The 71,546-nt window shown below is 56.9% G+C and overlaps 1 protein-coding gene across 1 annotated transcript; it reads right to left on the bottom strand.

Moving 5' to 3' along the window:
• Positions 1-3,499: 3,499 nt before the first annotated feature.
• Positions 3,500-24,162, bottom strand: LOC140390500 (zinc-binding protein A33-like). Its single transcript, XM_072475670.1, has 6 exons — positions 23,602-24,162; positions 23,416-23,511; positions 23,089-23,322; positions 20,448-20,470; positions 20,235-20,350; positions 3,500-4,251 (listed from the first exon to the last, which is right to left on the bottom strand). Exons 1-6 carry the CDS (start codon positions 24,007-24,009, stop codon positions 3,695-3,697), a joined length of 1,434 nt encoding a protein of 477 aa, XP_072331771.1. The 5' UTR covers positions 24,010-24,162; the 3' UTR covers positions 3,500-3,694.
• Between the last annotated feature and the right edge of the window lie 47,384 nt (positions 24,163-71,546).

The raw sequence follows: 71,546 nt of genomic DNA on the forward strand, positions 1-71,546 counted from the left end.
CTTTCCCGGATCATAGTGGGTTAGTAACCCAGATGACGACAATTGTTGCTTTACCCGCCGGAAAGCGGTTTCTTGCGGCTGACCCCAAACCCAGGTGTGATTTTTCTTTAGCAGCAGGTGCAAAGGGGCCAGCGTAGTTGCCAGATTGGGGAGGAACTTCCCGTAATAGTTTACGAGACCGAGAACAGAATGAAGATGCAAAGTGTCAGTCGGGGTGGGGGCATGTTGAATTGCACGCACCTTCTCTGCGACGGGGTGCAGACCCTCGCGGTCGACCCAATAACCTAGGTAGACTACTTCTTTTGCCTGAAATACGCGCTTTGTGCGACGTAAACGGACTCCAGCCTCCGAAAGACGTCTAAGGACAGCCTCCAGATTTTCCAAATGCTCTTGCTCCGACGTCCCTGTAATCAACAAGTCATCTGGGTAGACAGCCACACGTGGTAAGCCTCTCAAAATGCCCTCCATAACACGTTGAAAAATTGCGCAGGCAGAGGATACGCCAAAGGGCAACCGGGTATATTCATACAGGCCCCGGTGTGTATTAATCATTACATATGGTCGGGAGGCAGGGTCCAGCTCCAACTGCAGGTAGGCGTGACTCATATCTAATTTTGTGAATGAGAGTCCACCTGCAAGTTTCGCGTAGAGATCCTCTATGCGAGGCATTGGATATCGGTCGAGTCGGGAAACTGTATTCTCTGTAAGTTTATAGTCGCCACACAAGCAAACTGTGGCATCTGGCTTCATTACTGGTACAATTGGTGCTGCCCAGTCAGCAAAATGGACGGGCCTGATAATACCCAAACTCTCCAAACGAGTGAGCTCCCCTTCTACCTTCTCGAGCAAGGCGTAAGGCACTGGGCGCGCCCGGAAATAGCGCGGCGTGGCTCCTGGTTCAACTTGGATACGGGCTACGGCCCCATTTATTTTCCCCAAACCAGGCTGGAATACCTCTGGGTATCGTCCTAGCACCTCAGTCAACCCTCCAGAAACTGTTTGGAGGATGTGCTGCCATTGCAACCGCAAATGGCGCAACCAGTCTCGACCCAACAGGCTGGGCCCATGGCCATGCACTACGATAAGTGGGAAACGCACCTCCTGGCGTCCATAGACAACAGGGGTCATTTTAGTTCCTGCAATGTCCAGTGGTTCCCCGTGTAGGTGGCCAACCTGGCCTGTGAGTCAGTTAATGTAAGGGTCTGTATACCCTGCTTGATGCGGTCGAATGTCCTCTGGGCGATCACGGAGACCACTGCGCCAGTATCCAACTCCATCTCCAGCGGGTGGCCATTGACCCGTACTGTCACCTTAATGGGGGCCACACGGGGAGCTGCCACACAATGCAGCTGCAGACAGTCGTCCTCCGTCTCCACGTCCTCAGGAGTGGTCGCCGCAGGTTCATCCACATGGAAGGTACGGCCTCTGGGCTGGTCCCAGTTACGGCCCCTGGGCTGGTCCCAGTTTCGGTCGGAACGACGGCGCCTCTGGCGTCCCCAGGACCGCCGTCCGCGACGGGGTCGGCGCCTACAAGTCTGACACAGACATGGCTCCTCATCCATTGGCTCTGGAGAAGGCTCCCTTCGGGGAGGAATGTCCAATGGCCACTGGCATCGGTCCGGACGTTGCCTCGCCCAAGGTACCGCAGGAGTGCGGGGGGACGTTTTTGGGCGGAAAGGGTTGCGCCCCAAGGCATGCACTTCCATTCCCTGTAGCTCCTGTACTCCTCGCTCTGCGCTCTCTCGGGACAAGACTATTTGTATTGCCTGTTAAAAAGTCAATGTTGGCTCCGCTAACAACTTTCTCTGGGTTGCTGCATTGTTAATACCGCAAACCAAACGGTCGCGTAACATTTCTGACAAGGTCTCACCATAGTCACAGTATTCCGCAATCCCACGTAGCCTGGATAGAAAATCGGCAAGGGATTCTCCAGGGGTCCTCTCAGCGGTATTAAACCGGTAACGCTGGACTATCGTGGATGGGGTTGGGTTAAAGTGTTGCCCCACTATATTCACAAGTTAGTCAAACGTTTTGGTGTCCGGCGCAGCTGGGTAAGTAAGGCTCCTAATCACCCCAAACGTATGCGGGCCGCAGGCGGTGAGCAATATGACCACCTGGCGCTCGTTTTCAGTGATATTGTTTGCCCGGAAATAGTAACGCTCCCGTTGTGTGTACTGGCTCCAGCTTTCCAGCGCAGCATCAAAAACATCCAAACGTCCGTACAGAGGCATGGTATAATAGAAAACAACTTCCAACCTGTATCCAACAAAAATCCAGGGAGGTGGCTTCAGCAGTGTAGACAGCTATTCACTTTTACCTTCGTCGCCAGTTTTGTAAGGGCCCCGAAGAATCCAGCACAAGTTTTAAGGATACAAAGTAATAACATTTATTTACAATAACAATATATTCATAACAGAAGCAGTAACTTCCCTTGCTACCTTCTCCTTCCTGCTGGTTCCTGAACTGGCCAGCTTATTTATACTAGGAGTTTCTCCGCCCCCCTCATTGGGGAAGCTCATACTCCCACAGGATTGTGGGATAGTCATGAGTCCCCAGCCAATCGTCAGTAGGCAGGTTATAACAGACATCAGCAGATATTAGTGACTGAAGTGAAGGTGTGTGAACTAATTGAACATTGAAATATATTTGAGGGTCTGAATAACATAAAGATTCTGAGAAATTGCTGGGTTAAAAATAAATCCATAAACAGTTTGTGGTTTTAGGTTTACTGTTTTGCTGACAAGTAATGTTGTTGTATCAAGTAAACTATATTTATACAATCTAACAATTCGATCTGTTGTAATAGAAACAAAATACTGAGACTGCTGGAAATCATCTGAAAAAGATTCATATTCCACTCGAGACGTCAAGTCTGTTTCCCTCTCCACAGACTGGACCTAAAACATAGAACATACAGTGCAGAAGGAGGCCATTCGGCCCATCGAGTGTGCACCGACCCACTTCAGCCCTCACTTCCACCCTATTCCCGTAACCCAATAACCCCTCCTCACCTTTTTGGTCATTCGAACTATCCACCAATGTCCCAGTTATTAAACCAGGAGGACATTCTTATCCTCTCTGTCCTCGGAATACACGCTCAGATTTGTGAATTCAGCTCCTGACACACAGCAAGTTCCCAAACTGGGAAATCTCACTCTCCCAACCAGGGATTTCCTGAACATTGTCCAGACTGGCTGTGTGGAATTTCCCGATAGGGACTCGGTGTGTGACAGGAACATGGAAGTGGGAAGTCCAGGCTCATGTTTATTTTCCCTCCTTTGTTTCTGATTCAATTCTCTTTCAGTTGTGAAGAAAGGTCCTGCCTGAATTGTCTGATCAGCGATTAAGCATTTTGAGTTGTTGGTATTCCTGCCAGTACCAGGTATCCAGCAGCAGGTGGCGATATTGCGCTGTAAAACTTTACTGATCTTTGTACAGCTCGACATCACCATCGTGTGGCCGAAATCGGCACTACAATGAACTACAAGGGAAAGTTCAAGATATTTAATTTCCTTTTTATTTTAATCCTCTGACGTTTTTATTTGTGTTGTTTTTATTTACAGTCTGATTGGGATTTTACAATTTGCAAATTAACCAACACATTTAGTGACAAACTGTTGTCGACGGCAGTTTCTGACCCCAACCCCTGACCTCTGCCCCTGACCCTCAAGTCATTGTGATGTCAGGGATGATGTCACCACCCCGAGGCCCCGCCCCTTTCCCGATCCGGATCAGAACCGGAGCAGATTCTCAGAAACTGGTTTACATCCCAAGTCCCGAAGAAAGGATAAAGTTTCTCAGTGAATTTATTCCCGGTGAAGGTGTGGAGATGGGACTTGGTGTCCACGTTGTAAAATGAAACTGTCCCAGACTCATAACTGAGATAAACTCCCACCTTCCCGGGGATCTGACCGACAGGGAGACGGGATCCAGGAGAGGAATTTATATCAAACTGATCAACATCCCACCCAATGGTCCAGAATCCAGTCTCTGGGCTCAGACTGACCGGGTCCTTCCTCTCCACAGACTCTGCGGCTACTCCCAGTCTCCAGCCCCGATTCCCCGTCACCTCCACCTCCCAGTAATGTCTCCCCGATGTGAATCCCTCTGATCCCAGCACACAGGGCCTGTGTGTAAACCTCTTCCTGGTGTCAGGGAGACTCCTCTGGGTCCGGGTCAGTCTCAAACTCTTCAGATCCTCAGACATCTCGAGCCGGGGATTCGCTGTTTCCACATCCAGGGTCACAGAGACTGGGAGAAAAAACAGAAAATTAGAGACTCACTGGGGATCGGGGAGAGACTCACTGGGGATTGGGGAGAGACTCACTGGGGATCGGAGGAGACTCACTGGGGATTGGGGAGAGACTCACTGGGGATCGGGGGGAGACTCACTGGGGATCGGGGGAGAGACTCGCTGGGGATCGGGGGAGACTCACTGGGGATTGGGGAGAGACTCACTGGGGATCGGGGGGAGACTCACTGGGGATCGGGGGAGACTCACTGGGGATCGGGGGGGAGACTCACTGGGGATCGGGGAGAGACTTACTGGGGATCGGGGGAGAGACTCACTGGGGATCGGGGAGAGACTCACTGGGGATCGGGGAGAGACTCACTGGGGATCGGGGGAGAGACTCACTGGGGATCGGGGGGAGACTCACTGGGGATCGGGGAGAGACTCACTGGGGATCGGGGAGAGACTCACTGGGGATCGGGGGAGACTCACTGGGGATCGGGGGGGAGACTCACTGGGGATCGGGGAGAGACTTACTGGGGATCGGGGGAGAGACTCACTGGGGATCGGGGAGAGACTCACTGGGGATCGGGGGAGAGACTCACTGGGGATCGGGGAGAGACTCACTGGGGATCGGGAAGAGACTCACTGGGGATCGGGGAGAGACTCACTGGGGATCGGGGGAGACTCACTGGGGATCGGGGGGGAGACTCACTGGGGATCGGGGAGAGACTCACTGGGGATCAGGGGGGAGACTCACTGGGGATCGGGGGGGAGACTCACTGGGACCCGGGGAGAGACTCACTGGGGATCAGGGGGGAGACTCACTGGGGATCGGGGAGAGACTCACTGGGGATCGGGGAGAGACTCACTGGGGATCGGGGGAGAGACTCACTGGGGATCGGGGAGACACTCAATGGGGATCGGGGGAGACTCACTGGGGATCGGGGGAGAGACTCACTGGGGATCGGGGAGAGACTCACTGGGGATCGGGGGAGAGACTCACTGGGGATCGGGGAGAGACTCACTGGGGATCGGGGAGAGACTCACTGGGGATCGGGGGAGACTCACTGGGGATCGGGGGGGAGACTCACTGGGGATCGGGGAGAGACTCACTGGGGATCGGGGGAGACTCACTGGGGATCGGGGAGAGACTCACTGGGGATCAGGGGGAGACTCACTGGGGATCGGGGGGAGACTCACTGGGGACCGGGGAGAGACTCACTGGGGATCAGGGGGGAGACTCACTGGGGATCGGGGAGAGACTCACTGGGGATCGGGGGAGAGACTCACTGGGGATCGGGGAGAGACTCAGTGGGGATCGGGGGAGACTCACTGGGGATCGGGGGAGAGACTCACTGGGGATCGGGGAGAGACTCACTGGGGATCGGGGGAGAGACTCACTGGGGATCGGGGAGAGACTCACTGGGGATCGGGGAGAGACTCACTGGGGATCGGGGGAGACTCACTGGGACCCGGGGAGAGACTCACTGGGGATCAGGGGGGAGACTCACTGGGGATCGGGGAGAGACTCACTGGGGATCGGGGAGAGACTCACTGGGGATCGGGGGAGAGACTCACTGGGGATCGGGGAGACACTCAGTGGGGATCGGGGGAGACTCACTGGGGATCGGGGGAGAGACTCACTGGGGATCGGGGAGAGACTCACTGGGGATCGGGGGAGAGACTCACTGGGGATCGGGGAGAGACTCACTGGGGATCGGGGAGAGACTCACTGGGGATCGGGGGAGACTCACTGGGGATCGGGGGGGAGACTCACTGGGGATCGGGGAGAGACTCACTGGGGATCGGGGGAGACTCACTGGGGATCGGGGGGGAGACTCACTGGGACCCGGGGAGAGACTCACTGGGGATCAGGGGGGAGACTCACTGGGGATCGGGGAGAGACTCACTGGGGATCGGGGAGAGACTCACTGGGGATCGGGGGAGAGACTCACTGGGGATCGGGGAGACACTCAGTGGGGATCGGGGGAGACTCACTGGGGATCGGGGGAGAGACTCACTGGGGATCGGGGAGAGACTCACTGGGGATCGGGGGAGAGACTCACTGGGGATCGGGGAGAGACTCACTGGGGATCGGGGAGAGACTCACTGGGGATCGGGGGAGACTCACTGGGGATCGGGGGGGAGACTCACTGGGGATCGGGGAGAGACTCACTGGGGATCGGGGGAGACTCACTGGGGATCGGGGAGAGACTCACTGGGGATCAGGGGGAGACTCACTGGGGATCGGGGGGAGACTCACTGGGGACCGGGGAGAGACTCACTGGGGATCAGGGGGGAGACTCACTGGGGATCGGGGAGAGACTCACTGGGGATCGGGGGAGAGACTCACTGGGGATCGGGGAGAGACTCAGTGGGGATCGGGGGAGACTCACTGGGGATCGGGGGAGAGACTCACTGGGGATCGGGGAGAGACTCACTGGGGATCGGGGGAGAGACTCACTGGGGATCGGGGAGAGACTCACTGGGGATCGGGGAGAGACTCACTGGGGATCGGGGAGAGACTCACTGGGGATCGGGAAGAGACTCACTGGGGATCGGGGAGAGACTCACTGGGGATCGGGGGAGACTCACTGGGGATCGGGGGGGAGACTCACTGGGGATCGGGGAGAGACTCACTGGGGATCGGGGGAGACTCACTGGGGATCGGGGGGGAGACTCACTGGGACCCGGGGAGAGACTCACTGGGGATCAGGGGGGAGACTCACTGGGGATCGGGGAGAGACTCACTGGGGATCGGGGAGAGACTCACTGGGGATCGGGGGAGAGACTCACTGGGGATCGGGGAGACACTCAGTGGGGATCGGGGGAGACTCACTGGGGATCGGGGGAGAGACTCACTGGGGATCGGGGAGAGACTCACTGGGGATCGGGGGAGAGACTCACTGGGGATCGGGGAGAGACTCACTGGGGATCGGGGAGAGACTCACTGGGGATCGGGGGAGACTCACTGGGGATCGGGGGGGAGACTCACTGGGGATCGGGGAGAGACTCACTGGGGATCGGGGGAGACTCACTGGGGATCGGGGAGAGACTCACTGGGGATCAGGGGGAGACTCACTGGGGATTGGGGGGAGACTCACTGGGGACCGGGGAGAGACTCACTGGGGATCAGGGGGGAGACTCACTGGGGATCGGGGAGAGACTCACTGGGGATCGGGGGAGAGACTCACTGGGGATCGGGGAGAGACTCAGTGGGGATCGGGGGAGACTCACTGGGGATCGGGGGAGAGACTCACTGGGGATCGGGGGAGACTCACTGGGGATTGGGGAGAGACTCACTGGGGATCGGGGGGAGACTCACTGGGGATCGGGGGAGACTCACTGGGGATCGGGGGGGAGACTCACTGGGGATCGGGGAGAGACTTACTGGGGATCGGGGGAGAGACTCACTGGGGATCGGGGAGAGACTCACTGGGGATCGGGGAGAGACTCACTGGGGATCGGGGGAGAGACTCACTGGGGATCGGGGGGAGACTCACTGGGGATCGGGGAGAGACTCACTGGGGATCGGGGAGAGACTCACTGGGGATCGGGGGAGACTCACTGGGGATCGGGGGGGAGACTCACTGGGGATCGGGGAGAGACTTACTGGGGATCGGGGGAGAGACTCACTGGGGATCGGGGAGAGACTCACTGGGGATCGGGGGAGAGACTCACTGGGGATCGGGGAGAGACTCACTGGGGATCGGGAAGAGACTCACTGGGGATCGGGGAGAGACTCACTGGGGATCGGGGGAGACTCACTGGGGATCGGGGGGGAGACTCACTGGGGATCGGGGAGAGACTCACTGGGGATCAGGGGGGAGACTCACTGGGGATCGGGGGGGAGACTCACTGGGACCCGGGGAGAGACTCACTGGGGATCAGGGGGGAGACTCACTGGGGATCGGGGAGAGACTCACTGGGGATCGGGGAGAGACTCACTGGGGATCGGGGGAGAGACTCACTGGGGATCGGGGAGACACTCAATGGGGATCGGGGGAGACTCACTGGGGATCGGGGGAGAGACTCACTGGGGATCGGGGAGAGACTCACTGGGGATCGGGGGAGAGACTCACTGGGGATCGGGGAGAGACTCACTGGGGATCGGGGAGAGACTCACTGGGGATCGGGGGAGACTCACTGGGGATCGGGGGGGAGACTCACTGGGGATCGGGGAGAGACTCACTGGGGATCGGGGGAGACTCACTGGGGATCGGGGAGAGACTCACTGGGGATCAGGGGGAGACTCACTGGGGATCGGGGGGAGACTCACTGGGGACCGGGGAGAGACTCACTGGGGATCAGGGGGGAGACTCACTGGGGATCGGGGAGAGACTCACTGGGGATCGGGGGAGAGACTCACTGGGGATCGGGGAGAGACTCAGTGGGGATCGGGGGAGACTCACTGGGGATCGGGGGAGAGACTCACTGGGGATCGGGGAGAGACTCACTGGGGATCGGGGGAGAGACTCACTGGGGATCGGGGAGAGACTCACTGGGGATCGGGGAGAGACTCACTGGGGATCGGGGGAGACTCACTGGGACCCGGGGAGAGACTCACTGGGGATCAGGGGGGAGACTCACTGGGGATCGGGGAGAGACTCACTGGGGATCGGGGAGAGACTCACTGGGGATCGGGGGAGAGACTCACTGGGGATCGGGGAGACACTCAGTGGGGATCGGGGGAGACTCACTGGGGATCGGGGGAGAGACTCACTGGGGATCGGGGAGAGACTCACTGGGGATCGGGGGAGAGACTCACTGGGGATCGGGGAGAGACTCACTGGGGATCGGGGAGAGACTCACTGGGGATCGGGGGAGACTCACTGGGGATCGGGGGGGAGACTCACTGGGGATCGGGGAGAGACTCACTGGGGATCGGGGGAGACTCACTGGGGATCGGGGGGGAGACTCACTGGGACCCGGGGAGAGACTCACTGGGGATCAGGGGGGAGACTCACTGGGGATCGGGGAGAGACTCACTGGGGATCGGGGAGAGACTCACTGGGGATCGGGGGAGAGACTCACTGGGGATCGGGGAGACACTCAGTGGGGATCGGGGGAGACTCACTGGGGATCGGGGGAGAGACTCACTGGGGATCGGGGAGAGACTCACTGGGGATCGGGGGAGAGACTCACTGGGGATCGGGGAGAGACTCACTGGGGATCGGGGAGAGACTCACTGGGGATCGGGGGAGACTCACTGGGGATCGGGGGGGAGACTCACTGGGGATCGGGGAGAGACTCACTGGGGATCGGGGGAGACTCACTGGGGATCGGGGAGAGACTCACTGGGGATCAGGGGGAGACTCACTGGGGATCGGGGGGAGACTCACTGGGGACCGGGGAGAGACTCACTGGGGATCAGGGGGGAGACTCACTGGGGATCGGGGAGAGACTCACTGGGGATCGGGGGAGAGACTCACTGGGGATCGGGGAGAGACTCAGTGGGGATCGGGGGAGACTCACTGGGGATCGGGGGAGAGACTCACTGGGGATCGGGGAGAGACTCACTGGGGATCGGGGGAGAGACTCACTGGGGATCGGGGAGAGACTCACTGGGGATCGGGGAGAGACTCACTGGGGATCGGGGAGAGACTCACTGGGGATCGGGAAGAGACTCACTGGGGATCGGAGAGAGACTCACTGGGGATCGGGGGAGACTCACTGGGGATCGGGGGGGAGACTCACTGGGGATCGGGGAGAGACTCACTGGGGATCGGGGGAGACTCACTGGGGATCGGGGGGGAGACTCACTGGGACCCGGGGAGAGACTCACTGGGGATCAGGGGGGAGACTCACTGGGGATCGGGGAGAGACTCACTGGGGATCGGGGAGAGACTCACTGGGGATCGGGGGAGAGACTCACTGGGGATCGGGGAGACACTCAGTGGGGATCGGGGGAGACTCACTGGGGATCGGGGGAGAGACTCACTGGGGATCGGGGAGAGACTCACTGGGGATCGGGGGAGAGACTCACTGGGGATCGGGGAGAGACTCACTGGGGATCGGGGAGAGACTCACTGGGGATCGGGGGAGACTCACTGGGGATCGGGGGGGAGACTCACTGGGGATCGGGGAGAGACTCACTGGGGATCGGGGGAGACTCACTGGGGATCGGGGAGAGACTCACTGGGGATCAGGGGGAGACTCACTGGGGATTGGGGGGAGACTCACTGGGGACCGGGGAGAGACTCACTGGGGATCAGGGGGGAGACTCACTGGGGATCGGGGAGAGACTCACTGGGGATCGGGGGAGAGACTCACTGGGGATCGGGGAGAGACTCAGTGGGGATCGGGGGAGACTCACTGGGGATCGGGGGAGAGACTCACTGGGGATCGGGGAGAGACTCACTGGGGATCGGGGGAGAGACTCACTGGGGATCGGGGAGAGACTCACTGGGGATCGGGGAGAGACTCACTGGGGTTCGGGGGAGACTCACTGGGGATCGGGGGGGAGACTCACTGGGGATCGGGGGAGAGACTCACTGGGGATCGGGGAGAGACTCACTGGGGATCGGGGGAGACTCACTGGGGATCGGGGGAGACTCACTGGGGATCGGGGGAGAGACTCACTGGGGATCAGGGGGAGACTCACGAGGGATCGGGGAGACTCACTGGGTATCGGGGGAGATTCCCTGGGGATCGGGGGGAGACTCACTGGGGATCGGGGGGAGACTCACTGGGGATCAGGGAGGACTCACTGGGGATCGGGGAGAGTCACTGGGGATCGGGGGAGACTCACTGGGGATCAGGGGGAGACTCACTGGGGATCGGGGAGTGACTCACTGGGGATCGTGGGGAGAGACTCACTGGGGATCAGGGGAGAGACTCACTGAGGATCGGGGAGAGACTCACTGGGGATCGGGGAGAGACTCACTGGGGATCGGGGAGAGACTCACTGGGGATTGAGGAGAGACTCACTGGGGATCGGGGGGGAGACTCACTGGGGATCGGGGAGCGACTCACTGGGGATCGTGGGAGACTCACTGGGGATCGGGGGAGAGACTCACTGGGGATCAGGGGGAGACTCACGGGGGATCGGGGGAGACTCACTGGTGATCGGGGAGAGACTCACTGGGGATCGGGGGAGAGACTCACTGGGGATCGGGAAGAGACTCACTGGGGATCGGGGGAGAGACTCACTGGGGATCGGGGGAGACTCACTGGGGATCGGGGGAGAGACTCACTGGGGATCGGGGAGAGACTCACTGGGGATCGGGGGAGACTCACTGGTGATCGGGGAGAGACTCACTGGGGATCGGGGGAGAAACTCACTGGGGATCGGGGAGAGACTCACTGGGGATCGGGGGAGAGACTCACTGGGGATCGGGGAGGACTCACTGGGGATCGGGGAGAGTCACTGGGGATCGGGGGAGACTCACTGGGGATCGGGGAGAGACCAACTGTGGATCGGGGAGAGACTCACTGTGGATCGGGGGGAGACTCACGGGGGATCGGGGGAGACTCACTTGGGATCGGGGGAGACTCACTGGGGATCAGGGGGAGACTCACTGGGGATCGGGGGGAGACTCACTGGGGATCGGAGGGAGACTCACTGGGGATCAGGGGGGACTCACTGGGGATCGGGGAGAGTCACTGGGGATCGGGGGAGACTCACTGGGGATCAGGGGGAGACTCACTGGGGATCGGGGAGAAACTCACTGGGGATCGGGGAGGGACTCACTGGGGATCGGGGGGAGAGACTCACTGGAGATCGGGGGGAGAGACTCACTGGAGATCGGGGGAGAGACTCACTGGGGATCGTGGGGAGAGTATCACTGGGGATCGGGGGAGAGACTCACTGGGATTCGGGGGGGGAGTCTCACTGGGGATCGGGTGGAGACTCACTGGGGATCGGGGGGGAGAGACTCACTGGGGATCGGGGGAGACTCACTGGGGATCGGGGGGGGGAGACTCACTGGGGATCGGGGGAGACTCACTGGGGATCGGGGAGAGACTGGGGATCAGGGGAGAGTCACTGGGGATCAGGGGGGCGAGACTCACTGGGGATCGGGGGAGAGACTCACTGGGATCGGGGAGGAGACTCACTGGGGACCGGGGGGAGAGACGTACTGGGTTTCGGGGGGAGAGACTCACTGGGGATCGGGGGAGAGGCTCACTGGGGATCGGGGGAGAGGCTCACTGGGGATCGGGAGGGAGACTCACTGGGGATCGGGGGAGGGACTCACTGGGATCGGGGAGAGACTCACTGGGGATCGGGAGGGTGACTCACTGGGGATAAAGGGAGACTCACTGGGGATCGGGGGAGGGACTCACTGGGATCGGGGAGAGACTCACTGGGGATCGGGAGGGAGACTCACTGGGGATAAAGGGAGACACACTGGGGATCGGGGGAGAGACTCACTGAGGATCGGGGGGGAGAGACTCACTGGGGATCGGGGAGAGAGACTCACTGGAGATCGGGGGAGACTCACTGGGGATCGGGGGGGAGAGACTCACTGGGGATCGGGGGAGAGACTCATTGGGGATCGGGGGGGAGAGACTCACTGGGGATCGGGGAGAGACCCACTGGGGATCGGGGGGAGAGACTCACTGGGGATCGGGGGAGACTCACTGGTGATCGGGGGGAGAGACTCACTGGGTTTCGGGGGGGAAAGACTCACTGCGTTTCGGGGGAAGAGATTCACTCGGGATCGGGGGAGACTCACTGGGGATCGGGGGGAGCGACTCACTGGGGATCGGGGAGAGACTCACTGGGGATTGGGGGAGAGACTCTGTAGGGATCGGGGGAAACTTACTGGGGATCGGGGAGAGACCCACTGGGGATCGGGGGAGACTCACTGGGGATCGGGGGGGAGACTCACTGGGGATCGGGGAGAGACTCACTGGGGATCGGGGGAGACTCACTGGGGATCGGGGAGAGACTCACTGGGGATCAGGGGGAGACTCACTGGGGATCGGGGGGAGACTCACTGGGGACCGGGGAGAGACTCACTGGGGATCAGGGGGGAGACTCACTGGGGATCGGGGAGAGACTCACTGGGGATCGGGGGAGAGACTCACTGGGGATCGGGGAGAGACTCAGTGGGGATCGGGGGAGACTCACTGGGGATCGGGGGAGAGACTCACTGGGGATCGGGGAGAGACTCACTGGGGATCGGGGGAGAGACTCACTGGGGATCGGGGAGAGACTCACTGGGGATCGGGGAGAGACTCACTGGGGATCGGGGAGAGACTCACTGGGGATCGGGAAGAGACTCACTGGGGATCGGGGAGAGACTCACTGGGGATCGGGGGAGACTCACTGGGGATCGGGGGGGAGACTCACTGGGGATCGGGGAGAGACTCACTGGGGATCGGGGGAGACTCACTGGGGATCGGGGGGGAGACTCACTGGGACCCGGGGAGAGACTCACTGGGGATCAGGGGGGAGACTCACTGGGGATCGGGGAGAGACTCACTGGGGATCGGGGAGAGACTCACTGGGGATCGGGGGAGAGACTCACTGGGGATCGGGGAGACACTCAGTGGGGATCGGGGGAGACTCACTGGGGATCGGGGGAGAGACTCACTGGGGATCGGGGAGAGACTCACTGGGGATCGGGGGAGAGACTCACTGGGGATCGGGGAGAGACTCACTGGGGATCGGGGAGAGACTCACTGGGGATCGGGGGAGACTCACTGGGGATCGGGGGGGAGACTCACTGGGGATCGGGGAGAGACTCACTGGGGATCGGGGGAGACTCACTGGGGATCGGGGAGAGACTCACTGGGGATCAGGGGGAGACTCACTGGGGATTGGGGGGAGACTCACTGGGGACCGGGGAGAGACTCACTGGGGATCAGGGGGGAGACTCACTGGGGATCGGGGAGAGACTCACTGGGGATCGGGGGAGAGACTCACTGGGGATCGGGGAGAGACTCAGTGGGGATCGGGGGAGACTCACTGGGGATCGGGGGAGAGACTCACTGGGGATCGGGGAGAGACTCACTGGGGATCGGGGGAGAGACTCACTGGGGATCGGGGAGAGACTCACTGGGGATCGGGGAGAGACTCACTGGGGTTCGGGGGAGACTCACTGGGGATCAGGGGGGAGACTCACTGGGGATCGGGGAGAGACTCACTGGGGATCGGGGGAGACTCACTGGGGATCGGGGGAGACTCACTGGGGATCGGGGGAGAGACTCACTGGGGATCAGGGGGAGACTCACGAGGGATCGGGGAGACTCACTGGGTATCGGGGGAGATTCCCTGGGGATCGGGGGGAGACTCACTGGGGATCGGGGGGAGACTCACTGGGGATCAGGGAGGACTCACTGGGGATCGGGGAGAGTCACTGGGGATCGGGGGAGACTCACTGGGGATCAGGGGGAGACTCACTGGGGATCGGGGAGTGACTCACTGGGGATCGTGGGGAGAGACTCACTGGGGATCAGGGGAGAGACTCACTGAGGATCGGGGAGAGACTCACTGGGGATCGGGGAGAGACTCACTGGGGATCGGGGAGAGACTCACTGGGGATTGAGGAGAGACTCACTGGGGATCGGGGGGGAGACTCACTGGGGATCGGGGAGCGACTCACTGGGGATCGTGGGAGACTCACTGGGGATCGGGGGAGAGACTCACTGGGGATCAGGGGGAGACTCACGGGGGATCGGGGGAGACTCACTGGTGATCGGGGAGAGACTCACTGGGGATCGGGGGAGAGACTCACTGGGGATCGGGAAGAGACTCACTGGGGATCGGGGGAGAGACTCACTGGGGATCGGGGGAGACTCACTGGGGATCGGGGGAGAGACTCACTGGGGATCGGGGAGAGACTCACTGGGGATCGGGGGAGACTCACTGGTGATCGGGGAGAGACTCACTGGGGATCGGGGGAGAAACTCACTGGGGATCGGGGAGAGACTCACTGGGGATCGGGGGAGAGACTCACTGGGGATCGGGGAGGACTCACTGGGGATCGGGGAGAGTCACTGGGGATCGGGGGAGACTCACTGGGGATCGGGGAGAGACCAACTGTGGATCGGGGAGAGACTCACTGTGGATCGGGGGGAGACTCACGGGGGATCGGGGGAGACTCACTTGGGATCGGGGGAGACTCACTGGGGATCAGGGGGAGACTCACTGGGGATCGGGGGGAGACTCACTGGGGATCGGAGGGAGACTCACTGGGGATCAGGGGGGACTCACTGGGGATCGGGGAGAGTCACTGGGGATCGGGGGAGACTCACTGGGGATCAGGGGGAGACTCACTGGGGATCGGGGAGAAACTCACTGGGGATCGGGGAGGGACTCACTGGGGATCGGGGGGAGAGACTCACTGGAGATCGGGGGGAGAGACTCACTGGAGATCGGGGGAGAGACTCACTGGGGATCGTGGGGAGAGTATCACTGGGGATCGGGGGAGAGACTCACTGGGATTCGGGGGGGGAGTCTCACTGGGGATCGGGTGGAGACTCACTGGGGATCGGGGGGGAGAGACTCACTGGGGATCGGGGGAGACTCACTGGGGATCGGGGGGGGGAGACTCACTGGGGATCGGGGGAGACTCACTGGGGATCGGGGAGAGACTGGGGATCAGGGGAGAGTCACTGGGGATCAGGGGGGCGAGACTCACTGGGGATCGGGGGAGAGACTCACTGGGATCGGGGAGGAGACTCACTGGGGACCGGGGGGAGAGACGTACTGGGTTTCGGGGGGAGAGACTCACTGGGGATCGGGGGAGAGGCTCACTGGGGATCGGGGGAGAGGCTCACTGGGGATCGGGAGGGAGACTCACTGGGGATCGGGGGAGGGACTCACTGGGATCGGGGAGAGACTCACTGGGGATCGGGAGGGAGACTCACTGGGGATAAAGGGAGACACACTGGGGATCGGGGGAGAGACTCACTGAGGATCGGGGAGAGAGACTCACTGGAGATCGGGGGAGACTCACTGGGGATCGGGGGGGAGAGACTCACTGGGGATCGGGGGAGAGACTCATTGGGGATCGGGGAGAGAGACTCACTGGAGATCGGGGGAGACTCACTGGGGATCGGGGGGGAGAGACTCACTGGGGATCGGGGGAGAGACTCATTGGGGATCGGGGGAGAGACTCACTGGGGATCGGGGAGAGAGACTCACTGGAGATCGGGGGAGACTCACTGGGGATCGGGGGGGAGAGACTCACTGGGGATCGGGGGAGAGACTCATTGGGGATCGGGGGGGAGAGACTCACTGGGGATCGGGGAGAGACCCACTGGGGATCGGGGGGAGAGACTCACTGGGGATCGGGAGAGACCCACTGGGGATCGGGGGAGAGACTCACTGGGTTTCGGGGGGGAAAGACTCACTGCGTTTCGGGGGAAGAGATTCACTCGGGATCGGGGGAGACTCACTGGGGATCGGGGGGAGCGACTCACTGGGGATCGGGGAGAGACTCACTGGGGATTGGGGGAGAGACTCTGTAGGGATCGGGGGAAACTTACTGGGGATCGGGGAGAGACCCACTGGGGATCGGCAGGAGACTCGCTGGGGATCGGGGGGGGAGACTCACTGGGGATCGGGGGAGAGAATCACTGGGGATCGGGGGAGAGTCACTGGGGATCGGGGGAGACTCACTGGGGATCATGGGGAAAGTCACTGGGGAACGGGCAGAGACTCACTGGGGATCGGGGAGAGACTCACTGGTGATCGGGGGAGAGTCACTGGGGATCGGGGGAGAGACTCACTGGGGATCGGGGTAGAGTCTCACTGGGGATCGGGGGAGAGACTCACTGGGGTTCATGGGGAGAGTCACTGGGATTCGGGGGAGACTCACTGGGGATCGGGGGGAGAGACTCACTGGGGATCGGGGAGGGACTCACTGGATCGGGGGAAAGACTTACTGGGGATCGGGGGAGAGTCACTGGGGATCGGGGAGAGACTATGTGTGCGTGTGTGTAACTGTGTGTGTGTGTAACTGTGTGTGTGTAACTGTGAGTGTGTAACTGTGTGTGTGTGTGTAACTGTGTGTCTGTGTGTGTGTGTAACTGTGTGTGTGTAACCGTGTGTGTGTGCGTGTGTGGGGGGATTTACTGTGTATGTGTGTGTGTAACTGTGTGTGTGTAACTGTGTGTAAGTGTGTGTGTGTGTGTAACGGTGTGTGTGAAACTGTGTGTGTGTATAACTGTGTGTGTGTGTGTGTAACTGTGTGGGTGTGTGTGTGTGAAACTGTGTGTGTGTGTAACTGTGTGCGTGTAACTGTGTGTGCGTTTGTGTGTAACTCTATATGTGTATAACTGTGTGTGTGCGTGTAACTGTGTGCGTGTAACTGTCTGTGTGTCCGTAACTGTGTGTATGTGTGTGTGTAACTGTGTGTAACTGTGTGTGTGTGTAACTGTGTGTGTGTGTAACTGCATGTGTGTAACTGTGTGTGTAACTGTGTGTAACTGTGTACGTGTGTGTAACTGTGTGTGTGGGTGTGTGTAACTGTGTGTGTGTAACTGTGCGTGAAACTGTGTGTGTGCGTAACTGTGTGTGTGTGTAACTGTGTGTGTAACTGCGTGTGTGTTGGTGTGCGTGTAACTGTGTGTGTGTAACTGTGTGCATGTGTGTGTAACTGCGTGTGTAACTGTGTGTGTGTGTAACTTTGTGTGTAACTGTGTGTGTGTAACTGTGTGTGTGTCTAACTGTGTGTAACTCTGTGTGTGTGTAACTGTGTGTGCATGTAACTGTGTGTGTAACTGTGTGTGTGTGTCTGTAACTGTGTGTGTGTGTGTGTAACTGTGTGTGTGTGTAACTGTGTGTGTGTGTAACTGTGTGTGTGTAAAACTGTGTGTGTGTGTAACTGTGTGTGTGTGTAACTGTGTGTGTGTGTGTGTGTAACTGTGTGTGTGTGTAACTGTGTGTGTAACTGTGTGTGTGTGTGTGTGTAACTGTGTGTGTAAAACTGTGGGGTGTGGGTGACATCATCAAAATCAACTAATCTCTTCACAAATTTAGATGAAGATCTCAACACCGAGATATTTCCGTTCTGCTCCGTGGAAACAAATAATGCGGATTCTCCGCTTCACGGCACCAGAAGTGCGATCGGGCGGAGAATCGGGCGTAATGCACAAATCGAGGTTTGTGCCCGGCACTGATTCCGACGCCAGGCTCCAGTCCCTCCCTGGCGGTGAAATCAAAGTTTGTGCCCTGCAGCGGGCCCATGTAACACCCTCATTTACATAGATTTAAATCTAATCAGCGGATTGGACACAGTATGCTCCGCCCTTCCACGATGCTCCGCCCCTCTCAGGCAGACGTCACGCGGGTGTGAATTAGTGCAAGTATTTACAAACGGGGACTGGGCTCCATGGCTGCTGAGGGGCAGAGAGAGGGGAAAAACCCCTCAAACAGCCTCAATAATTGTCGGACTTGCTGGGGGAGCTGCCTGGGCCGGGGGGAGTAACGGGGAGCGACTTGGTGACAGGTCTGTGCACTCGGGGTGTCCCCCTCGGGATCGGGGTGGCGTGGCTCAGACCCCCATTGCTGCAGTCTGGGTTTTAAACACACCCCTTTGGTGCTACTCACAGGCCCCTGGCTGCTCACTCTGCTGACTGCTCACTGTGTCCTGGAAATGTTCACAGAGCCTCTGGTCATTTGGGACCCCCCCAGGCCGCCCCTCTGGAAAGCCTCAGACCCCGGCTGAGCCATCACCGGGATGGGCGTGGCCAAGCTCAATCAGTGACACACCAGGTGCTGCCACTCCTCAGTTCACTCATCAGAAGCTCAGCCCCACTGCAGGGGAAGCAGGGGAATAGCAGAGCTCACCCCAAACAAAGCACACAGGCACCCAGGTGGCCCTGTGTGGGGAATGTATAGTGCTAATAATTCACCAGTGCATTTGTATCATGTTCTGCTGTTGTGTTATGTTGTTAACCCTGTGGGCTCCACCTATGGGCCATTGTGTGGCTTCACCCACAGGGGGATATGTTGGGGCATGTACGGGCTCCGCCCATGGCTCCTCCCCTTGAAAGGAAGTATAAAGAGCAGCTGACCTGCAGGCGGTTCCCAGTATTGTACCAGTCGCAGGCAGGCACTGTTCTAAGCTGATTAAAACCACGGTTTACTTCTCCTCGTGTCTTTGAGTGAATTGATGGTCACATCACACTGCTAGCTGACAAGGGCACTGCCAGGCTGTCACTGCCAATGTGCCAAGCTGCCATTTTCTGTGTGCTGGTGATCGGGCTGGGGGTGTCCAGCGTGTGTGTTGCGGGGGGAGCTGGGGACCCTCCCAAAGTGAGTTGGTGCTTGGCAGGGGTGGGGGGGGGGGGGGTGTCGGGGTGGCGTCGGTGGCCTGGGAGATTGGGATATCATTTTAAAATGGCGTCCCGATCTCTCGCTGCACTGAGGAGTTCGGGCGAGCGGAGCTCCTCACTGCACAAAACGGGGCGATGAGCGGCCTCGGCCCCGCGTTCCCCACAGGCACCGAACCCAACGTGGGGGGCGTTTTACGCCATGAGTTTCTCGGCACTGCGAGCGCCGGGAAACACGCGGTTAAATACGGTCACTCCGGGATTTTCGGGGAGGAAAGGTTCAGCTGGGAATGGCGGAGTTTCCACTTGCTGAAGTTTGTAAAGTATCGATGGGTTCTGGAGACAGAGCTTCATCTGAGAGTTCCTGTATTGGTGATGTTTAGGGAGCCGACAGTTTCAGCTGACCGAGCTGAGAATGATGTTTAGAAAGTGGATTAGGTGCATGAATCAGACTTTAATTCCAATCAGGACCATTTTTATCCTCATTTCTTTATAACAAAGCTCTTAAACATTCTCTCTGCCGACGGATTCTCCGTTGCGCCGGCAGCGCTCCCACGCCCGCGGGTTTCCCGGCGGTGTGGGGTGGCCACAATGGGCAATCCCATTGGCAGGTGGCGGAGACGGAGAATCCCGCTGCCAGTGAGGGCCGCTGCCCAGGAAAAGGGGGCTGGCGGACCGGAGAATCCCGCCCGGTGTCTTTGATGTTTATATGGATAATGATTGAAATATAAGATATAAACCAGAACAGAGGAACTTATCTGAGTTTTACCAGGGTTAATGACATCCAGCATTCCTCTCCACACTGGGAACGGGAAAGGGCTGTTGTATTTTCCGATGGACAGGACACCATCTGCTAGTGACAGCTTTTTACCCTCATCGCTAATCCTGTAAATATTAAAGAGTTGATTATAAATTGACCATAAACACTTTGCTGAGTAATTTTACCAACTTGCCCTGAGTTTCAGTAAAGTTCATGTCCTACCTCCTCTTCCCAGATGCTTCCTCCTGTAATAAACAAAACACAAATCTGAGTTGACAGAGACGGACTGTCTATATCCAGAAAGCAGAAATGACCCTCACATTGTTACAAGCTGCTGAGAATTGTCAATTCCCATTGCTGCAGACATGGAATAGAAAGAGGATGTTACACAAAGGATATTGAAGCACAGGAGAAAGTATCAAAAAGATTGACAGCAACTGAGAGGCTTCAACTAACAGCAAAGATTGATCAACTTTACTGGAGAAAAGAGAAGACCTGATAGAGATCTTTCAAATGATGAAAGTGGTCGGGTTTGATAGATTCAGTGAAGATGTTTGCACTGTAGAGAATCCAGAAATCGGGATAGAAACATAATATATGTCATGATATAGTAGCACGGTAGCACAAGTGGCTAGCACTGTGGCGTCACAGCGCCAGGGTCCCAGGTTCGATTCCACACTGGGTCACTAACTGTGCGGACCCTGCACGTTCTCCCCGTGTCTGCGTGGGTTTCCTCTGGGTGCTCCGGTTTCCTCCCACAGTCCAAAGACGTGCAGGTTAGGTGGATTGGCCATGCTAAATTGCCCTTAGTGTCCAAAAAGGTTTGGAGGGTTGTTGGGTTATGGGATTAGGGTGGAAGTGAGGGCTGAAGTGGGTCGGTGCAGACTCGATGGGCCGAATGGCCTCCTTCTGCACAGTATGTTCTATGATATGCAAACATGCAGCTAATGAACACATAGAATTTGGACACGACCAATGAGCAGTCAGGACACTGAGGGGTGGTATCTCACTATAAAAGGGATGAGGCACTCACACCCCGCCTCTTTCCACAGACCAACATCTACAGAGTGAGACAGGGTGTATCCTCAGCATCACACCCCAGCACGTGGCTTAGAGCAAGGCTGGTTCAGTTAGACTGAGTTACTACATTTAGATTAGCAGAGAGTCGAACTCATTGAGAACTGTGCTAATAGTTCAATAAAACACATTCAACTCACTTCAAAGTTTGGAGCAACCTTTACTCAAAACTGCATCAAGTGGCAGCTTGTGTTCTTCCAAATTACATAACACAACAATAAAGTTACAAATAAATCCAATCGGGAGTTCAGGAGAAACTTCTTTGCCGAGAGAGTGATGGGAATGTGGAACTCACTGTCACACGGGGTGGAATTTACTCCAGTCTGTCACAGCAGCGAGCATGGTGTCCGGACATAGGGAATCACACGAGAGACACGGCTCAGTCTGTCGATGGCAGGAAAACCTCCCGGGATTAAGTCAGAGTCGGGAAGGGGTCAATGCACCGGACTAGCGGCAGGAAGTTAATTAGTCTCATTAATGAGTCTGTGAAGCCAGTTTAAACCTGATTCCAACATCATTAACTGCTGCTTTTCCAATTCAGTTTAAACCCCATGGGTTGGATTTTATGAGGGTCCCACTTCCCGCGATCGGGAACGCCCCGACCCTGGGATTGAAAATGACTGTGTAAAGAGATTGAAAGGTGCTGAGCACTGACCCTCCAGCAGGATGGCTTCAGGAAATGTGTTTGTGATATTCCGATAAGAATCATCATTAAAAGGACAAGATCCAAGGGTCTGGCACTGCAGTCAAGAAGGAGGGTCAAGAACGGTCAACCTGGCTCCCGGGCCTACAATTCACACCAGAAGGAGCAGCCGGGTGGGGAATTGTAATTTATCAGCCAAATCCAAGGGGGATTGGGGCTGAGGTTTTAAAATAACTTCAGTGTAACATCCAAATCCTGGGGGGATTTGGGTTTGAATTGAGGAACGTTTGGGCTGAAATGTGGGGTTTTGTCTGTGGATTTTCAGGAGAGGCTTTTTAATAAGTTGTGGTGATTTGTGTGTTTATGTGGAAGCCGAGGTTAAATTGTGGCGGGATTTAAATTGGAAAACCAATTAAATGCTGTGTGATGTTATTTACACTATTTACAGCTCTTTGTATTCGGGTGTTGGGAGTGTTTTCACTAAACAACAAGTTTGTGGTTGAGCCAATCCCCGTGTCTGTGTAATTTTGTCCTTTATAAAATCCTCAAGTCAAGAACCATCAGTCAGAGGAAACGGGAGCGTGAACCTCTTACAGTCCCTCAATCAGGTACACAGTGCAACTGAACAAGGGCATTCCCGCTACATCCTCAATCCCACCACCTCTCCCTCACCCCCTCCCAGAATCCCACCAGTAACCCCAACAGGGTTTGATTTTCAGGCTTCCCGTATTGTGAGACCCCTGCTCATTGCTGGGGGAATACCAGTGACAGCAGGATGAGAACATTCATGGCCCTGTTAAGGGGCTGAATTGGTTACAGGAAGGCTGTCCCACAAGACTTACCACCACGGACTTAATCTGTGTAGAGATGGAAAGACAACAGAAACTCCACAGTGTCATTCCCCATGTCCCCTTCCACTCACCCCACACCCTGACTAAATGTACCCTGGGGGGAACAACATTAAATTCCACCCACCCAGGGAAAGCCAGGGATACATTTAAGGAGAGGCTGGATAAACACACGAGGGAGAAAGGAACAGAAGGATATATTGACAGGGAAATGAAGTAGGATGGGAGGAGGCTCGTGTGGATCATGTTGTGACTGTGAACTTTCACTGAACTAAACTGAAATATAATCCCTCACCTTCAGAAATCTCACTCCGTCTTTTTGTTCCAACTGGTTTTCCAACTTTGAGAGTTTCTCCTGAATAGAATTTAAATTCTCCTGAATTTCACAAAGATTTTCCTCCATTGGTTTTAGAATTTTTTCCTCTTCTTCCCTGAGATCTCGGATGAAACGCTGCTCTTTCTCAGTGAGAATCTGGTGCATTTTAGTGAACTCGGATGTGATGTGGCTCTGCAGACTGACCGACTGTTTCTATAAGAAGAAACATTAAAAATAATATGTTTCTGTAATAAAAACAACAAAATAATGGATTAAATTTGGAAGCTCAGCACAGGGAGACTTTACCCTAATTTGGGAAATCTTCTGTTTCTGCTGCTGCTCCATTTCTAGAACCGTCGATTTCTTCTCTGTGAGAGAATCGAAGGAAGATTTCACCCCATCCTGGGATTGGGAGAGAAAATCAGAAAATAAAAGTGTTAGATCCTGAAAATGTGATCAGACAATCAGGGGATCAAATCTGTTCCCTTTTACCTTGTAGATTTCAACAGCTTCTACAATCGGCAGAAAGTTGTGAGATTTGTGTTCCCGCGAATCTCTACAAATCAGACAGATCAATTTCTTGTCAGTTTCACAAAACAGCTTCAGTTCTTCCTGATGTTCCTCACAGTGAAGTTTACTTTCCTTCTCTTTCCCATTCCGCTTTAATTTTCGAGCTTTCTCAGACAGATTCACTAAGATCCGATTGGCTCTGAGGTTTTTTTCTGGAAACTCCTGTCTACATTCCGGGCAGGAGTTTATCTCCTTTTCCCAACACTGGGTGATACAGGAGCGGCAGAAGTTGTGTCCACACTCCAGTGAAACCGGATCAGTGAAGAAATCAAGACAAATGGAACAAATTAAATCCTCGGACAAACTTTCTTCCTGCTCTCTGGAAGCCATGTTCACACTCAGCACTTCCTGATTCAAACCACTTTCAGTTTCAATGTTCCTGCTCCACTACTGAACATATTCAGTTCAGTAATTCCCTCATGATGTTCACTGCAATACTCAAGGAATTCACCTGAGGAAGGAGCAGTGCTCCGACAGAGAGCAATTCGGAACAAACCTGTTGGACTTTAACCTGGTGTCAGACTTCTTACTGTGCCCACCCCAGTCCAACGCCGGCATCTCTACATCAAGGAATTATTGTTATTTGCTGCTCTCGGTCCTGCCCACTTTGAGAGCTGGAGACAAAACCCGGAGCAGAATCAAGAGTAAACAGGATTAGAGGGAGCAACAGGGAATAATTGAACCCAGGCGATGGGAGTGAAGGTCTGTTGGTGGTGGGGGTGGGTGGAGAGAGGATGGGAGGAGGTGGGGATTTTGTCCTGTGAGTGACTGGCAGCCTGCTGCTCTCCTTCATATACTTCTGTCTCAAAGCAGCCCCAGGCACGGATGGTCAAGTTGTGTTTTACTTTGTGGGAAACACAAACTGAAACATATTGTCCAGCTCCTCCTGACCTGTCCCTTTACGTAAACCCAGCCTGACTACAACTCAAGTTGGATGTTTGGTATTTATTTGTTATGAATTTTGACTGAAACTTGTTTCACTGTGAAAATGAAGATTTGTTGATAAAAATCAGCTTTGGAGAATTACAAGGTTGTCTGAAATTTTTCCAAGAATAATATTTGATTTAAAAGCGAGTCTGAAATGTCTCTGGTGCTGGCTGACTCCTCCCCCAGCCCTCAGGGCTTTTCCTACTGATCATAGATCATAGAATTTACAGTGCAGAAGGAGGCCATTCGGCCCATCGAGTCTGCACCGGCTCTTGGAAAGAGCACCCTACCCAAGGTTAACACCTCCACCCTATCCCCATAACCCAGTAACCCCACCAAACACTAAGGGCAATTTTGGACACTAAGGGCAATTTATCATGGCCAATCCACCTAACCTGCACATCTTTGGACTGTGGGAGGAAACCGGAGCACCCGGACGAAACCCAAGCACACACGGGGAGGATGTGCAGACTCCGCACAGACAGTGACCCAAGCCGGAATCGAACCTGGGACCCTGGAGCTGTGAAGCAATTGTGCGATCCACAATGCTACCGTGCTGATGATGGGGGTGTTGGTTGAGTTGATTTGTTGAACAAGCTGCACAGTGAGTATATTGAAGTGGGTGAGGTTTGTACAGAGCCGCTCTCTGCTCTGAGGCAGCTATTGCTGCACTGGTGTAATGTGTGTCACAGTGTAGCAGCTGAAAGGCTGCAGCTTTTAACTTTACACTTGTCCTTTTCCTCGATACCAAACAAGCTGGAGGGCCTCAGCAGCTCTTTCTACATCCAGACCATTGGTCTTGTCTGTCTCCTTCCGCACTGTCAGCCAATGAAGACTTTACTATTTGACCCATGGCTGGGGTTTCAAATCAGAGTTTTCCTTCTCCAGGGCAGGCTGCCAATCAAAGCTGCCAATCGGGAACGGTCTGGTTTTGAGGAGGCAGACACTCACTTTCACATCTCTGCCCAAACAGGGATCGGTGTGTGAAGCCGGGCAGAGGCAGTTTGATTCGGAGGGACTATTTCACACACTGACCAGATGGGACTTTTTGTGAATGACGAGAATCTCCATTCTCTTCAGCATCCTGGTCATTCCTGACCCTTTTTCACAATCCATAAGGAAGTAACTCCGTGCTGCTCTTTGACGCATTGGGTGGGATTTTGCTCTCTGTGCACAGAGAGCTGGTTAGAGAGAGAAAGCCGGTGTGTAGCTCTCCAGCTGCACAGCTGAGTTTTCTCTCCAGATTCTCTGGCACTCTGAGCTCAGAAAATCTATGGCCGTGGTTTTCACCCTCACGCTGGCAGGGCGGGGCCTGATAGATCCGGCAACGCCGGCTCCACCGAGATCGGGGCTCCCTGATCTGTGTTAAAATAATACAGCCCCACCCCCCACGGATACGGGGAACCCCCTCCCCCACAAGCACAGGGGCAACCCGACCCCCCACAAGCACAGGGGACCCCCCCCCACAAACCCCACACATAAACACAGAAACATATAAAAAAGGAGTAGGCCATTCGGCCCTTCGAGCCTGCTCCACCATTCAATATGATTGTGTCTGATCCGCTATCTCAATGCCACATTCCCGCTTTATCCCCATACCCCTTGATGCCATTGAAATGTAAAAATTATCTGTCTCTTTCTTGAATATATTCAGTGACTTGTGGTAACCTCCTGTGGTCAAAAATTCCACAGGTTCACAACCCTTTGAATGAAGAAATATTTCCTAATTTCAGTCCTGAATGGTCTTCCCCGTATCCTGAGACTGTGTCCCCTGGTTCGAGATTCCCCAACCAGGGAAAACATCCTCCCTGAATCTAGTCTGTCCAGCCCTGTTAGAATTTTATACGTTTCAATCAGATCTCCTCTCATCCTTCTAAACCCGAGTGAACACAGGCCCAGTCGAATCATTCTCTCCTCATTGCACTGTCCCCCCAACCCCAGTATTAGCCGAGTGAATCTCCGCTGCACTCCCTCTGTGACAAGTAAATCCTTTCTCAGGCAGGGAGACCAAAACTGCTCACAATACTCCAGGTGTGGTCTCACCAAGGCCCTGTATAACTGCAGTGACACATCCCTACTTCTGAACTCCAATCCTCTCACAATGAAGGCCAACAAACCATTCACCTTCCTAATTGCTTGCTGCAGCTGCCTCTCCACTTTGATTGGCTGGTGAACAAGGACCCAGATCCCTTTGTACATCCACACTTCCCAATACATCACCATTTAAATAATCCTCTTCCTTTCTGTTTTTCACACCGCAGTGAATAACTTCACATTTAGCCACGTTATCCTGCATCTGCCATGTGTTTGTCCACTCACTCAACTTGTCTCAATCACCTTGAAGCCTCCTTGCATCCTCCTCACAACTCACAATTCCACCCAGTTTTGTGTCATCCATAAACTTGGAAATGTTACATTTGGTTCCCTCATCCAGGTTGTGTTTATATATCGTGAACAGCTGGGGCCCAAACACTGACCCCTGTGGTACCTCACTAGTCACTGCCTTGACTCGGGAAAGATCCATTGATTCCCACTCTGTTTCCTGTCTGTCACCAATTCCTGATCCACGTACATTCCCACAATCCCATGTGCTTTAATTTTTGCCAACTAACCTCTTGTGAAGGATCTTATCAAAATGTAGTCTCAGCGGTTGGGAACCCGGAGTGGGGGCTGCGGACTGTGACCAGCGGTGCCACAGTCGGCCGGGAGGCATGCTGCTGGCTGGGGGGGGGCTTCCGCGAGGGCGAGGGGGGACTGCCGGGGGTGGCCATGGGGTAGCCATGGGGGCAGTATTTGGCAGGTTGTTCCGCGCACGGCTGGCGGGGCCGTATCGGCAGCTAAAGCTGGTCGTCGCCATGCGCCTGCGCGTCACGGACCCGGCCATTCCTCAGCCGTTTGTGTCGTGGGAGCCGGGAGTTTCACCCACCGCGGCTGCTGGCCCTGCACCGGTCCCAGGATCGGTGAGGATTGGGCGCCGATTTTGGCGTCGTAAAACGCCACGGTTTCCATGCCGCCGTCGGCACTTAGCCACAAAATGGGAGAACCCAGCCCGAAGTGTCGACGCCGCGGAGAATCTGTGGACTTTTACGACAGAAAAAGCGGCGCCGCCCCTGGACCAATTCGGCTTCCATTCAGGGCCGAGCACCGGGGCCTCGTGGAACACAATTATTCCAATGAAAAACGGTGCGGGATTCGACACTCGGGAGGCTGACAAGCTGCAGCCACACATACACATTACACTCCCCACACATACTTACTCCAGACAAAACATGGCACTGCTTGTGCTGGAGTGTGCCCACACAGCTGTGGGTCATTTGGGGCCAGAGGGCACTCAGGGGGGGTGCCCTGGGGGGACACCTATACGACCCCTGGCACCAGGTTCAAAGTGGGCAGTCAGCGGTTGGCGCAGCTACGTGGCGGCCTTGCCGGCTGCGGCAATGGTGTCCTGTGCCCGCCCACCCCAACCCTACAGCCCATCTCCTAGCCACCCCCTAGTACTCCCCCCGGCCCTGGCAGAAGGCCCCCAGCCAGCAACCTGTCAGTAAACTATAGAACATAGAACATAGAACATAGAACAATACAGCGCAGTACAGGCCCTTCGGCCCACGATGTTGCACCGAAACAAAAGCCATCTAACCTACACTATACCATTATCATCCATATGTTTATCCAATAAACTTTTAAATGCCCTTAATGTTGGCGAGTTCACTACTGTAGCAGGTAGGGCATTCCACGGCCTCACTACTCTTTGCGTAAAGAACCTACCCCTGACCTCTGTCCTATATCTATTACCCCTCAGTTTAAGGCTATGTCCCCTCGTGCTAGCCATTTCCATCCGCGGGAGAAGGCTCTCACTGTCCACCCTATCTAACCCTCTGATCATTTTGTATGCCTCTATTAAGTCTCCTCTTAACCTTCTTCTCTCTAACGAAAACAACCTCAAGTCCATCAGCCTTTCCTCATAAGATTTTCCCTCCATACCAGGCAACATCCTGGTAAATCTCCTCTGCACCCGTTCCAAAGCCTCCACGTCCTTCCTATAATGCGGTGACCAGAACTGTACGCAATACTCCAAATGCGGCCGTACCAGAGTTCTGTACAGCTGCAACATGACCTCCTGACTCCGGAACTCAATCCCTCTACCAATAAAGGCCAACACTCCATAGGCCTTCTTCACCACCCTATCAACCTGGGTGGCAACTTTCAGGGATCTATGTACATGGACACCTAGATCCCTCTGCTCAACCACACTTTCAAGAACTTTTCCATTAGCCACATATTCCACATTCCTGTTTTTCCTTCCAAAGTGAATCACCTCACACTTCTCTACATTAAACTCCATTTGCCACCTCTCAGCCCAGCACTGCAGCTTATCTATATCCCTCTGTAACCTGCTACTTCCTTCCTCACTATCGACAACACCACCGACTTTAGTATCGTCTGCAAATTTACTCACCCACCCTTCTGCGCCTTCCTCTAGGTCATTGATAAAAATGACAAACAGCAACGGCCCCAGAACAGATCCTTGTGGTACTCCACTTGTGACAGAACTCCATTCTGAACATTTCCCATCAACCACCACCCTCTGTCTTCTTTCAGCTAGCCAATTTCTGATCCACATCTCTAAATCACCCTCAATCCCCAGCCTCCGTATTTTCTGCAATAGCCTACCGTGGGGAACCTTATCAAACGCTTTGCTGAAATCCATATACACCACATCAACTGCTCTACCCTCGTCTACCTGTTCAGTCCCCTTCTCAAAGAACTCGATAAGGTTTGTGAGGCATGACCTACCCTTCACAAAGCCATGCTGACTATCCCTGATCATATTATTCCTATCTAGATGATTATAAATCTTGTCTCTTATAATGCCCTCCAAGACTTTACCCACTACAGACGTGAGGCTCACCGGTCTATAGTTGCCGGGGTTGTCTCTGCTCCCCTTTTTGAACAAAGGGACCACATTTGCTATCCTCCAGTCCTCTGGCACTATTCCTGTATCCAATGATGACATAAAAATCAAAGCCAATGGTCCAGCAATCTCTTCCCTGGCCTCCCAGAGAATCCTAGGATAAATCCCATCAGGCCCCGGGGACTTATCTATTTTCAGCCTGTCCAGAATTGCCAACACCTCTTCCCTACTTACCTCAATGCCATCTAATCTATTTACCTGGAGCTCAGCATTCTCCTCCACAACATTATCTTTTTCCTGAGTGAATACTGACGAAAAATATTCATTTAGTATCTCGCCTATCTCTTCAGACTCTACACACAACTTCCCATCCCTGTCCTTGACTGGTCCTACTCTGTCCCTAGTCATTCGCTTATTCCTGACATACCTATAGAAAGCTTTTGGGTTTTCCTTGATCCTTCCTGCCAAATACTTCTCATGTCCCCTCCTTGCTCGTCTTAGCTCTCTCTTTAGATCCTTCCTCGCTACCTTGTAACTATCCATCGCCCCAACTGAAACTTCACACCTCATCTTCACATAGGCCTCCTTCTTCCTCTTAACAAGAGATTCCACTTCTTTGGTAAACCACGGTTCCCTCGCTCGGCACCTTCCTCCCTGCCTGACCGGTACATACTTATCAAGAACACGCAATAGCTGATCCTTGAACAAGCTCCACTTATCCAGTGTGTCCAAAACTTGCAGCCTACTTCTCCACCTTATCCCCCCCAAGTCACGTCTAATGGCATCATAATTTCCCTTCCCCCAGCTATAACTCTTGCCCTGCGGTGTATACTTATCCCTTTCCATCCTTAACGTAAACGTCACCGAATTGTGGTCACTGTCCCCAAAGTGCTCACCTACCTCCAAATCCAACACCTGGCCTGGTTCATTACCCAAAACCAAATCCAATGTGGCCTCACCTCTTGTTGGCCTGTCAACAAACTGTGTCAGGAAACCCTCCTGCACACACTGAACAAAAAACGACCCATCTAATGTACTCGAACTATATCTTTTCCAGTCAATATTTGGAAAGTTAAAGTCTCCCATAATAACTACCCTGTTACTTTCGCTCATATCCAGGATCATCTTCGCCATCCTTTCCTCTACATCCCTAGAACTATTTGGAGGCCTATAGAAAACTCCCAACAGGGTGACCTCTCCTTTCCTGTTTCTAACCTCAGCCCATACTACCTCGGAAGATGAGTCCCCATCTAGCATCCTCTCCGCCACCGTAATACTGCTCTTGACTAGCAGCGCCACACCTCCCCCTCTTTTGCCTCCTTCCCTGAGCTTACTAAAACACCTAAACCCCGGAACCTGCAACATCCATTCCTGTCCCTGCTCTATCCACGTCTCCGAAATGGCCACAACATCGAAGTCCCAGGTACCAACCCATGCTGCCAGTTCCCCTACCTTATTTCGTATACTCCTGGCATTGAAGTAGACACACTTCAAACCACCTACCTGAACACTGGCCCCCTCCTCCGACGTCAAATCTGAGCTCCTGACCTCTATACTCTCATTCTCCCTTACCCTAAAACTACAATCCAGGTTCCCATGCCCCTGCTGCATTAGTTTAAACCCCCCCAAAGAGCACTAACAAATCTCCCCCCCAGGATATTTGTGCCCCGCAGGTTCAGATGTAGACCATCCTGTCTGTAGAGGTCCCACCTTCCCCAGAAAGCGCCCCAGTTATCCAGAAATCTGAATCCCTCCCGCCTGCACCATCCCTGTAGCCACGTGTTTAATTGCTCTCTCTCCCTATTCCTCATCTCACTATCACGTGGCACGGGCAACAACCCAGAGATAACAACTCTGTTTGTTCTAGTTCTGAGCTTCCATCCTAGCTCCCTGAAAGCCTGCCTGACATCCTTATCCCCTTTCCTACCTATGTCGTTAGTGCCAATGTGGACCACGACTTGGGGCTGCTCCCCCTCCCCCTTAAGGACCCGGAAAACACGATCCGAGACATCACGTACCCTTGCACCTGGGAGGCAACATACCAAACGTGAGTCTCTCACGCTCCCACAAAATCTCCTATCTGTGCCCCTGACTATAGAGTCCCCAATTACTAATGCTCTGCTCCTCTCCCCCCTTCCCTTCTGAGCAACAGGGACAGACTCTGTGCCAGAGGTCTGTACCCCATGGCTTACCCCTGGTAAGTCGCCCCCCCCACAAGTATCCAAAGCGGTATACTTGTTTCTCAGGGGAACGACCGCAGGGGATCCCTGCACTGACTGTTTTTTCCCCGTCCCTCTTACAGTTACCCATCTATCTCCAATCTTTGGTGTAACTAATTCCCTGAAGCTGCTATCTATGACCCCCTCTGCCTCCCGAATGATCCGAAGTTCTTCCAACTCCAGCTCCAGTTCCCTAACTCGGTCTTGGAGGAGCTGGAGATGGCAGCACTTCCTGCAGGTAAAATCAGCAGGGACACTAACGGCATCCCTCACCTCAAACATCCTGCAGGAGGAACATTGCACTCCCTTCCCTGCCATTCCTCTAACTTTCTACCAAGATCTGGCTAACAACTAAATTTAAAAAAAAATTTATATATAAAAAAAAAATAAAGAATAAAAATTATTAATAACAATAATAAAATATGGTACTTACCTCACACCAAAGGGTTTTATTATTAGGTTAGAGGAGGAGGGCGGGTGGGAGACACTACACGTGTAGTGTCTCGGGTTTCCTCTCCACCAGAATTTATTGGTGAGGGTCTTCCCAGACGTCCGCGGGTCGACTTCCTGTTCCCACCTTAAACACTAGAATTTTTTTTTTTAAAAATTTATTTAAAGGAGAAACTTACCTCCCAGAAATCACTTCCGCACTGCCCCCGCAGAAATGGACTAACCTGCTCCGCTCCTGCTGAAATCGACTTGGCCTGCAAGGTAAGCAAGTTGTTAATCTGTACTCACCTCACCACAGACAGCGACCTTTTAAATGGTCCCCTCTGTCTCGCAGCCCCCGCGCTTTTCAAAATTCCCGCGCTGATTCTAAGGTCCCAGCTCTCACTCCCGAACTCAACAGCTGACCTGCAAGGCAAGTAAGTTAATCTGTACTCACCTCACCACAGACAGCGACCTTTTAAATGGTCCCCTCTGTCTCGCAGCCCCCGCGCTTTTCAAAATTCCCGCGCTGATTCTAAGGTCCCAGCTCTCACTCCCGAACTCAACAGCTATGGTGATGATGGACATATTCCGTACCCCTCTCTCTCCCTCAGCAGCCACGATGCCGGTTTCACCATTTTTAAAAGCACAAGTGAACCACTCGGCCCATCGGAGACGGAGAATCGCGGAGGTGCTGGAGGGTACCGGGTCTGGAGAATCGCGGAGGTGCTGGAGGGTACCGAGTCTGGAGAATCGCGGAGGTGCTGGAGGGTACCGGGTCTGGAGAATCGCGGAGGTGCTGGAGGGTACCGGGTCTGGAGAATCGCGGAGGTGCTGGAGGGTACCGGGTCTGGAGAATCGCGGAGGTGCTGGAGGGTACCGGGTCTGGAGAATCGCGGAGGTGCTGGAGGGTACCGGGTCTGGAGAATCGCGGAGGTGCTGGAGGGCACCGGGTCTGGAGAATCGCGGAGGTGCTGGAGGGTACCGGGTCTGGAGAATCGCGGAGGTGCTGGAGGGTACCGGGTGTGGAGAATCGCGGAGGTGCTGGAGGGTACCAGGTCTGGAGAATCGCCGAGGTGCTGGAGGGTACCGGGTCTGGAGAATCGGGGAGGTGCTGGAGGGTACCGGGTCTGGAGAATCGCGGAGGTGCTGGAGGGTACCGGGTCTGGAGAATCGCGGAGGTGCTGGAGGGTACCGGGTCTGGACAATCGCGGAGGTGCTGGAGGGTACCAGGTCTGGAGAATCGCGGAGGTGCTGGAGGGTACCGGGTCTGGACAATCGCGGAGGTGCTGGAGGGTACCAGGTCTGGAGAATCGCCGAGGTGCTGGAGGGTACCGGGTCTGGAGAATCGCGGAGGTGCTGGAGGGTACCGGGTCTGGAGAATCGCGGAGGTGCTGGAGGGTACCGGGTCTGGAGAATCGCGGAGGTGCTGGAGGGTACCGTGTCTGGAGAATCGCGGAGGTGCTGGAGGGTACCGGGTCTGGAGAATCGCGGAGGTGCTGGAGGGTACCGGGTCTGGAGAATCGCGGAGGTGCTGGAGGGCACCGGGTCTGGAGAATCGCGGAGGTGCTGGAGGGTACCGGGTCTGGAGAATCGCAGAGGTGCTGGAGGGTACCGGGTCTGGAGAATCGCAGAGGTGCTGGAGGTAGCAGGGGCAAAATTCTCCGTTATCGGCGGAAAGTCCGCCGATCGGCGCAAAAAACGGCGCAAATCCGACTTGCGTCACGTCGGAAAAATGGGTCGAAAGTCTCTGGCCCGAAATGGGCTAGCAGCGACGTAACGGGATCCGCGCTTGCGCAGTGGTTCACGCCGTGCAGCGTCATACGCGCTGCGCGGCGTGACGGCTCATAAGGCCGCGCTGCTCCCCCACCCGACCGAAACACCCGACCGCAACACCCGACTGGATGGCTGGCCGTCGCTCAGCCCCGAGGTTCGAGTCACGGGATGTGGAGGCGCTCCTGGACGCGGTGGAGCAGAGGAGGGACGCCCTGTATCCCGGGCACGGCCGCAGAGTTGCCCCACGCCACAGCCGGCGTCTGTGGAGGGAAGTGGCAGAGGCCGTCACCGCTGCGGCCCTGACACCACGGACAGGCACCCAGTGCCACAAGAAGGTGAACGACCTCGTCAGAGCAGGCAGGGTGAGCCTCCCCATATCCCCCCTCCCCCATATCCTCCATAATCCCCCCTCCCCCATATCCCCCATAACCCCCCTCCCCCATATCCCCCATATCCCCACCTCCCCCATATCCCCCTCCCCCATATCCCCCCTCCCCCATATCCCCCCTCTCCCAAATCCCCCCTCCACAATATCCCCCATATCCCCCCTCCCCCATATCCCCCCTCCCCCATATCCCCCCTCCCCCATATCCCCCATAAACCCCCCTCCCCATATCCCCCCTCCCCCATATCCCCCCTCCCCCATATCCCCCATATCCCCCCTCCCCCATATCCCCCATATCCCCCCTCCCCCATATCCCCCTCCCCCATATCCCCCATATCCCCCCTCCCCATATCCCCCATAAACCCCCCTCCCCCATATCCCCCCTCCCCCATATTCCCCCTCCCCCATATCCCCCCTCCCCCATATCCCCCCTCCCCCATATCCCCCCTCTCCCATATCCCCCTCCACAATATCCCCATATCCCCCTCCCCCATATCCCCCTCCCCATATACCCCCTCCCCATATACCCCCTCCCCCATATCCCCCCTCCCCATATCCCCCTCCCCCATATGCCCCCTCCCCCATATCCCCCCTCCCCCATATCCCCCCTCCCCCATATCCCCCCTCCCCCATATCCCCCATATCCCCCCTCCCCCATATCCCCCATATCCCCCCTCCCCCATATCCCCCTCATCCATATCCCCCATATCCCCCCTCCCCCATATCCCCAAGTGAATCCAGCTCTAACCTTAACCTCTGCAATGCACGCGCAACCGATGACGTGCATTCATATACCTGCCTAACAGTGTTGCCTTTTACCCCTGCCACCCCCCCCCCCCCACAGGATAAGCGCGCACACAACAATAGGGAGCATGTGAGGACTGGAGGAGGCCCCGCTGATGAGAGGCCACTGACCGAACACGAGGAAAGGGCCCTGGAACTGGCTGGCGGACCTGACGACCGGGAGGTTGCTGATGCAGATGTCGGGGGCGTAGTAGCAAGTGAGCCACCGACAGCCCGTCCCCATATCCCCCCTCCCCTATATCCCCCTCCCCCGTATCACCTGATCACTGCCTGATGTCTAACCATGCATGCTTCATTGTGTATCGCAGGACCAAACGTCCAGGCACCCATCCCCGCAGATGCAGACCGCCCGCAGGATGCCCCTCGGAGGCCACGGGAGACGGAGAGACATGAACCCTCCAGCATGCGACGCCCGCAGGATGCCCCTCGGAGGCCACGGGAGACCGAGAGATCCGCACCCTCCAGGGACGCCCGCAGGATGCCCCTTGCACACCACGGGAGACGGAGAGACCCGCACCCTCCAACATGCGACGCCCGCAGGATGCCCCTCGCACACCACGGGAGACGGAGAGACCCGCACCCTCCAGCATGCGACGCCCGCAGGATGCCCCTCGGAGGCCACGGGAGACGGAGAGACCTGGAGCAACAGGGAGACGACACCCCCGTCACGTGCGGGAGCGACCACCCAGCGACGAGGGGGGCAGCCACAGGCCCCCGTCACATCCGAGCCAGGACACCACTACCCAGGACACCACTACCCAGGACACCACTACCCAGGACACCACTACCCGGGACACCACTACCCGGGACACCACTACCCGGGACAGCACTGCCCAGGACACCCCTACCCGGGACAGCACTACCCAGGAAGGCGAAATACCAGACAGTGACTCAGAGTGGATGGGTGGAGACGAACCCCCACCCCAAAGTGCCATGGACTCAGAGTGAGATGAAGAGCACGACACAACGGCACTGCTGTCACCAACACCCTCCACCATCGCAGAAACACTCACCACGGTTGGGCACTTTAGTGATGAGGTGTCTGGTACACTCACTGGTGCGCACAACACAGCCGTCCCGGTACAGCAGGTGGAGGTAGGAGCAGCAGAGGGGCCGGGCGGTCGGAGGGCAGCCCAGCCCAAGCGAACATCTGCCGCCCAGATGGATCCCGGGTTCCTGGAGTTACCACACCCACACATAGATCCGATGCAACCACCGACCCGGAGACGAGCGAAGAGGGTGACGGGTGGCTTGCGGCGGCTGCAGTCGCAGGTGGAGGAGTCCACCCGCGTCCAGGAGCTGGGAGTGGTGCCGGTCATGTGTGCCACCCAAGCTGACACCGCACGGGTGGCGTCCGCGGTGGAGGCAATGGGTGCGACGGTATCAGACATGGGGAACGGTTTGCGAGGCCTGGGGCTTTCCGTGCAGGCGGCGTCTGTGGCCCAGGAAATGGCTGCCCTCTCACAGGAGGCCATGAGCCAGTGCCAGCGCCAGATGGCAGAGGCGCTCAACGCCATAGCCCAGTCTCTGTAGGCCATGGCCCAGTCTCAGCAGGCCATGGCCCAGTCTCAGCAGGCCATCGCTGAGGGCATCGGCGCCAGTGGCCATGTGCGAGCCGGCGGCGCACTGTCACAGACAGGGTTTGCCAACCCCCTGGGCTCCATGGCTGAAAACCTGCAGACCCCTGTCGATACCAGCACGGGCCTCCAGGACTGGCAGCGCCAGATGTCGGGGGGGCGTCGGATGGCCAGTCCGTTCGCATCCCCCACCCATGTAGAGGCCTGGGGGCCATCGGGCACCCCGAGGGAGGAGGAGGTGGTGTGGTCCGTCCCGGCTCCCCCTGAAGGGGAGGTCCCGGTACACCGCGACACCTCGGACTCCCCCCCTTCCGTCCCAGGTGCATCGGGTGGGCAACGGGCAGGACATGCTGGCAGCTCGCCATCCCAGTCGCCCGGGCTGCAGCCTGGCCCACCTAGGCCAGGACGCCCCAGGAAACGGCCACCAAAGGGATCCAGTGTCAGAGGGCAGGAATCACAGGAGTCCACCTCCAGTTCTGCTGTACCGTCTGGGGAACCACGTAGACGTAGTCAAAGGGCCCGTAAGGCCAAACAATTAGACACTGAGTAAGTTGGCACAGATGAGTTTTAGGGGCTAGGGCACGCGCATGAACTCCTTTGGTTATTAAAGTCAATGTTACACCGACAGAAGCTGCCTTTGTGCTCTGTGCAAAGCGTGCGGGGGTGTCATGTACGTTGAGCGCAAGTGTGTGTGTGAGGGTGGTCTTACCTCAGCCCCAGGTGCGTCTGCCCCCTTCCCCCTGGGCCGCCATCAACATCCCCCGGGCAGAGGACGGGACCGTGCGCTGCAGTGTCACAGCCGCATGCAGGGATGGTCCGGGTGGATGGTGGTACTGTGGCCATGGGTCAGACATAGTCCAATGATGTAGAGCCAGGAGCTCACCGCAGGGCGGGTTGTCATCATCCTCCATGGCCTGCAATAGACACGCGTCCACCCGCAACTGTGTGAGCCCGGCCCGTTGTGCCGCAGGTGGATCGGCAATGGGGGGGGGTGGTGTGCATGCGGGTGGGGTGGGTGGGGTTGGGGAGGGGGGTGAGGGTGCTGGGTGGGTGGATGGGTGGGGGGTGTGGGTGGTCGGCTGTTGCCATGGTGTGCGGTCTGTGGCCATACTACCCGATTCCCACGCCCATCTAGTCAGTGAAGCGGGCGTCTATCAGTCTGTCCCGTGCCCGCTGGGCCAGCCGGTAACGGTGGACAGCCACCCACCTGTGTCTACCCCGTCTGCCCTGACCATTACCCCCATCCCCCTCATCTGGGGAGGACTGCGCCTCTTCCTGCTGCTCCTCCACTCCGCCCTCCTCTGCCTGCGGCACATCGCCCCTCTGTTGGGCTATGTTGTGCAGGACGCAGCACACCACAATGATGCGGCCGACCCTATCTGATCGATACTGGAGGGCGCCCCCAGAGAGGTCCAGGCACCTGAAACAGATCTTCAGCACACCAAAGCACCTCTCTATCACTCCCCTTGTCGCTACATGGGCATCATTGTAGCGGTTCTCCGCCTCATTGCGTGGCCTCCGTATAGGCGTCATCAGCCACGATCGCAATGGGTAGCCCCTGTCGCCCAGCAACCAGCCCCTCAGCCGGGGATGGCGTCCCTCGTACATACCGGGGATGGATGAGTCGTGTACACTGCCTGGGTAACGGGCGCAGACGTGCAGTATCATCATGCGGTGGTCGCAGACCACCTGTATGTTCATCGAATAGGTCCCCTTCCTATTGGTGAACACGGCCCTGTTATCTGCAGGTGGCCGCACGGCGACGTGCATCCCATCGATCGCGCCCTGGACCATGGGGAACCCGGCCACGGCAGAGAAGCCCACGGCCCGGGCATCTTGGCTGGCCCGGTCCACGGGGAAGCGGATGTAGCGGTGCGCCATGGCATATAGAGCATCTGTCACTGCCCGGATGCACCGATGCACCGATGTCTGCGATATGCCGGACAGGTCCCCACTCAGTGCCTGGAATGACCCCGTTGCATAAAAGTTCAGGGCCACCGTAACCTTGACGGACACGGGGAGAGGGTGTCCCCCGCCAGTGCCACGCGGTGACAGGTGTGCCAGCAGGTGGCAGATGTGTGCCACGGTTTCCCGCCTCATCCGGAGTCTCCTCCTTTATTCCCGGTCCGTGAGGTCCTGGTATGACTGCCGGGGCCGGTACACACGGGGCGCCCTCGGGTGCCTCCGTTGCCGTGGGGCCGCGGCGTCCTCCTCCCCCTCCTCGTCCTGTCGGTCAGGTGTCCCTCCAGCCTGGGTGGATGCCGCCTGTCCCTCTGCGGCAGCCTGCGCCGCCTCTCTGGCAGGCTCCTCCTCCTCCTCCTCCTCCTCCTCATCCAGGGCAACATAGACATGAGCGGCTGCCGCCACGGCGGCCAACATCGCTGGATGATCGGAAAACATGACGGCCTGGTGGGGGGGAGGGGAACGACGACATGTCATCATTGCCCATATCCCCTCCTCCCCCCAGCCAGGTGGCATGGACTGCATGGGTCCAACTGTTGGAGGCTGGCACCTGGCCAGGTGGACCAACTCACTTGCCCTCGCATCCCCCTCCCCGGCACGGACCCCCCATCCCCCTCCACGGCACGGACCCCCCCCAACCTCCACCCCGGCACGGACCCCCCATCCCCCTCCCCGGCACGGTCCACCCCCCCAACCTCCACCCCGGCACGGACCCCCCATCCCCCTTCCCGGCACGGACCCCCCCCAACCTACACCCCGTCACGGACTCCCCATGCCCCTCCCCGGCACGGACCCCCCATCCCCCTCCCCGGCATGGACCCCCCCCAACCTCCACCCCGGCACGGACCCCACAACCTCCACCCCGGCACGGACCCCCCATCCCCCTCCCCGGCACAGACCCCCCCCCAACCTCCACCCCGGCACGGACCCCCCATCCCCCTCCCCGGCACGGACCCCCCCCCCAACCTCCACCCCGGCACGGACCCCCCCCCCCAACCTCCAACCCGGCACGGACCCCCCATCCCCGTCCCCGGCACGGACCCCCCCCCGTCCCCCTCCCCGGCACGGACCCCCCCATCCCCTTCCACGGCACTGACCCCCTCCCGGCACTCCCCCGGAGCCCAGCCTACTCTAACCACCCCCCCCCCCCCACCCCCCCGCTGCACACACACACACACACAACCCTAGACACACCTCTCCTCACGCATTCAGACTGCGGCCACGCCATCGCCTGCCCAGAGCCAACCCCCCAGGCCGTCACTCACCTCCACGCTGGTCGGCGTGAACCTGGAGCACAGGGTCACGCCGATGAAAAGGAGGTTTAATTTACGTCGACGTGAACGGTCATCACGTCGACGGGACTTCGGCCCATCCGGAAGGGAGAATATCGGCAGGCCGAAAATCGGCTGCCTTGCGCAGACCCGTGACATTCTCCGCGGCAGCGGCGCCATTAACGCCCCGCCGACTTTTCTCCCTTCGGAGACTTCGGCAACCGGTGGGGGCGGGGTTCACGGCGGCCAACGGCCATTCTCCGACCCTCTGGGGGGGGTCGGAGAATGACGCCCCAGGTCTGGAGAATCGCGGAGGTGCTGGAGGGTACCGGGTCTGGACAATCGCGGAGGTGCTGGAGGGTACCGGGTCTGGAGAATCGCGGAGGTGCTGGAGGGTACCGGGTCTGGACAATCGCGGAGGTGCTGGAGGGCACCGGGTCTGGAGAATCGCGGAGGTGCTGGAGGGTACCGGGTCTGGAGAATGGCGGAGGTGCTGGAGGGTACCGGGTCTGGAGAATCGCGGAGGTGCTGGAGGGTACCGGGTCTGGAGAATGGCGGAGGTGCTGGAGGGTACCGGGTCTGGAGAATCGCGGAGGTGCTGGAGGGTACCGGGTCTGGAGAATCGCGGAGGTGCTGGAGGGTACCGGGTCTGGAGAATCGCGGAGGTGCTGGAGGGTACCGGGTCTGGAGAATCGCGGAAGTGCTGGAGGGTACCGGGTCTGGAGAATCGCGGAGGTGCTGGAGGGCACCGGGTCTGGAGAATCGCGGAGGTGCTGGAGGGTACCGGGTCTGGAGAATCGCGGAAGTGCTGGAGGGTACCTGGTCTGGAGAATCGCGGAGGTGCTGGAGGGCACCGGGTCTGGAGAATCGCGGAGGTGCTGGAGGGTACCGGGTCTGGAGAATCGCGGAGGTGCTGGAGGGCACCGGGTCTGGACAATCGCGGAGGTGCTGGAGGGTACCGGGTCTGGAGAATCGCGGAGGTGCTGGAGGGTACCGGGTCTGGACAATCGCGGAGGTGCTGGAGGGTACCGGGTCTGGAGAATCGCGGAGGTGCTGGAGGGTACCGGGTCTGGAGAATCGGGGAGGTGCTGGAGGGTACCGGGTCTGGAGAATCGCGGAGGTGCTGGAGGATACCGGGTCTGGAGAATCGCGGAGGTGCTGGAGGGTACCGGGTCTGGAGAATCGCGGAGGTGCTGGAGGGTACCGGGTCTGGACAATCGCGGAGGTGCTGGAGGGTACCGGGTCTGGACAATCGCGGAGGTGCTGGAGGGTACCGGGTCTGGACAATCGCGGAGGTGCTGGAGGGTACCGGGTCTGGAGAATCGCGGAGGTGCTGGAGGGTACCGGGTCTGGAGAATCGCGGAGGTGCTGGAGGGTACCGGGTCTGGAGAATCGCGGAGGTGCTGGAGGATACCGGGTCTGGAGAATCGTGGAGGTGCTGGAGGGTACCGGGTCTGGAGAATCGCGGAGGTGCTGGAGGGTACCGGGTCTGGAGAATCGCGGAAGTGCTGGAGGGTACCGGGTCTGGAGAATCGCGGAGGTGCTAACGGCGATTTCGGTGGCAGCTAAGGGAGAATCCCTCCCCCCGCTGTATGATCACTGATCTAGAATCCTTGACACTGAAACTGGATCCTCTTTGTGAATTCAACTGAACGCTGAAATGAAGAAAAGGACACTGGGTCTCATGAATAACCCACGTCCCCGTCCCCCCCACCCCCTCTCCAGGAGAGGGAGGTACCATTTAAAGGTGAATTGTTGTCATGTTTACAATTTGATTAAGAATTGCCGAGTTTGCAAATTACAAAAAATAGGTGGGAAGGGAAGTGTTGAGGATGACACAAAGAGTCTACACAGGGACAGAGGCAGGTATGGGAGTGGGCTAAAACTTGGCAGATGGAATATAATGCAGGAAAATGTTTTGGTGGGAAGAATAAAGGAGCTGAATATTATTTAAATGGAGAGAGACTGCAGAAAGCTGCAGCACTGAGGGATTGGGGGGTCCTCGTGAATAAATCACAAAAAACAACGTGCAAGTTCAGCAGGTACTGGGGAAGGCAAATGGAATGTGGATCCTTATTTCAAAGGGAATGGAGGAGAAAAATAGGGAAATCTTGCTAAAACTGTACAAGGCACGAGTTAGACATCACCTGGACTTAGTCCCCAGAAGGGAGATTTCCGCCCTTCTTCTCTCAGAGAGGAGTGAATCTGTGGAATTTTTCCCCGCAGAGAGCTGTAGAGGCTGGGTCGTTAAGCATGTTCAAGGCTGAGATAGACAGATTTTTAATCAGCGAGGGAATCGGATTTGATTGGATTTGTTGAATTTGTTTTATTGTCACGTGTACATATAAGTTACAGTGAAAAATATTGTTCTGCGTACAGTCCAGTCCAGAATCAAGGATTTTGGGGCTAGGGCGGGATAATGGAGTGGAGGATTATATCAGATCAGCCATGACCTCATTGAATAGCGGAGCAGACTCGATGAGCTTAATGGCCAATTCTGCCTCATGGTCTTATTATGGCCTAACTTTGAGGTTGCATTTCCATGGAGGGATCTCTGGACTGAATTAAGTGGGAACCTACAGTGACCCTGGAGAAATGATTGTGGTAAAATGGCCAATAGACAATTGGATACTTTAACTGAACCACAGTCAGAACCACAGACAGGCCTGAATGGAATTCAAACAGCCAAGTTTGAATGTACAGGACAGAGACAAACAGCTGGGGCAAAGAGAACTTAGAACATAGAACATTACAGCGCAGTACAGGCCCTTCGGCCCTCGATGTTGCGCCGACCTGTGAAACCACTCTAAAGCCCATCTACACTATTCCCTTATCGTCCATATGTCTATCTAATGACCATTTGAATGCCCTTAGTGTTGGCGAGTCCACTACTGTTGCAGGCAGGGCATTCCACGCCCTTACTACTCTCTGAATAAAGAACCTACCTCTGACATCTGTCCTATATCTATCTCCCCTCAATTTAAAGCTATGTCTCCTCGTGCTAGACATCACACCATCCGAGGAAAAAGGCTCTCACTGTCCACCCTATCCAATCCTCTGATCATCTTGTATGCCTCAATTAAGTCACCTCTTAACCTTCTTCTCTCTAACGAAAACAGCCTCAAGTCCCTCAGCCTTTCCTCATAAGATCTTCCCTCCATACCAGGCAACATTCTGGTAAATCTCCTCTGCTCCCTTTCCAATGCTTCCACATCCTTCCTATAATGCGGCGGCCAGAATTGCACGCAATACTCCAAATGCTGGAGAAACTGCTGGAAAATCTCAGCAGGTCTGGCAGCATCTGTAGGGAAAGAAAAGAGCTAACGTTCCGAGTCCAGGTGACCCTTTGTCAAAGCTAACAGACAGAGAAAGTGGGAAATATTTATACTGTGGAGTGAGAATGAAAGATGAGTCATAATCCCAGAAACCCAGGGAAACAGGGTGCGAATAGCCACAGAAACCAAGGGGAAAGAGTGTTAATGGCAGTCCCCGGAGAGAACAAAAGGTGTGAAAGGCCAAACAGCAGAGAAACTAACATCAGAGGGTAAACTGTGACAGATGTAGATGTGGGGGAGGGGAAGGGGGAAACAAAGGGGAGAAAGGGTAAGGAAAGGTGGATAAGATGGGGGGGGGGGTAAATATATATAAAGAAAGACAAGAAAGAAAGAAAAGGTAAAAGACAATTAAAATGAAATGGAGTGAAAACAGGGATCGAGGTAGAGTAGAACTAATCATCAGAAGTTGTTGAATTCGATGCTGAGACCGGAAGGCTGTCGCGTGCCTAACCGGAAGATGAGATGTTGTTCCTCCAGTTTGCGTTGAGCATCACTGGAACATTGCAGCAGGCCAAGAACAGACATGTGGGCATAGGAGCAGGGTCTTGTGTTAAAATGGCAAGCAACGGGAAGGTCAGGGGCCTGAATACGCACAGCTGGGGCATGCCTGGGCTTGTTCTATAAACAGGAGATCGGAAGACAATCGGCCCCATTCTGGTCTGGGTTCCCACAGCGATGCAATCGGTAACTCCATTGGATATTGCAACCGCCACCCAGTGACCTCATTGGCTGAGGGCCAGAGAAACTTCTGGAAGAACGCGAAGAGGGAGAAAAGATGGTGACGTCCTGGGACCCTCCCCAGCTCAGAATTGACGCAGAGTCAGGGGAGAAAACTCAACAGCGGACCAGAGAATGGATGGAAGAGGCGTACGAGACCTGGCTTCTCAGACGAGAGCCCTAAGATGACTGAGACTCAGAGAATTGGACCCGCAGCTCAATCGAGTTCATCGGCACGGTAGTATTAGAGTCTTGGGCAGTTTATAATTGGGGTAATTTGGGAGAATAACTGTTTTATTGTTTTTGTGAATAAATGTGGGTTGAATTGTAAACCTGTGTTTCTCCTGTGTTCATCTCGCAAATAAGGGCATCTGGTTAAAATGTTTGGATAATAAACTGGTCGACATGTCTGATAATTTACATACAACTTGGTGTCAACAGACCCGACAGGATTTCCACTGCTCGTCCACCGAGGTTACAGCTAATTCTGGACACCGCACTTTGGGAAGGATGTCAAGGCTGAAGGGATGGCGCAAGGGGAGATTTCCCAGAATGGGACCAGGGATGAGGGTCTTCAGTTATGTGGAGTGGCTCCCAAAGTGACAATTGAGAGGATCATGGTGGATTTAAAGGGAAGGTCAGGAGGAGCTGGACAATATGTTTCAGTTTGTGTTTCCCACAAAGTAAAACACAACTTGACCATCCGTGCCTGGGGCTGCTTTGAGACAGAAGTATATGAAGGAGAGCAGCAGGCTGCCAGTCACTCACACGACACAATCCCCACCTCCTCCCATCCTCTCTCCAGCCACCCCCACCACCAACAGACCTTCACTCCCATCGCCTGGGTTCAATTATTCCCTGTTGTTCACTCTAACCCTGTTTATTCTCCATTCTGCTCCGGGTTATGTCTCCAGCTCTCAAAGTGGGCGGGACCGAGAGCAGCAAATAACAATAATTCCTTGAGGATTGCAGTGGGCGTCATGAGGGAATTACTGAACTGAATGTGTTCAGCAGTAGAGCAGGGACATTGGAACTGAAAGTGGTTTGAACCAGGAAGTACTGAGTGTGAACATGGCTTCCAGACAGCAGGAGAAAAGTTTGTCCGAGAAGGTAATTTGTCCCATTTGTCTTGATTTCTTCACTGATCCGGTTTCACTGGAGTGTGGACACAACTTCTGCCGCTCCTGTATCACCCAAAGTTGGGAAAAGGAGAGAAGCTCCTGCCCGGGATGTAGACAGGAGTTTCCAGAAAGAAACCTCAGAGCCAATCGGATCTTAGTGACAGTTGATTAGGATTCAGAAAAGTCACGTTCCTGAGAGAACGAAGAATAAGTCTGGGAAATTTAAGGAGCCTTGGATAACAAGGGATATTGTGAACCTCGTCAAAAAGAAAAGGAGACTTTTGTCTGGTCTGGAAGCGTGGGGACAGTGGAAACTCTTGAGGAGCAGAAAGAATGTAGGAAGGTAGTGAAGTGGGAAATTAGGAGGGCTAGGGGGGGTCATGAAAAGTCCTTGACAAGTAGGGTTAAGGTGAATCCCAAAGCTTTTTATTGATATGTAAAAAGCAAGAGGGTGGCCAGGGAAAGGATTGGACCACTTAAGGACAGTGGGGGGAATCTATGTGTTGAGCCAGAGGAAATGGGCGAGGTACTAAATGAGTAATTTGCATCGATGTTGACCGAAGAAAAGGGGTTGGATTCTCCATTATTGAGGCTATGTCCCCACGCCGGTGTAAAAACCGTGGAGTTTTACTCCTGAAATTCCTGCAAAAGGTTACATGAATTCACAGCCCTGCAGGGGGCTAGCAGGGACCCGGAGTGAATCTCGCAGCTTTTGCTGCAGATATGCGCCCCTGCACTTCAGGGTCAGAGGCCGCGCCTGCGCACGGCGGTGACCTCCAGCGGCCGCGCCGTGCTCCATGGCGGACTCGGACTGTGGAGCCATCCCGATGATGCGCCCGAGCCTCAACCCCCGCACATTAAATCGCCAGCCGCCTATAGGGCAGCACGGTAGCATTGTGGATAGCACAATTGCTTCATAGCTCCACGCGAGCATCCCGACCGGCAATAGGTGGTTAGTTCCACGCCGTCGGGAACTCAGCCGGTCGTGAGCGGAGGATTTCTGAGCGGCCCTTTGGCAATGGCCCCCCGGCGGCGTGGCGTACTTCACGATAGTTTTCGGTACCTGGGTATTCAGGTGGCAAGGAGATGGGAGTAGCTCCACAAATTAAATCTGGGCCGGTTAGTTGAACAAATGAAGGAGGACTTCCGGAGGTGGGACATGCTCCGGTTGTCACTGGCGGGGAGGGTACAGACCGTAAAGGTGACGGTTCTCCCAAGATTTTTGTTAGCTTTTCCGTGTATCCTTATTTTTATTCCAAAGGCCTTTTTTAAGCGGGTGAACTTGGTTTGTGTGGGCGCATCAAACCCAGCGAGTAAAGAAAATGTTGCTGGAGCGGAGCCGAGTGGAGGGAGGGCTGGCACTGCCGAACTTTAGGAACTACTACTGGGCGGTGAATTTAGCCATGATTAGGAAGTGGGTAGTTGGGGAGGGCTCGGTGTGGGAGCGGGTAGAGGCAGCGCCATGAGCCGAGTCAATACGTCCCCATCATGTGCCAGGCTCAGCCTGATACAATTCAAGGTGGTTCACCGGGCACACATGACTGTGGCCCAGATGAGCAGGTTTTTGGGGTAGAGGAAGGTGTGGGCGATGTGCAGGAGGGCCCGCAAATCATGTCCACATGTTAGGGGATTCAGGCCGGGATTTGCAGATGTTTTATTTTTTTAAATTTATGTCATGTACAGGGCGTTAAAGGTGATTTTTGGAGCGTCGGAAGACACGGGAGTCCAGGGGGCGAGAGACGCTGAGGTTTTGGACTTTGCCTCCTTGGTAGCCCGGAGACGGATATTGCTCACGTGGAGGGACTCAAAGCCCCTGAAAACAGGCGTATGGGTTAGCGACATGGATGGGTTTCTCAGGCTTGAGAAAATCAAGTTCACCCTGAGAGGATCATCATTAGGATTTGTTCGGAGGTGGCAGCCGTTTATCGACTTCTTGGGGGGGTCAGGGAGCAAGTGGGGGTAGGGGGGAGGGAGTTAGACTATGTCGGTCTAGCTTAGCCAAGAACTGTGGGAGATGGAGGGGTGTGTTGGTGTGTTACGCGTTGAACTATGTTTATGGGCGAACATGCAGGGCGGCATGTGGCGCAGTGGTTAGCACTGGGACTGTGGCGCTGAGGACCCAGGTTCGAATCCCGGCCCTGGGTCACTGTCTGTGTGGAGTTTGCACATTCTCCCCGTGTCTGCGTGGGCTTCTCCCCCACAACCCAAAAATGTGCAGGTTAGGTGGATTGGCCACGCTAAATTGCTCCTTAATTGGAAAATAAAATAATTGGGGACTCTAAAATTTAAAAAATATCTGCACTTGTGTCTTTTGTTGTTTTAAAACCATAAATGCCTCAATAAAATGTTTTATAACAAAACAAAAGGCATCTTGACAAGCACATGGATAGGATGGGTATAGAGGGATACGGCACAAGGAAGTGCTGAGGGTTTTGGCAAAGGTTGGCATCTTGACAGGTACAGGCTTGGAGGGCCGAAGGGCCTGTTCCTGTGCTGTATTGTTCTTTGTTGAATCTGGCTGAGAAAGCTCGAAAATTAAAGCTGAATGGGAAAGAGAAGGAAAGTAAACTTCACTGTGAGGAACATCAGGAAGAACTGAAGCTGTTTTGAGAAACTGACAGGAAATTGATGTGGGATTTCCGGGAACACTTGATTCCTGTCGACATGCCCTTCTGTTTCTTTCCCCCTCATGTTCTTATCTAGTTTCTCATTAAATATATCTTTACCCTTCACCCCAAACACACTGTGTGATCCTGAGGTCGACACTGTCATCACTCTCTCAGTAAAGACGCTTCTCCTGAACTCCCTATTGGATATATTTGTAACTACATTGGGCTGAATTCTCTGTTCGTGAGGCTCAGTGTTGACTCTGGGGCAGGATTCGTGGAGCTCCACAACAGCAAAACTGGCGCCGCATCTGGAGCGATTCAGCAACTGTTGAGGGATTAGCACCGACGCCACGTGGAACACAATCGATTCCAATGAGAAACGGTGCTGGATTCGCCAGGCCTGAGATTGACACTCAGGAGGCTGACAAGCTGCAGCTACATAGACACACTTCACTCCTCACACACACCATCCCAGTCACCAAGATGGCAGCGAGGAGAGCAGCTTCATGATTAATGGACCCTCCGGGACGGGGTGGAGGAGAGGCGGTTGACCCTGTGGCCCGGCCCGGGAAGGAGGCTGCCAACCGGCGCCATTCGCTGTGCCTGGCGCAGTTGGCAGAGTCGGTTAACGCCGTGGGCAACACCAGCCAGACGGCCAGCAGGGCCGAAAAAAACTGCACGACATCCTCAGGGCGGCCAGGGTGAGTCGGCAGCACTGTGCCCCTGGCCCCCCCCCCCCCCCACCCCGCCCGCCCCCCCCCTCCCTCCCCCACAACCCCAAACCTGACCACATGCCGGCTCCCATACCGGCCCCATGGCCGGGTGAACTGGCCACTGAGTCCACCAGCTACCCACCTCCTGGGCTGCAGGCCTCGGACTGTCTAACACGGTCATTTTCTGTTTCACTCACGCCAGGAGAAGGCCGCCAATACCCGCCGGGAGGGGGGGATAACTGGAGGAGGACCCCCGGACCTGCGGCCCCTCACCGTGGCAGAGCGGAGGGCCCTGGATGTGGTCGGTGGCCCTTAAGAAAAGGAGGTCGCCGGGGTGGAGTTCGGCCGCGGGCGAGGATGTGAGACCCTGCTCAGTTACCATTCCCCGTGACACGTGTGTCAACAACTCCCCAACACCACCCTCACCCTCGCCCTCACCCTCATCCGCAGCCTCACCCTCACCCCCAGCCTCACCCCAGCCTCACCCTCACCCCCACCCCCACCCCTCACCCCCAGCCAGTGTCCCCCGCCCCCAGCCAGTGTCCCCCACCCCCAGCCAGTGTCCCCCGCCCCCAGCCAATGTCCCCGCCCCCAGCCAGTGTTCCCCGCCCCCAGCCAGTGTTCCCCGCCCCCAGCCAGTGTCCCCTGCCCCCAGCCAGTGTTCCCCCGCCCCCAGCCAATGTCCCCGCCCCCAGCCAGTGTCCCCGCCCCCAGCCAATGTCCCCGCCCCCAGCCAGTGTCCCCCACCCCCAGCCAGTGTCCCCTGCCCCCAGCCAGTGCCCCGGCCCCCAGACAGTGTCCCCCGACACAGCCAGTGTCCCCCGCCCCCCAGCCAGTGTCCCTCGCCCTCAGCCAGTGTCCCCCGACCCAGCCAGTGTCCCCGCCCCAGCCAGTGTCCCCCACCCCCAGCCAGTGTCCCTGCCCCCCTGCCAGTGTCCCTCGCCCTCAGCCAGTGTCACCCGCCCCCAGCCAGTGTCCCCCGCCCCAGCCAGTGTCCCCCACCCCCAGCCAGTGTCCCCACCCCCAGCCAGTGTCCCCCGCCCCAGCCAGTGTCCCTGCCCCCAGCCAGTGTCCCTCGCCCTCAGCCAGTGTCACCCACCCCCAGCCAGTGTCCCCGCCCCAGCCAGTGTCCCCCACCCCCAGCCAGTGTCCCTGCCCCCAGCCAGTGTCCCCCGCCCCCAGCCAGTGTCCCCCGCCCCCAGCCAGTGCCACATCCAGAGCCCCCACGCCCCCCCCCCATGGGCCAAGCAGTGATGAGGAGAGAAGCCCAGATGCCAGCCATCCGCCCGAGACTCAGGAGACCCCGGAGCTCGGGTCGGAAGGTGACAGTGATTTTCCGTCTCAGCGTCTCCAACCCCCTCCCCCATCCCAGAGACACTCACCTCGGTTGGGCATGTTAGTGAAGAGGCTCCTGGGACACCATCTGGTGCGCACCACACAGTCGACCCGGTACAGCAGGTGGAGTTTGGAGCTCCCGAGGGGCGGATGGTCGGAGGGCAGCCTGAACCCTGGGACGAGCTGCCGTCCAGATAGGTTTCGGGCCTCTGGAACGGACGATCCCATTTATTGAGGAGGTGCAGTCACAGAGCCAGGGACTACATGAAGGGTTGTCGGCGAACATCCAGCATCTGCAGGTGCAGTTGGAGGAGTCCAACCGTGTGGAGGAGCAGGAGGTGGTGCCGTCCAGGCCAACACCACACGGGTGGCGTCCGCGGTGGAGGCACTGGGGGCGACGGTTTTTGGCCATGGATCAGCATGTCCAAGGCCTGGGGCATTCTGTGCAAGCGCTGGCCGAGGCCCAGGACAGGGCGGCCCTCTCACAGGCAGCCATGTGCCAGAGCCAGCTGGAAATTACAGCGGCGCTCCTCAGCATGGCCCAGTCACAGCAGGCCATGGCTGGGAATGTCGGCGGCATTGCCCAGGCGCTGACCACCGTGGCACAAACTCAGAGGGAGGTGGCCCAGTCCCAGAGGGAAATGGCGCAGTCACTGGCTGATGTGACACAGACCCAGAAGGTGGTGACACAGTCAATGGGTGATGTCGCGCAGGCCCAGACGGAGATGGTCCACTCCCTGTGCTCCGTGGAGACTCTGGTCGAGACCTGAGCGGGTCTCCAGGACTGGCAGGGCCAGGTGGCAGGGGAGCCTCGGTGGATAGCTTTGCTTGTACCCTGCCCCACGGAGCAGCCTGGGGGCCATCGAACACCCAGAGGGAGGAGGAGGTGATGGGACCCGTGCAACAGCACCTTGCCCCCCCCCCCCACCTGCTCTTGTTCTTGGTGCATCTGGTGGGCAGCAGGCAGAACAGGGCGGCATCACGCCACCCGGGACACCCGGGCAGCAGCCGGGCCCATCCAGGCCCAGTCGCTTCAGAAGACCCAGGTCACAGGCCGGGAATCACAGCAGGCCGCCTCCACTCCTGATGTCCTGTCTGTGATCCACCAAGATGTAGTGTTAGGGCCTGTAAGGCCAGAAAGTTAGACACCGGTTACGTTGGCACGGGTGCAGGGCACAGTTTAGTTATAGGAGCGAGGGCACAAATTAAACAGCTGTTCACACTGCTACAACCTGCCTCGGTGCTCTGTCAGATGGGTGTGAGTGGGGGACTGGGCTGGCCACAGAGGGGTGCGGGGGGGAGGGGGGGGGTGTGTGTGTGTGCGGGGGAGAATGAGCAGATGAGCAGGCCTTGTGGGTAGCTTGCCCCCCCTGCACCCTCGGCCGTTCCCACCACCATCACCCCAAGGATTCGATGGCACCGTGTGATGGTGTGGCCAGCTCGCAGGCAGGGATCACCCAGGTGGACGGTGGAAAGTGTCACCTTGGGCAGGAGTCAGACATTGTCAAACGATGCGGAGAACCAGGGCCCATCACAGAGCGGGTTGTCATCACCGCGTAGTGGGGCAGGTATGTATCACGGAGGGAGTTGCAGGCGGTGAGGTGTCTGGCTGAGGGGAGGGGGGAGAGGTGTGGGGGTGGGAAGCGGAGTCCGTGCCCCTGACCAGTCCCTCCACCGCCCCCTCCGCCATCTCCACCCTAAGTCAGTGAACCTGGAGGCAATCAGAGCATCCCGTGCGCGTTGGCCCTGGCGCACACATCGTGCAGCCTCCCGTGCCTGCCTGGGCTCCATGTCCTGCCCATCTCCCCCCTCCCCCTCCCCCTCCTCCAGCACGTCGCCCCTCTGCTGCGCGATGTTGTGGAGGACGGAGCAGGCCGCCATGATGCGGGCGACCCTCCCAGCGTCATATTGGAGGCCCCTCCAGAGCGGACCAAGCACCTGAACCGTATCTTCAGGAGGCGGAATCACCGATCGATCATGCTCCTGGTCGCTGCATCGGCGTCATTGTCCTGGGTCTCGGTGGCGGGTTGTGAACTCGGATACGCATCGTCAGCCACGACCACAGCGGGAATCCCAGGAGCCAAACCCCCGGCCGGTGGGGAGGGGCGTCTTGAACATGTCTGAATCGTCGAGGGTGCCAGGACGAAGGCGTACTGCACACGGCCCGGGTATCAACCGCACACGTGAATGATGTGCAGCTGATGGTCACATGGACCCCTTTCGGTTTGTGGAGAGCGGCCTGTCATCTGCAGCTGCTTGTAGGGGGCATGTCAGCGATGGTGGTGAAACCCGCTGCCCGGGCATTCTGGGAGGCTAGGTCCACATTGAAATGGATTCATTGAGCCGCCTGGGCATATAGGGCCTCCATGGTGGCACGGATGCACCTGTGCACCGAGGTCTGTGAGATCCCAGACAGGTCCCCACTCAGTGCCGGAAAGGACCCCGTGGCATAAAGGTTCAGGGTGACCGGGGGGCGGGTGTCCTCCCCCATACCCCTGCAGTGCCAGGTGTGCCAGGATCCGGCAGATATGCTGCACAGTCTCCCTGCTGAGCCGGAGTCTTCGACGGCATGTCCGGTCCCACAGGTCCTCGGTTCACAGGCGCTGCCGGTACACATGAGGCCTCATGCGGCGCATCCTCCTGACCTCCTCCTCCTCGGCCTATAGGGCATCCGGCTCTCCATCGTGGGCAGCTGCCTCCTGTTCCACTGCTGCGGCTTCCTCCTCCTCGAGCAGCTCCAGCTCGTACAGCCGCAGAACATCCCCAGGGCTGCGGAGACCAGCAGGAAGGCCATCATTGCTGGTTGTGCTCCAATACCCATTGTCTGCAGGGGGTGAAAGGTTGATATGTTTGTTATGGGAGAGGTGTTTTCAGAAGCCCAAAATGTATCATGGAGTTCAACCAACCCCCACCTTTACTGGATTGTTGCTTTTGAAGCACACGGCTTGTTCCCCAGGTGAAGTATTACAATTATGGACACGTGGGGCGTCATTCTCCGACCCCCCCGCCGGGTCGGAGAATGGCCGTTGGCCGCCGTGAATCCCGCCCCCGCCTACCGCCGAAGTCTCCGAAGGGAGAAAAGTCGGTGGGGCGTTAATGGCGCCGCTGCCGCGGAGAATGTCACGGGTCTGCGCAAGGCAGCCAATCTTCGGCCTGCCGATATTCTCCCTTCCGGATGGGCCGAAGTCCCGTCGACGTGATGACCGTTCACGTCAACGTGAATCAAACCTCCTTTTCATCGGCGTGACCCGGTGCTCCAGGCTCATGCCGACCAGCGAGGAGGTGAGTGACGGCCTGGGGGGTTGGCTCTGGGCAGGAAATGGCGTGGCCGCAGACTGATTGCCTGAGGAGAGGTGTGTCTCGGCTTGTGTGTGTGTGCGGCGGGGGGGGGGGGGGGTGGTTAGAGTAGGCTGGGCTCCGGGGGAGTGCCGGGAGGGGGTCCGTGCCGGGGTGGAGGTTGGGGGTTGTGGAGGGGGTCCGTGCCGGGGTGGAGGTTGGGGGGGGGTCCGTGCTGGGGTGGAGGTTGGGGGTTGGGGAGGGGGTCCGTGCCGGGGTGGAGGTTGGGGAGGGGGTCCGTGCCGGGGTGGAGGTTGGGGGGGGGTCCGTGCTGGGGTGGAGGTTGGGGGGGGGGTCCGTGCCGGGGTGGAGGTTGGGGGTTGTGGAGGGGGTCCGTGCCAGGGTGGAGGTTGGGGGGGGGTCCGTGCTGGGGTGGAGGTTGGGGGTTGGGGAGGGGGTCCGTGCCGGGGTGGAGGTTGGGGAGGGGGTCCGTGCCGGGGTGGAGGTTGGGGAGGGGGTCCGTGCCGGGGTGGAGTTTGGGGAGGGGGTCCGTGCCGGGGTGGAGGTTGGGGGTTGTGGAGGGGGTCCGTGCCGGGGTGGAGGTTGGGGGGGGGTCCGTGCTGGGGTGGAGGTTGGGGGGGGGGGGTCCGTGCTGGGGTGGAGGTTGGGGAGGGGGTCCGTGCCGGGGTGGAGGTTGGGGAGGGGGTCCGTGCCGGGGTGGAGGTTGGGGGGGGTTCCGTGCTGGGGTGGAGGTTGGGGGGGGGGTCCGTGCCGGGGTGGAGGTTGGGGGTTGTGGAGGGGGTCCGTGCCGGGGTGGAGGTTGGGGGGGGGTCCGTGCTGGGGTGGAGGTTGGGGGGGGGTCCGTGCTGGGGTGGAGGTTGGGGGTTGGGGAGGGGGTCTGTGCCGGGGTGGAGGTTGGGGGTTGGGGAGGGGGTCCGTGCCGGGGTGGAGGGTGGGGGGGGGTCCGTGCTGGGGTGGAGGTTGGGGGGGGGGTCCGTGCTGGGGTGGAGGTTGGGGAGGGGGTCCGTGCCGGGGTGGAGGTTGGGGGGGGGTCCGTGCTGGGGTGGAGGTTGGGGGTTTGGGAGGGGGTCCGTGCCGGGGTGGAGGTTGGGGAGGGGGTCCGTGCCGGGGTGGAGGTTGGGGGGGGGTCCGTGCTGGGGTGGAGGTTGGGGGGGGGGTCCGTGCCGGTGTGGAGGTTGGGGGGGGGTCCGTGCTGGGGTGGAGGTTGGGGGTTGGGGAGGGGGTCCGTGCCGGGGTGGAGGTTGGGGAGGGGGTCCGTGCCGGGGTGGAGGTTGGGGAGGGGGTCCGTGCCGGGGTGGAGGTTGGGGGTTGTGGAGGGGGTCCGTGCCGGGGTGGAGGTTGGGGGGGGGGTCCGTGCTGGGGTGGAGGTTGGGGGGGGGGGTCCGTGCTGGGGTGGAGGTTGGGGAGGGGTCCGTGCCGGGGTGGAGGTTGGGGAGGGGGTCCGTGCCGGGGTGGAGGTTGGGGGGGGGTCCGTGCTGGGGTGGAGGTTGGGGGGGGGGTCCGTGCCGGTGTGGAGGTTGGGGGGGGGTCCGTGCTGGGGTGGAGGTTGGGGGTTGGGGAGGGGGTCCGTGCCGGGGTGGAGGTTGGGGAGGGGGTCCGTGCCGGGGTGGAGGTTGGGGAGGGGGTCCGTGCCGGGGTGGAGGTTGGGGGTTGTGGAGGGGGTCCGTGCCGGGGTGGAGGTTGGGGGGGGGGTCCGTGCTGGGGTGGAGGTTGGGGGGGGGGGTCCGTGCTGGGGTGGAGGTTGGGGAGGAGTCCGTGCCGGGGTGGAGGTTGGGGAGGGGGTCCGTGCCGGGGTGGATGTTGGGGGGGGGTCCGTGCTGGGGTGGAGGTTGGGGGGGGGGGTCCGTGCCGGGGTGGAGGTTGGGGGTTGTGGAGGGGGTCCGTGCCGGGGTGGAGGTTGGGGGGGGGGTCCGTGCTGGGGTGGAGGTTGGGGGGGGGTCCGTGCTGGGGTGGAGGTTGGGGGTTGGGGTGGGGGTCTGTGCCGGGGTGGAGGTTGGGGGTTGGGGAGGGGGTCCGTGCCGGGGTGGAGGTTGGGGGGGGTCCGTGCCGGGGTGGATGATGGGAGGGCAAATGAGTTGGTCCACCTGGCCAGGTGCCAGCCTCCAACAGTTGGACCCATGCGGTCCATGCCACCTGGCTGGGGGGAGGAGGGGATATGGGCAATGATGACATGTCGTCGTTCCCCTCCCCCCCACCAGGCCGTCATGTTTTCAGACCATCCAGCGATGTTGGCCGCCGTGGTGGCAGCCGCTCATGTCTATGTTGCCCTGGATGAGGAGGAGGAGGAGGAGGAGCGTGCCAGAGAGGCGGCGCAGGCTGCCGCAGAGGGGCAGGCGGCAGCCGCCCAGACTGGAGGGACACCTGACCGACAGGACGAGGATGGGGAGGAGGACGTCGCGGCCCCACGGCAACGGAGGCACCCGAGGGCGCCCCGTGTGTACCGGCCCCGGCAGTCATACCAGGACCTCACGGACCGGGAATGCAGGAGGAGACTCCGGATGAGCCGGGAAACCGTGGCACACATCTGCCACCTGCTGGCACACCTGTCACCGCGTGGCACTGGCGGGGGACACCCTCTCCCCGTGTCCGTCAAGTTTACACGGTAACCTTGAACTTTTATGCAACGGGGTCATTCCAGGCACCGAGTGGGGACCTGTCCGGCATATCGCAGACATCGGTGCATCGGTGCATCCGGGCAGTGACAGATGCCCTTTATGCCATGGCGCACCGCTACATCCGCTTCCCCGTGGACCGGGCCAGCCAAGATGCCGGGCCGTGGGCTTCTCTGCCGTTGCCGGGTTCCCCATGGTCCAGGGCGCGATCGATGGGATGCACGTCGCCGTGCAGCCACCTGCAGATAACAGGGCCGTGTTCACTAATAGGAAGGGGACCTATTCGATGAACGTACAGGTGGTCTGCGACCACCGCATGATGATCCTGCACGTCTGCGCCCGTCACCCAGGCAGTGTACACGACTCATTCGTGTTGTCGCGGTCATCCATCCCCGGCATGTACGAGGGACGCCATCCCCGGCTGAGGGGCTGGTTGCTGGGCGACAGGGGCTACCCATTGCGATCGTGGCTGATGACGCCTATACGGAGGCCACGCAATGAGGCGGAGAACCGCTACAATGATGCCCATGTAGTGACAAGGGGAGTGATCGAGAGGTGCTTTGGCGTGCTGAAGATGCGTTTCAGGTGCCTGGACCTCTCTGGGGGCGCCCTCCAGTATCGGTCAGATAGGGTCGGCCGCATCATTGTGGTGTGCTGCGTCCTGCACAACATAGCCCAGCAGAGGGGCGATGTGCCGCAGGCAGAGGAGGGCGGAGTGGAGGAGCAGCAGGAAGAGGCCCAGTCCTCCCCAGATGAGGGGGATGGGGGCAATGGTCAGGGCAGACGGGGTAGACACAGACGGGTGGCTGTCCACCGTTACCGGCTGGCCCAGCGGGCACGGGACAGACTGATAGACGCCCGCTTCACTGACTAGATGGGCGTGGGAATCGGGTAGTATGGCCACAGACCGCACACCATGACAACAGCCGACCACCCACACCCCCCACCCATCCACCCACCCAGCACCCTCACCCCCCTCCCCAACCCCACACACCCCACCCGCATGCACACCACCCCCCCACTCCCAATTGCCGATCCACCGGCGGCACAACGGGCCGGGCTCACCCAGTTGCGGGTGGACGCGTGTCTATCGCAGGCCATGGAGAATGATGACAACCCGCCTCCGATGAGCTCCTGGCTCTACATCGTTGGACTATGTCTGACCCATGGCCACAGTACCACCATCCACCCGGACCATCCCTGCATGCGGCTGTGACACTGCAGCGCACGGTCCCGTCCTCTGCCCGGGGGATGTTGATGGCGGCCCAGGGGGAAGGGGGCAGACTCACCTGGGGCTGAGGTAAGACCACCTGTCACACACACACTTGCGCTCAACGTACATGACACCCCCGCACACTTTGGACAGAGCACAAAGGCCGCTTCGGTAGGTGTAACATTGACTTTAATAACCAAAGGAGTTCATGCACGTGCCCTAGCGCCTAAAACTCATCTGTGCCCTGCACCCGTGCCAACTTACTCAGTGTCTAATTGTTTGGCCTTACGGGCCCTTTGACTACGTCTACGTGGTTCCCCAGACGGTACAGCAGAATTGGAGGTGGACTCCTGTGATTCCTGCCCTCTGACACTGGATCCCTTTGGCGGCCGTTTCCTGGGGCGTCCTGGCCTAGATGGGCCAGGCTGCGGCCCGGGCGACTGGGATGGCGAGCTGCCAGCCTGTCCTGCCCGTTGCCCACCCGATGCACCTGGGACGGAAGGGGGGGAGTCCGAGGTGTCGCGGTGTACCGGGACCTCCCCTACAGAGGGAGCCGGGACGGACCACACCACCTCCTCCTCCCTCGGGGTGCCCGATGGCCCCCAGGCCTCTACATGGGTGGGGGATGCGAACGGACTGGCCATCCGACGCGCCCCCGACATCTGGCGCTGCCAGTCCTGGAGGCCCGTGCTGGTATCGACAGGGGTCTGCAGGTTTGCAGCCATGGAGCCCAGGGGGTTGTCGAACCCTGTCTGCGACAGTGCGACACCAGCTCGCACATGGCCACTGGCGCCGATGCCCTCAGCGATGGCCTGCTGAGACTGGGCCATGGCCTGCAGAGACTGGGCCATGGCCTGCAGAGACTGGGCTATGGCCTGCTGAGACTGGGCCATGGCCTGCTGAGACTGGGCTATGGCGTTGAGCGCCTCTGCCATCTGGCTCTGGCACTGGCTCATGGCCTCCTGTGAGAGGGCAGCCATTTCCTGGGCCACAGACGCCGCCTGCACGGAAGGCCCCAGGCCTCGCAAACCGTTCCCCATGTCTGACACCGTCGCACCCATTGCCTCCACCGCGGACGCCACCCGTGCGGTGTCAGCCTGGGTGGCACGCATGACCGGGACCACTCCCAGCTCCTGGACGCGGGTGGACTCCTCCACCTGCGACCGCAGCCGCCGCAAGCCACCCGTCACCCTATTCGCTCGTCTCCGTGTCGGTGGTTGCATCGGATCTATGTGTGGGTGTGGTAACTGCAGGAACCCGGGATCCATCTGGGCGGCAGATGTTCGCTTGGCCTGGGCTGCCCTCCGACCGCCCGGTCCCTCTGCTGCTCCTACCTCCACCTGCTGTACCGGGACGGCTGTGTTGTGCGCACCAGTGAGTGTACCAGACGCCTCATCACTAAAGTGCCCAACCGTGGTGAGTGTTTCTGCGATGGTGGAGGGTGTTGGTGACAGCAGTGGCGTTGTGTCGTGCTCTTCGTCCCACTCTGAGTCCATGGCACTTTGGGGTGGGGGTTCGTCTCCACCCATCCACTCTGAGTCACTGTCCGGTATTTCGTCTTCCCGGGTAGGGGTGTCCTGGGTAGTGCTGTCCCGGGTAGTGCTGTCCCGGGTAGTGCTGTCCCGGGTAGTGCTGTCCCGGGTAGGGGTGTCCTGGGTAGTGGTGTCCCGGGTAGGGGTGTCCTGGATAGTGGTGTCCTGGCTCGGATGTGACGGGGGCCTGTGGCTGCCCCCCTCATCGCTGGGTGGTCGCTCCCGCACGTGACGGGGGTGTCGTCTCCCTGTTGCTCCAGGACTCTCCGTCTCCCGTGGTCTCCGAGGGGCATCCTGCGGGCGTCGCATGCTGGAGGGTGCGGGTCTCTCCGTCTCCCGTGGTCTCCGAGGGGCATCCTGCGGGCGGTCTGCATCTGCGGGGATGGGTGCCTGGACGTTTGGTCCTGCGATACACAATGAAGCATGCATGGTTAGACATCAGGCAGTGATCAGGTGATACGGGAGAGGGGGATATAGGGGAGGGGGGATATGGGGACGGGCTGTTGGTGGCTCACTTGCTCGTGGGGCCCCGACCTCTGCATCAGCAACCTCCCGGTCCTCAGGTCCGCCAGCCAGTTCCAGGGCCCTTTCCTCGTGTACGGTCAGTGGCCTCTCATCAGCGGGCCATCCTCCAGTCCTCACATGCTCCCTATTGTTGTGTGCGCGCTTCTCCTGGGGGGGGGGGGGGGGTGGTGGCAGGGGTAAAAGGCAACAGTGTTAGGCAGGTACATGAATGCACGCCATCAGTTGCGCGTGCATTGCAGAGGTTAAGGTTAGGGCTGGATTCACTTGGGGATATGGGGGATATGGGGAGGGGGGATATGGGGGAGGGGGGATATGGGGGAGGGGGGATATGGGGGATATGGGGAGGGGGAATATGGGGGATATGGTGGAGGGGGGGATATGGGGGAGGGGGGATATGGGGGATATGGGGGAGGGGGGATATGGGGGAGGGGGGATATGGGGGATATGGGGGAGGGGGGATATGTGGGAGGGGGGATATGGGGAGGGGGGATATGGGGAATATGGGGAGGGGGGATATGGGGGAGGGGGGAATATGGGGGATATGGGGGAGGGGGGATATGGTGGAGGGGGGATATGGGGGATATGGGGGAGGGGGGATATGGGGGAGGGGGGGATATGGGGGAGGGGGGAATATGGGGGATATGGGGGAGGGGGGATATGGGGAGGGGGGATATGGGGAGGGGGGAATATGGGGGATATGGGGGAGGGGGGATATGGGGGATATGGGGGAGGGGGGATATGGGGGAGGGGGGATATGTGGGAGGGGGATATGGGGGAGGGGGGATATGGGGAATATGGGGGAGGGGGGATATGGGGGATATGGGGGAGGGGGGATATGGGGGAGGGGGAATATGGGGGATATGGGGGAGGGGGGATATGGGAGATATGGGGGAGGGGGGATATGGGGGAGGGGGGATATGGGGGATATGGGGGAGGGGGGATATGGGGGGGATATGGGGGAGGGGGGGATATGGGGGAGGGGGGATATGGGGGATATGGGGGAGGGGGGATATGGGGGAGGGGGGATATGGGGGAGGGGGGATTTGGGGGAGAGGGGATATGGGGGATATGGGGGACGCTCACCCTGCCTGCTCTGACGAGGTCGTTCACCTTCTTGTGGCACTGGGTGCCTGTCCGTGGTGTTAGGGCCACAGCGGTGACGGCCTCTGCCACCTCCCTCCACAGACGCCGGCTGTGGCGTGGGGCAACTCTGCGGCCGTGCCCGGGATACAGGGCGTCCCTCCTCTGCTCCACCGCATCCAGGAGCGCCTCCACATCGCTTGACTCGAACCTCGGGGCTGAGCGACGGCCAGCCATCAAGTCGGGTGTTGCGGTCGGCTGTTGCGGTCGGGTGGGGGGGAGCTGCGCGACCTTATGAGCCGTCACGCCGTGCAGCGCGTATGACGCTGCACGGCGTGAACCACTGCGCAAGCGCGGATCCCGTTACGTCGCTGCTAGCCCATTTCGGGCCGCAGACTATCGGCCCATTTTTATGACGTGACGCAAGTGGGATTTGCGCCGTTTTTTGCGCCGATCGGCGGAGTTTCCGCCGATAACGGAGAATTTCGCCCGTGGTTTTTAAACAAAACAATGTTTATTCCATGAACTCAAATTAACCTTTTAAATAAACATTGGATCTCTTAACACCCCTTACTTCAAAGATAACCCCGAAAATAATACAACACTACCCAATCCTGCAAACTGTTCCTTTACACATCCAAAAGACTTCACCTTCACAAAAACAGTAACACACCAGGTCACAGTTAATACATAATTTCTATTGGATGGCAGAGATATATCAGCTTGGTTGATTCAGCTCCAGCACCTTGCTTTTCTTCCTGCAGCTCACAGCCAAAAACACAGTCACACCCAAGCTGCTGTCTCAAAACTGAAACTAAAACTCAGAACTAGCCTCAAAATGGAGCTCAGCTCCACTCACTCTCTGACATCACTATTTTCTTCACCGTACATTGCTTAAACATCCATTTCTTAAAGGAACTCTCACATGACATGTTAGCATGGGGCTTACCCCCGTACCCAGACAGGTCCAACTGGCTACATGGTGGCCCCAATTGGCACTGTGGCCCCAGCCCCCCATTGTCCCCCACCCACCGGCCCGTCGGCGCCCAGCACTGTGAAGCTTCTGGCCCTGGCGCCCGTCTCTGATGACAGGGGTACCGTCAGCTGGCACAGCCCTTGCCAGCAGTACACTTTGCGTCCCCCTCCCGGCGCCTCCGTAGGGGTTACAGTGGGCATTTCCCTGGGTGGGGCGCTTGGTGCTCCGCCAGCAGGTGTGGCGGCATGGCGGAGGGTGGGGTGCAGAGGTGAGGGGGTGGGGGCACCTATAAGGCCAGTTTCACTCTGCAGAACCAATGGCCAAGGTTGGTCAGTGGGGTGCGCAGCAAGGTGGCTGCTTTGCAGGCCACAGCAATGGCGGTCCATGCCTGGACACCGCCTCAATCTCAGTGGGTTTTGATTTGTGGGATTTAGTTTTTAAATTGAAACAGTTAAGGGGGAATCCATTCAGTGTTTACATAGATTACTGCAGCTGTGGGGTGTCTTTATGTTTGTAATTGATAAAAATTCTTGCTGTGTGTTTATATAAATGTTAACTAAGTTCTTAGAATAAAGCTGGTTTTGATTAAAGTATCTGGGAAGATGGTTAAATCACACCTTAAGTGAAAGCTCTTGTGCTCATCCTAGCCAAATTCAACATAAAAGTTATAGGTCAGGTGAACTCCAGACTACACTTTGGATTTTTAAACCCTGGCCCATAACAGTGTGTATGAGATAGAGTCTGTGGGCGGGATCCTCCGACCCCCTGCCGGGTCGGGGAGAATCCCACTCTGCGTCTGAGAGAGTGTTTTTGTGGAAAGGTGAGGTAGAAAGTGTGTGTGTGTGTGAGTCTGTGTGTAGGTAACTGGGTGATTGAGTGTGTGTGAGTGTCTATGGATGTAAGTGTGTGTGATGGTGAGAGAGTCTGTGTGTGTGGTGATTGAGTGTGCGAGAGCAGAAACTCTGAGACTGGGTGTGAACCCGGACACACACTCTGCCTTCCTCAGCCTCCCTCCCCAACCACCCATCCACAAAGCAGGTGGGGAGAAGAGGAAATCCCCAGGCTGAAAGAAAATCCACTTCCAGCCCTTTACTCCCACTTTTGTATGAATTCCGCCAAGCCCACCACGGAATGTGTGCCCCCAGAGGCAAGGTCAGTGTTAGTGAAAAACAAGCCCTCAGCTCAGGCCTGGTCCCCACCACTTGTTTGACAACCAGGATTTAGGGCCCAGTCTGTCTCTCTCCAGCTCTGCTCCTGAGGTGAAAAGATAAACTGAAGTTTTCATGGTGAACTCTATTTCTTGGAATTTTTTAATGGACATTTTTAGTCATCCCTCTTTTTTGAAATTTATTGCGGTGACATTGATATTTTTCACATTCATGTCTAATGTTGAGTGAAAGCTTTTCTCACCCAAACTTGATCATCAACCCTTGAGTGAGTAATGGAAATGTGGCTCATCCAGCTGGAAAGGTTGGACAGGCCTGATCGAGGCAGTCCGTCTCTGTCAACTCAGATTTGTGCTTTCTTTATTTCAGGAGGAAGCATCTCGGAAGAGGAGGTAAGACAGGAACTTTTTTTTTCAGAAAATATTTTATTGAGGCATTTAGAATTTTAACATTTTTCAACAATAACATTCAACAGGACCCACAACAAAATAACCATCAATCCCCCCAAACACAACCCCCAACCAACATGGCTTAGAAAAACACACCACCAGCCCTTCCCGGCCCTCACGCCATCGGTTTTCCTACCCTTATTCGGCACTTCCATGCCTCCGCCACTGTCCCCACACCCTCAGGGCTGCCACTACTACCGGGCTTGTGGGGTACCGAGCTGGCGAGAATGGCAGAGGTGCCGTTAACAATGCCCCCAAACTCGTGACCTTACAGAATGCCGCCTCCACTCGCTCCCACACCGACCCCTCCCCCACTACCTACTTCCTGACCATTGATATATTCGCCGCCCGGTAAAAGTTAATAGTTCAGAAGAGCCAGCCCCCCTCCCCACGCCTGATTCCAGCAGCACCTTCCTCACCTGCGGGGTTTTACCGGCCCAAATAAAACCCAAAATTACCACATTCATCTTCCGAAAAAACACCTTGGGGGAAAAAATTGGGAGACACTGAAAAACAAACGGCAACCTCGGGAGGACTGTCATTTTCACAGTCTGTACCCTCCCCGCCAGAGACAGGGGGAGCACGTCCCACCTCCGGAGGTCCCCCTTCAACTTCTCTACTCGCCTACCCAGGTTCAATTTGTGGAGCTGTCCCTCTTCCTGTGCCCGCAGCACCATTGCCAAGGGCTCTATGGCCGGGACAAACAGTAGTGGGGAGAGTGGACACCCCTGCCTCGTCCCCCGGTACAGCCTAAAATACTCCGACCTCACCCAATTCGTCCGCACACTCGCCACAGGTGCCTGATATAGCAACTGGGCCCAGTCCACAAATCCCTGCCCAATCCCAAACCATCCCAGGCCCTCCCATAAGTACCCCCACGCCACCCGATCAAAGGCCTTCTCAGCGTCCATAGCCACCATCAGCTCAACCTCGCACCCTTCTGTAGGCATCATGATAACGTTCAAGAGTCTCCTAATATTGGTCGCTGGTGCCGCCCCTTAACAAACCCCGTCTGATCTTCCCCTATTACTCCTGGGAAACAATCCTCAATCCGTGTGGCCAGGATCTTTGCCAGCAGTATGGCATCCACATTCCATAAGGAGATTGGTCTGTATGATCCACAGTTTTCCGGGTCCTTGTCCTGCTTCAAAATGAGAGAGACCGACGCCTGCGACAACGTCGGGGGGAGCACTCCTAACTCCTTTGCTTCATTAAATGCTCTTACCAACAGTGGCCCCAACACCCCGGAAAACTTCTTATAAAATTCCACCGGGTATCCTTCCGGTCACGGGGCCTTACCCGATTGCATTGCCTCTCACCACTCCATTACCTCCCCCAGCCCGATTGAGGCCCCCAGGCCCTTGACCAGCTCCCCGTCCTCCCAAAAATTGCCTCATCCCCTCTTCTCCGGCTGAGGGTTCTGATTTATACACCTTGCTGTAGAAATCTCAAAACACTCCATTCACCCCCGCCTGATCCAAGACCACCTTCCCCCCCCGTATCTCTCACTTTCCCCATCTCTCTCGCCGCCTCCTGCTTCCACAACTGATGCACGAGCATCCTGCTCGCTAATTCTCCGTACTCACACACCGCCCCTCTCACCCTCCTCAGCTGTCCCACCGCCTTGCCCGTGGATAGGAGACCAAATTCCAATTGTAGCCTCTGGCGTTCCTTCAAAAGCCCTTCCTCTGGGCTCTCTGCGAACCTTCTGTCCACCTGTAGGATTTCTCCCACCAGCCTCTCTATCTCCCCCCTGCTCCGCCTTCTCCTGGTGTGCCTGAATAGAAATTAATTCCCCCGGTAACTTCCTCCAGCGCCTCCGAGACCATACCCGCCGACACCTCACCCGTATCGTTGATGTTTATATACCCCCGGATTGCCTTCCTCACCCGCCCACACACCTCCTCCTCCGCCCCGCTCCCCCCCCCCCGCTCCCCTCCCCCTGCTCCCCTCCCCCCTGCTCAAACATTAGTGCAAACAATCAATAGGAACAGAACAAAGAAACCAGCCGCCCTCATCCCTTGACAAAGAACAAAAAAGAAAAAAACAGAACTGAAGCCAGAAACCAAGGGAAAACAGGAATGGTCCCGAACAAAAGTCCTTCCACCAGAGTTCAAGGTCTACCTTCTCCTGCCAGTCCATTGTCTGTCATAAACACCGCTGCCTCTTCCAAAGATCCAAAATATAGTTCCCGGCCCCATACGTCACCCATAGGCGTGCCGGGTACAATAGTCCAAACTTCACCCCCTTCTTGTAGAGGGACGCCTTGACCTTATTGAAACTTGCCCTCTTCTTGGCCAGCTCTGCATTCAGGTCCTGGTACACGCAAATCTCACTGCCTTCCCATCATCCTCCGTCCCGCGGACAAGACCCGCTGATACTGCCAACCCAGCGCCAACACCCTGTGGTGATGCTGGTAGGACCCTCGGAGGGAGGGAGGAGAAGCTGGGGTAGTGGGATGGAGTGCAGGGAGGAGCCACAGGGAAGGGAGGAGCCACAGGAAAGGGAGGAGCGACAGGGAATGGAGGAGGAACAGGGAAGGGAGGAGGAACAGGGAATGGAGGAGCGACAGGGAATGGAGGAGGGACAGGGAAGGTGGAGTGAAGGGAGGAGGGACAGGGCCTGTGATGTGGGAGGCTCTATCCTCACCGATCATCCCTATCGACAGGGGTACCAGTGGGTGCCGAAACCCGTGTCAGCGGCCTGTGTCCTGTTTCCTCCAGTGGGGTTTACTGTGGGTCTCCTCACTGGGTGGGCTGTGTGCTATCCCACCAGCATGGTGGCACCTGGTTGTGGAGTGGAGAGGGTAACCGTGTGCCTCCAATCGCCTCCATGCTTAGAGGCTTGTGTGTGGGCAGGTCCTACAGATGGGGGTGAGGCTGGGCAGTGTGTGTCTGCTGGGAGCTTAGCTGCAGTGTGATGTGGGTCCTGGGTGTGACACATCCACCCTATCCCTGTAACCCAATAACCCTTCCTAATCTTTTTGGTCACTAAGGACAATTTATCATGGCCAATCCATCTAATCTGCACGTCTTTGGACTGTGGGAGGAAACCGGAGCACCCGGAGGAAACCCACGCAGACGCAGGGAGAACGTGCAGACAAACAGTAAAATGAAACTGCTGTACATTTTGCCAGAACTTTCTGTTTTTGTTATTAATTTGATCTGCTGGTTAATTGAACAGGGAAACATGTTGTTCCAGTCTCACCAGGAGCTGCTGCACTGGTTTTAAAAATCCAATTTTATTGCTGCAATACCATTGTCAGCCAGGGGGAGGTGGTGTTGCTCTGTCTAATTTCACTTTCATTCTCCCATTCTAACTATCCACCAATGTCCCAGTTATTAAACCAGGAGGTCATTCTTCTTTTAAGTATAAATTTAGAGTACCCAATTCATTTTTTCCAATTACGGGGCAAATTAGCGTGTTCAATCCACCTACCTTGCACATCTTTGGGTTGTGGGGGCAAAACCCATGCAAACACAGGGAGATTGTGCAAACTCCACACAGTCAGTGACACAGAGCCAGGATTGAACCTGGGACCTCAGCGCCATGAGACTGCAGTGCTAACACTGCGCCACCGTGCTGCCCTAACCAGGAGGTCATTCTTATCCTCTCTGTATTCGGAATCCAGACCCAGATTTGTGAATTCAGCTCCTGACACACAGCAGGATCCCAAACTGGGAAATTCACTCTCCCAACCTGGGCTTTTTGGAATATTGTCCAGACCGGCTGGGTGGAATTTCCCGATAGGGTCTTGGTGTGTGACAGCAACATAGAAGTGGAAAGTTCAGGATCGTGTTTATTTTCTCTCCATTGTTTCTGATCCAATTCTCTTTCAGTTGTGAAGAAAGGTCCTGACTGAATTGTCTGATCAGCGAGTGTTTAAGCATTTTGGGTTTTTGGTATTCTTGCCAGTACCAGGTATCCAGCAGCAGGTGGCGATATTGCGCTGTAAAACGTCACTGAACTTTGTACAGCTCAACATCACCATCGTCTGGCTGAAAGTGGCACTACAATGCAGGTGAAAGTTCATGATATTTAATTTCCTTTTCATTTTAATTCTCTGACATTTTTATTTGGGTTGTTTTTATTTACAGTCTGATTGGGATTTTACAATTTGCAAATTAAACAACACATTTAGTGACAACCTGTTGTCAATGGCGGTTTCTGACCCCTGACCTCTGCCTCTGACCCTGATCACGGGGTCAAGTCATTGTGATGTCAGGGATGATGTCAACACCCTGAGCCCCCGACCTTTTCCCAGATCCGGTTCAGAACCGGAGCAGATTCTCAGAAACTGTTTTTCATCCAAAGTCTGTCTGTGTGTAACTGTGTGTGTAACTGTGTGTGTGTGTGTAACTGTGTGTGTGTAACTGTGTGTGTAACTGTGTGTGTTGTGTAACTGTGTGTGTGTAACTGTGTGTGTCACTGGGTGTGTGGATGACATCATCAAAATAAACTAATGTTGCTCGTTTTAGCCTTAGTTTAATTACTCTTGTTCTATCACCTTTGCTCTTGAGTCGCCAGGTATCTTTCGGATACCGCCACGTGGTTCAAGTCTGAGTAATGATCAATTATCCAACACACCGCTTAGTAAGAGTGAAATCAACGTACATTTATTATATACAGTAATCAATACTTATACATTAATTCTACTTCTAAGCTACTTCCTATAACTAACAGGCCAATACTTAACTTTGGAAATGCCCCACCCGGTCAGGGAAACAAATGGCCTTTCGTATGGGTTCTGAGCCTGCGGGATTCAAAACGGGTACAGGTCGATAGTCAGGAGTGCCTATCTCGTAGCGAGCGTTGGAGTAAGACTTACGGTTCTTGCGGCTGTTGTAGAAGGTCAGCAGAAGCGTCTCAAAGGGTGCGGAGAGGAGGAGAAGGGTCGATTTGAACTTGGCCCCTATTCTTATAGTCCCCAGGGGCTTCCCGCCTCTCGGGGCGGACCTTGTACCTGGTTCCAAGTGATTGGACTTGGTCCCAATCACTTGGTTCGATATTCTCCAATGCTGGAGCGATTCCTTGATTGAGGGGTGGTCATTCACCTCTCTTTGTGTAAGCTCCTGCTGGCGCCGAAAAGTCTGGGTTGGCTTTGTGTTACTAATTTGTAGCATACTGTTCCCGGGATTGCTACTTACTATGCAGATGGCTGGTGTGTTGTTGTGTTGATGGCTGCAAGTATCAATTCTGTCTGGCCTCCCCAGAGGCGAATACACAGTTTTGCCTGCAGCTGTCTGTTTGAGTCCTGTTGGCTGATTTTCCCATCAGCCTCTTCAGCCATTTTAAATCGGGGTTTGGCCATTCTAATCGGGAGTTAGCCATTTTAAGTGGCTACACTACCCTCCTTGTGATCCTAACGCGAAGCGTGAAGGATCACATCATGATTGTTACTTTCCATTCCCTGACCGGGGAACACACCTCCTACATGGCCTCTGCATTGACCTATGCACAAAAAAATTCAACTAACAATTCTAAGGGCGCTATGTCAGACAGGGACATGCATTACAAAACAATAAACTTGGAACCTCTAATTTATCCTTAATATACTACCCTCGCTAAACATTCCATTTTCCTACCTTCCTCAAACATCCAACAAAATCACAGCATTGCATACAGTCTTTCCTGGCTTGGCAGTCAAGCTCAGGATCGTACAATTTTTGCTCATGAAAAAGTTTTTTTTTTACATCTCTTTATTTACAACAATAAACGCAAGTGAATGCACTTTAATATTTTATTCGCGGGGGTCGGGGGTCTGGTCGTAACCGAACATAGGGGATCTGATCCTATATACCGGGGTTTTCGCGGTAGGCTCTCCTCCATTTACGTAGGCGCATAGTCTGCACTACACAGCAGAGTATCACCAACGCGAACAGTGTTTCGATCACATAGGACAGGGAGTACCAGGTTATGAACCTGGCACACCAGGATGATGCAGTGTCGTTGGTGACTGGGCTCTGGGTACTGCGGGGCAGTGAAACATTAACGGCTGGGGGGTTTGAAGTCATGGGGTTCGCGTTCACGCGCAACCAAATGTCCACAAACAGTGTGTTGATCAAGGTGAAGGAAGTCTTCATGGCTGTTCTCGTTCCTTCTCTTTCTTCTCTTCTCTTTATTTTCTCCGGTCCTGGAGCTTCTGGAGTTCTGTAGGAACAAGCATCGTATCTGTAACTATCTTTGTTTAATATCCGGTATGTTAGTGTGTCTGTCCTTTGGTGCCAATTATTCCCTTTATAATTGGTCACTATGTGTGACTCCCTTATTTTTTTTTCCAAAAACAAATTTTAGGACACGGCACACTTCCCAATCATGAACCAGTGCTGAGTTACCATCCAAATGTTCCAGGATGTAAATAGCAGATGGCGGCAACCTAAAGGTTCCCGAAACAAACAAAACTTTTTGAAATGAAAAATGTCAAAATGAGGTGTGTATGGGTCGCGACGGGTAAGAGATGGATGGAGTCCCCGGGTAGGACGGCTACCAATGCCGTATCTCTCCTACCCAAGCGTAGTTGACCAGCGGGGGGGTCCCCAGGCAGGGCGGGTCTCAAGCCGTTTCTCCACTGCCTGAGCAACCGACAAGAACGGGCAAAAATGTAGTCATCGTGGTGGGGCTGCCGAAGTGGTTCTATCCTTCGAACCAGAAGGGCAGTTATGATCGGGCGTCTGATACCCGAACAAGTATCAGCTGAAAAGCTAGTTCCTCTGAACGAGCGTGTGGTCTCTTGACCAGTTTCTGCAGATAAGCTAGTTCCGCTGAACAAGCGGGTGGAAACATACTCCTGTCGGACATACAACATTAAACAAACTTACTAACAACATAAAACATTCTGCAGGTTCCATCAGAATACGGGACATCGTAAATCACCTTTGGGCTGGGGTGTAATTAGCATATGAAGGGAGTGCAGCTTGACCGAAGAAGAAAGGAAGGAGGCGTGAAACAAAAATGAAGTGGCCTTGCTGAGGTAACGTTGCCATGAGAAGTGGTGGGTAAGCGCTCCCAGTTTGCATGGGGCAGCTGGGACCTTGTAGCTGCTGTGGGTGGTGTTCTCTTTCATATCTGGGGGCTAGTCTAGCTGGTGGGGGTCTCCTGCAATCTCGGGCAAGTGCCCTGGCTGCCCACAGTTGTAACATGACCCCTGGGGCACATAAGGTGGAGCAGACTCTCTGGTGCATTGTTCCCTTGGGTATGGTTCCCTGGGTGGGGGGGGTCGGGTCTGTTGGTGTCTTTGCTGGTTCGGGGGGCATTTGTGGGCTGATTCCGTTGCTGTTTCAGGGGGGCTTGACATTCTTGTGCGTAATGTCCTAATTGTCCGCAATTGTGACATTCCGGTGGTTTCTGTGGGGGGCTGTTCCTTCCTTCGTTTACCCATGCGGGGTTCTGGTGCGTTTTATCTGGATGCATGTCTGCCTGCTCTTCCTCGGGTTCCCTAACTGCGGGTTTGTCTGCTTCTGCCTGCTGTTCTTCGGGATTTTTAACTGCGGGTTTGTTTTGTACAGACTGCTCCCAGGCGCGGGACAATCTTTTTAAAACCCATTTCTCATTGTGGGCTTCCTCTGAGGGGTCGTAATTCGCACAAGCTGTTTGTCCTGTTTCTGTGGCATGGGAGATAAGGGTGCGGGTCCATTTGGCCATGTTGTCTGGGGACAAATGGGCACGGTCTTCGTCTCCAAAGACTGCTGCGAAGTGAATCCACAGGCGTCCAGCGAACGCTGTGGGGTGCTCAGATTTCTTCTGCCTACATTTATTGAGGCCATCTACGGGGTCACCCTGGTTATACCCGATCGCATCCAGGATCGCGGTATGCATTTCTGCAAGGGTGCCTCCTACATTCTGTGGGTCGGGAAGGGCTGCTGCTACCGACGGATCTAAACTTAAAACCATGAGCTTTACATGCTCTCTCTCGTCCAGGCCGTACATGTGCGCCTGACGTCTAACTGTGGCAAAGAAATGGTGGGGGTCTGAGGTGGGAGGAACGGTGTGATCTTCTCGCACGCGTCCCGTAATTGGGTCACTGTTAAGGGGGTGGAATATAGATATTCCGCATCGTCCGGTGTGGCTGTGCGGAGGGTGGTTACAGGGTTCATCGGAGCGTGAACTATCTGCTGTGTGGGGGGTTGGGGTGCTTTTCTCTTTTGGGGCTTTCCCTGCGCACATGTTCCCTGAACATATCTCTGCGCTGTTTCGTGTAACTCTTCCCAATCAGGGCCGTCTTCCTGGTCTAACTTATCCGCAAAGGTTTCCTGAAAACCTTTTTGAACAAAAAGCAGTGATTGCAGCTCTGCATTCTGCTTCCGGCACTTTGCGTGATCTATGGTGCTCTGCCTTTGTTCGGTGGTGGCAGCGTGGAGTGCTCTTAACGCTGCCTTGAGATCACTGCACTGTTTCTGTAGCGTCTCTACCTGTTTTTCTGTCTCTTCTCTTACCAGGACTGCACGTTGCGTGTCCTGATAAGCCTTTTCATATTGCGACTGGAAACTGCTTAAATGCGCCAGACAAGACTGGTGAGCCCGTTTGGCGTCAGCCACCTCTCCATCTTTTGCTGCCAATTTCCTCCTTAATTCTAAATTCTCTTTTTCAACTTCGCTTACATCGACTTTACTCATCCGATGTATGCCCTCAACTTCTTTGCGGAGCGTCTTGACGACCTCCTCTGTGCCTCGCAATTGTGCCAAACAGGACACGATTGCCATCAGCTTGCGAGCTTTTTCCAAGCTCTTTTTGTGTATCTCGCTCAGGTTCTCCCACCAAGTATGTCCTATACTCCCGGGGCCTGATTCCTCATTATCGCAGAAATCATTCCACAGGGGCCATCCTTTGCCTTTGAGATATTTCCGGATTTCCTCCTCCCAAATGCTGCTGGTCGCTGCGACCGCAAATTCCTCAGGGTTCATGAGGCGCTGCATTGCCTGCATGGCC

This window comes from Scyliorhinus torazame, chromosome 14 (assembly GCF_047496885.1).
Source record: "Scyliorhinus torazame isolate Kashiwa2021f chromosome 14, sScyTor2.1, whole genome shotgun sequence".
In the NCBI taxonomy this organism is placed as follows: domain Eukaryota; kingdom Metazoa; phylum Chordata; class Chondrichthyes; order Carcharhiniformes; family Scyliorhinidae; genus Scyliorhinus; species Scyliorhinus torazame.

Coding starts and splice junctions, on each gene's coding strand:
- LOC140390500 (XM_072475670.1), bottom strand. CDS start 24,009: ATGGCTTCCAGAGAGCAGGAAGAAAGTTTGTCCGAGGATTTAATTTGT. Junction 23,323..23,415: donor AGAAGATTTCCCAAATTAGG/GTAAAGTCTCCC, acceptor TTCTTCTTATAG/AAACAGTCGGTCAGTCTGCA. Junction 4,252..20,234: donor GCTGGATGTCATTAACCCTG/GTAAAACTCAGA, acceptor TTTTTCTCCCAG/TCTCTGTGACCCTGGATGTG.